Genomic DNA, 72,089 nt, shown 5'->3' with positions numbered 1-72,089 from the left:
TAGTCTCACACCGAAAGGCTTGACCTAAAGACGTTTAATTTATTTATTTTTCAAAGTAATCCCCACCACATTGATATACTTTTGCCCGCGAAGGGGGGATGGGGGTGTTGGTATCCAGGTTTCGTACAAGTCCTTCTCTTGGCTGCTCAGAAAGTTCTCCACAGCTGCTATATAGCTTCTTCGTTCGAGTTGGTTCCAGCTAGACCTTTTGTTTCATGTTTGGGAACAGATGGAAGTTTAATGGAACCCGATCAGGAGAAGACGGTGGGTGCTTAAGGGGTTCAAGACCACAGTCGTGGATCTTAGCCACTGATTTTTTGCACTGGCGCTTTGTCCAGATTGTAGATCATACCTTTTCCCAGCTTCCCACGTCCCTTATTCTTAATTTTATCCCATAATTGCTTCAAAATTGGAGCATGATATTGCTCTGTTTATTGTCTGGCCTTTTAGGAGTGCAACAGTGGTTTCACTGTTTTAATTGTTGTTTGGTCTCAGGTTGGAAGCGGTGGAACCAGGTTTCATCCGGAGTCACAAATCGTTGCAAGAACCTATCTGGGTCAGCTTCAAACAGAGCTAGATTATCCTGGTGCCTTTTGGTATCACATGTCAGAAGCTTTGGAACTCAACGAACTGATACTGATTCATTGCCATAGTTTCTGTGGTGATAAAATATACTCTCTCCTTGGAAATGCCCACTGAACTTGCAATGTGACGCTCAGTCCTTCGCCGGTCGGTCATAACTATATCATGGATTATCTAGATCATTTCTGATGTTGCTGACGTAATGGGCCTCACGGGACGGGGGTCCTCTTTGAGACTCTCCCTCTCACGCTGTAACTCTGCTGCCCACTTCTTTATGGTGGCATATGAAGGGGCTTATTTCCCTTATGGATGGCTTTTGGTGTCAGACATTCTGGTGTCAAAGTACTTGATCACTGCAGGTTCCTCAACTTTGTCCATTTTCTGAAGGTCATAGAACACTGCTTATTTTACTTAAATGCCACAGCGAAGCAATTTGTTCAGTGGAGTCAAGTGTTTGTGATTTTACCTCTTGGACATCATGTAATGTCCACAAAAAGATGTCACTATTCCCCATTGCTGGGATTAGGGATGGAGACAATATATGATTCAGCTACAGCTGCAAAACTAGACTTTTTTTAAATGAAAACTTAAAGCCTCAATGTTTTGAATCAAAAATATATGTTCCAACAATGTAATTTTTGTGGCAGACAATTTCATATTTTTCCAAGAATAGTATTGAAACGTGTTCGGGGAAAATATTTTTATCAAAAGAAGGTGTGAAGGTGAACTTATGATTGAAATTCGTGGAGGCTATGCTTCATTTGAGATTACTTCACTCCTCCTAAGGGCAAAGGCTACTCAAGTGTAGATCCGGGGTAGATTGGGTCTTCAGCAACCCATGCTTGCCATAAAAGGTGACTAAGCTTGTTGTAAGAGGCGACTAACGGGATCGGGTGGTCAGGCTCGCTGACTTGGTTGATGCATGTCATCGATCCCAATTGAGTGGATCGATGCTCCTGATATCAATCACTGGATTGTCTGGTCCAGACTCGATTATTTACAGACCGCCGTCATATAGCTGGTATACTGCTGAGTGCGACGTTTAACAACAAGCAAAGCAAAGCAATGCAAGCTCATTATATGGGGCGGTGTTACCTAATTTCGAAAATTAGGGATTTTTTATATGAATGCATATGGATATAATAAAATGGAAAAGGAAATAGGCAATTATTCTTGCATTCTACTCATTTCTTATTTTATACCTACCTCATGTTTGTTTTATTTGTTTGTTTGTTGTTAACGGGAGGAGACAAGCATGGGTTGTTGAAGGACTGTTCTAACTCGATCTTCATGTGGAGAGACAAGCATGCGTTGCTGAAGACCTAATCTAACCCGGACCTTCCCGACAAGCATGGATTGCTGAAGACCTAATCTAACACGGATCTTCTCGACAAGCATGGATTGCCGAAGATCTATTCTTACCAGAACCTTCCCGACAAGCATGGGTTGCTGAAGACCTAATCCAACCCGGATCTTCCCGACAAGCATGGATTGCTGAAGACCTAACCCGGACCTTTACTGATCCTACCTCATCTTGGCAGGGCATATTGAATTGATTAAATTCAGTAAAGAAAATTTGGGGTGAGGAGAAATGGGGTTTAACGTCGCGTCCAAGATTATTGCACTTATATAGCGACGTGCATGCACGACGTGTGTGTGTGTGTGTGTGTGTGTGTGTGTGGGGGGGGGGGGGGGGGGGGGGGGGGTGCGTGTGTGTGCGTGTGTGTGCGTGCGTGCGTGCGTGCGTGCGTGGTTACTTGTACTAGTCCGGCCTCATGCCGTTTTTATAGTGCTAGCCCACTGAGATAGCATATCGCACCCCACTCAGACACAGCATACTGACTCCAAGCAGACCAGTCCTTGTTTTATCCCCCTAATGCCGAGCGCCAGACACGGTAACAACAAGTACCACCTTTTAACGTCTTTTGGAATGCCGCGGCCAGGAATCGAGCCCACGACCTTGACCTTTCGCTCTCCGGGCAGACGCAGGTGGTCACTGTGGAACAAGATGGACATTAAAGTTATGTTTCACTGTAATTAAATGACGATTGCATTAATTTTATTGTACAAATATTTCACAGTAAAATTCAAATTCCACGTTGATATTCATATTCATTCGCTGAACGTCAACATTGCTTGACACTATCATTATGACATTTACAAAAACTGTCAAAACTTGCCTTTATCATAACAATATCTTCTTTTTTTAAACGTAAAAATGTCGAACTTGATTTTAACTTTAAAAAGTGCAAACCTAAACCACACAGAAAAAAGCAACAGACACAAACAACAATGACTTGTTGGTGACAAGAATCTGTCTGGCTGTCTTCGAAAGGAAAGTGATTGTGATGCGTGCCATAATGCCTGCAGGTCTTGACAAGTCAGGGGATTTGAAAATGTATTCTACTTTGGAAATGCTGCCAAAAATGGCTGGCAGCACATCAAGATGCTCTTTGCGCCCTCTGTTTTTAATTCCTTTTGCAACTAAAGCTGACAAATGTTTTTCATAGTCATGTACTCAAAACCATTTCCACAGTCACAAGAAATCTCTACTAAAAGTCCATTGTTTGATTCCGACTATATCACAAGCATGTGTTTATGAATTACATCAAATAGTGATGATACCAGGTGTTCGCGAAAAGGTGAGCGTATCCTGTCCCACTGGTGACACTCGTCACAAACCCATGCACAGGCAAGTCAATTATTCACCTTAAAAGACACGGGAACATATGGTACAAGTCACAATTGGGAACTGCTTTAGACATTGTTTTCTGACTGATGCGTCATATGAATACAAACAGTCGGTCCCTGGCCTATACTGGTCGTAAGAGGAGACATAATGGATCGGACCGCCTCCGTGGCTTAGTGGTAGAGCGTCCGCCCGGAGAGCGGAAGGTCGTGGGTCCGATCCCCGGCCGCGTCATACCAAAAGACGTTTAAAGATGGTACTTGTCATTTATGACTTTTTTTTATCTACATATGCTCTCTATTCGATCCTTCTCCACGATGCGTTTAAATGTCGGTATTTCGGGTTCAACTGGCCCTCAATAGTCGACCAGACGTATGTTTAACATTGTCAAATATTTGGTATACAACGTCAAAGCCCCGAGACTGTACGTTGGCCTTTTGGTTTCACATTGTAAGTTTTGACCACCTTGAATAGGCATTATGCACCGAGGAACCTCTACAGTAAACTACGGTTATAACGAACACGTTTATAACGAACTGATCGATGTAACGAACCTATGTTTAGTCCCGACCATTTGTTGTATAAATGCTGTTTAAATGCATATAACGAACTGCGGTTATTGCGAACTAAACTTAGTGGTTTATTCGGGTTCGTTATAACCGTAGTTTACTGTATTTTTATTTTTTCCTTCTGGCGATGAGATAGATCATTGATTTGCGTCCTATGAGATGATATCTCTTGATACAGGTGATATGAAATCAGCCCAGCTGTCAAAGTTCGTAGCCCTGCCGTTGGGTTTAAACCACTTTACAATGTCATGTTTCACATCAGTACATTAATCTGGGCACACCGCCTCCGTGGTCTAGTGGTAGAGCGTCCGCCCGGAGAGCGTCATACCAAAAGACTTTAAAAGATGGTACTTGTTGTTATCCTGTCTGGCGCTCGGCATTAAGGGGCTAAAACAAGGACTGGTCGGCTCGGAGTCAGTATACTGTGTCTGAGTGGGGTATCCATGTTAAACTGCAGCATGGTATCTCAGTGAGCTAGCACTATAAATCGGCATCAGTCCGGACTAGTACAAGCAGCCACACACACACACACACACACACACACACACACACACGTACATGCAGTCGCTATATAAGTGCAGTAATCTTGGACGCGACGTTAAACACCATTTCACCTCACCTCACCTAATCTTGGCACACGTAAGTTGAGAACGTCAAAACTCACACGACTCTCCTAGTAATTGGACGGATGTATATACTATATTGTGGTTTTCGACATATTAAAAGCGATAAAAACCTTTCCATATTCAAAAGAAATCCCTTCAAAAAACAGCGTCGACTATACGATTCCGACTATGTCATGAGTCATTTAAATTTAAAACCAAATATGTATCATCAGACCTACAGTGTCAGGCGAAATGGAGTCGGATACTAATGTGTACATTACGAACAAGGGAAAAACTTTTCAAACAGGTTTAGACCTCGATAATTAGAATGGCAGATGAACATGATCTCGCTGGTATTTCACGGTGCCAGCACTATAAATCGGCACCAGTCCGGACTAGTACAAGCGCGGACATGCAAACGCACACGCACACACACACACGCACGCACGCACGCACGCACGCGCGTCGCTATATAAGTGCAATAATCTTGGAGGCGACGTTAAACCCCATTTCTCCTCACGTACCTCACCTTACCTCTACCCACTAGACTACGGAAGGGGTATCTCGTGTAGGATTTAAGAAGATCGTTTTCGTACTCCTGCCACCCAATAGCAGTAATTGTATTTGTAACCGATCTGTTACTCCAGTGTTGTTTAATTAATTTTAAACAGCTCAATAATCATTATTTCATTACGCCTTTCCTATGTCACTTCCTTCCAGGGTAGAATAGGTCTTCAGCAACCCATGCTTGCCGTAAAAGGCGACTATGCTTGTCGTAAAAGGCGACTTACGGGATCGGGTGGTCAGGCTCGCTAACTTGGTTGATACATGCCATCGATCCCAATTGCGTGGTGATGATGTCAATCACTGGATTGTCTGGTCCAGACTCGATTATTTTACAGACCGCCGTCACATAGTTGGAATATTGCTGAGTGCGGCGTTAAACAACAAACAAACTATGTCACTTCCAATATGTTCCTAAAATTTTCTCTTCTTTTTTTGAACACAGATATTTAAATTTGTTTCGACAATTTCCATAGTTAACCAAATGTTCTTTAGTTGGTAATAGGTTAAGAGCTGATATTTTCCTCTTTGTGGAACTACATTCATTAAGAATCCATTTCGGTTGTAAAAGATTTTGTCATTTTGTTTCATACTAGATCCACAGTATCTAAATACGTCAATGAAATTCTGAACAGCAGTATCAATATCAACTTTGACTATGTCTGTCAAATTACCAAGCTGTCTATTGATAAAATCTGATTTGACATTTTCATTATATATATGCATATGTCTGTCTTGCTATTTGCATTTCTCTGTCCATATACATATAACTCTCAACATACTCTGTATGTTCATTTTCTCGGATTTCGTGCTTCAGTGGTAGGGCTGAAACGATATCCCGGGACACCGATGCATCGAGATACACTCTATACGATACGGTGTGCGATTTGTGAGGTGCTGTATCTCGATTTTTTCACGATACGTTTTTTCAAAGACGTATAGATCTATACGTACGTCTTTTTTGTGAATGAACTTTTATCACAGATACGTTTTAAATGTGTTTAAAGAAGCATCGAGTCCCCAGGCACCGTAGGCCGGTTAACCAGCCAAGCCTTAGTCATGTCAAAATAGTATATATTTTTATGGACCTACCTGTCATACCATCTATTTATTAAATCTGTCACATCTCACAATGTCTGAAATACGTATTCTATTTCAATTTTTCATTTTTTATTGATAGATTAAAAAGTTATTCACTATTTCCCGCAATGTTATTGAAAACATAATTCTCGGACATACACCTCGACAATGTGCACATCGAAAGTGTCAAAGAGCAAAACAAAGACGTTTCAAGCAAATCTTTAAATATATCATACAAAGTGATAAATAAAATCAACATAAATATATCTAAAAGTGGTCAAACTTACAGCTAAGTTATTATTTCCAACGTTTCGTGCGATCGCGTGTAATGTTAGTCAAATGACATCTCGGCTTTCGGCGCCTCAAATTCTCGGCTCGGACACGATGTTCAATGCCAAAATATATGCAGGAAAAATCTTTGTCATAGCTTGCAACCTAGCATGATACATCCACGAAGCTCCATATTTTTTATACAGATCGCGATTTCCTGCTTAAAACGTTCAGAATAACACGATTTAACCAAAATATTTCGTAAAAATCCTAAATTCATCGTACACGAGGATTTGTAATTTGATTGCCTGCCTCAGGTCACATGCTCAAATTTGACCAATCATGAACCTTACAGCAGATTTCGGCAAGAAAGCGTCATTAGAAACAATTTTTTATCCAATGAAATCTTATGTTAAGCTACGAAAAGACTCAAGGCAATGTTACGAGCGTGTAGATAAAAAAACAAGCTTTCTAGCGATGTGTCATATGTCAGACACCGACGAACGTGTTATTCATACGAAGCATTCGAAAACGGAGGTATTTCTTCATGTTACTGAGCGGACAGCCGCTGTTATGTGGAAATGAGTGAAAAGAGATGCTATTCATAATTCTTTTTAAAATAATTTTCCAATTAGATCTACGTAATCAATGAAAATAAAAAATAATAAGTAGATCTTTTGAAATCTTACATTTGCCCCAAATCGTCAAATTTTCGCTTCCTTGGTCCTTAATCTGGACATTATGAATGTGCCAGCTTACATTTTTTATTTACAACGAACTTAATTCAGTTGTCAATGCATTATTTAAATAATGTGATAAACATAACTTATAAACACTAGGATTAGACCTTTCAAACGGTGTATAACAAGGCTGTTGCTATAATTATTTTTAATTGTTTTTTTGCCTTTATACATGAAAATGGCAAATCATTAGTTACTGGAAACTGGGACATTTAGTATTTAGTATTTATTCCTAGAATCTACCATCTAGTTACAACAGACAAATATGTAGAACTGTTAGTTTTGTGTTTGCTGGCCATTACATGAAAATGGCAGATGATTCATTAAGTTAAAATACTCATTACAGTATATATTTTATGACTCACGAACATTCATTAACTTTCATTTAATTTTTCATGTTAATAAACTAAGTTATATTCATTTATCTCTTGCCTTCTCTTGTCACATTATGTATCGTAGCGTATCGAGATACGTATCGAATCGTGATGTAAGTATCGAGATACGTATCGTATCGTGACCTAGGTGTATCGTTGCAGCCCTATTCAGTGGCAGTGTAATACCAAGTGGAAGATGGACCGTCTCCCTCTCCATACGTGATTCAGTCTTGACGGTCTTGACAAATTTAAACAAGGTCAGCGAAGCACACATATATTCCGGGGTACTAAAACCATTTGATCCGATATAAGTAAAATCGTCCGATCCATCAGAAAATTAAATACCTTGAAAACCTGTAACCACTGTTTACCGTAAGTGTTCACAATATCACCTTATTTACTCGACCGACAATAGGATATGATCACGTGAGTCATCCTCAATGCACCTCATGAATCAGTTCCAGCTTTCATATCGCTACTTAGCAAGAGACCCGTGAAGATTCCGGGGTAGAATAGGTCTTCAGCAACCCATGCTTGCCGTAAAAGGCGACAATGCTTGTAAAAGGCGACTAACGGAATCGGGTGGTCAAGGTCGCTGACTTGGTTGATACATATCATCGATCCCAATTGCGTGGATCGATGCTCATGATGTCCATCACTGGATTGTCTGGTCCAGACTCGATTATTTTACAGACCGCCGTCATATAGCTGGAATATTGCTGAGTGCGGCGTTAAACAACAAAGAAACAAACAAACAACAAATAACTTGAAAACTTGTAACAACTGTTTATCGTAAGTGTTCACAATATCATCTTATTTACTCGACCGACAGTGGGATATGATCACATGATTCATCCTCAGTGAACCTCATGAATCAGTTCCAGCTTTCATATCCCTACTGAGCAAGATGATACAATCTGGATAGTCACTTACTGTTTCAAATTGCATTGACTCCTGGTCTTCCATACCGCTTGGTTTTCCTTTGTCTCTTGGTTATACATGCAGAATACACCCCTGTTTTCCAAGCAATCAAGTACACGTTTGAGATTAGGCAGCAGAATCCTTCCACTCTGTGTATTCGCGTTCAAATAATGGGATATTTCTTTTTTTGACGTATACAGCAACTCCACCGCTCTGGCGCCCACGCTTATGTATCTCTTTAGGAATAGATTGAAAGCACATATATTTCGGTAAGTTTTTAGCAAAATCAATACCATGCTTAACCCCGGTTTCTACAAGGTAAGTTATGTCATGAATTGGAATGAAACCAATAAATTGTGGTATACTAAACAGTGTCCATACGTAGATTGGTTGGTTTGTTGTTTAACGCCGCACTCAGCTATATGACGGCGGTTATAACGTAGAACCAACGTTACACTGTTCCTGGTTACCATCGTGTATCAGGGTCAAGGCCGCATCCCTGTCTGGTTCTGGGTGCAGATGCCGGGCCATCAGGTGAAGCTGATCCTCAGGCTCTTCCAAGTCTAGACAGAGCTTGGATCTCACTGCCATACGCATGGGGGATTTTGTCTGTGGTAAGTTTGTCCTCAGACAGATATGCCACCTTGCCCTGATATAACCTATATGGAAACGTTCGATTGCGCAGTGCACCAACTGTACTAGACGATAATGTTTTACTTTAATGATCGTCTTTTGAAATCACGCGGGCCGGATCGAACCACCGACCTTCTGCTCTCCAGGCAGACGCTCTATCCACTAGACCACGAAGTCGGTTGTTCCCTACAGAGTAAGACACAAACTACATACTACAGACACTAACTACATACTACAGCAGTCGTTATTCTTACTGCATGGTCTGAGCCATAAATCTCCACCGACCTGATGTATTGATATAAGGTTCTAGGTTATACCTGATCCAAAGTTATCAATACTCCCACAAGATCAACATCTTAAGTTGTTTGCGGAGTGTACAGTTAGAAATACAAACAATCGACTTAATCACTCTTAATGCTGTTATACAGTGAATAATATCCCGAAGTGAAAGAAACAGGTCTCCGATGTACACAATGTTTGTCTTTGGTCTATTTTAATCTGGGAAGGTCAACATTAGAACCCAACCGAGAGGAAACGTCTCCAGAGCACTGAAAGCCGAGTAAGATGAAATGGTTTTGAAGACAGGACAGCGACATAATGGCTTGGAAAGCTTTCGTAGTTTTAAGCAATGTAGTTTTGTGCCGCAGTCAGCAATATTTCAGCTATGTATGAGCTGAAGGAAAACAAGTCGGTTATTGATCCTCTCCAAGTCGCTTAACCTGGCATACCAGACCCATACATTCACTCCTTACGAGAAGTAACCGGGCATTGTTCTAGTGAGTGAGGGAGGGAGTTAGTGAGTATGGTTTTACGCCGCTTTTAGCAATATTCCAGCAATATCACGGGAACACCAGAAATGGGCTTCACACATTGTACCCATGTCGGGAATCGAACCCGGGTCTTCGGCGTGACGAGCGAACGCTTAAACCACTGGGCTACCCGACCGCCCCTGCACCTGTTCTAACCTGGCATACCAGACCCATGCATTCACTTCGTAAGACAAGCACGGGCTACCGGGCACCTGTTCTGGGTCCCCGCAGAAGTAGAAGCTCAATTCAAGATTTTAAGATGAGGTGAGGTGAGGTGAAATTGGGTTTAACGTCGCGTCCAAGATTATTGCACTTATATAGCGACGTGCATGTACGTGTATGTGTGTTGCTGCTTGTACTAGTCCGGGCTGATGCCGATTTATAGTGCTAGCTCACTGAGATACCATGCCGCAGTTTAACATGAATACCCCACTCAGAGCTGACCAGTCCTTGTTTTAGCCCCTTAATGCCGAGCGCCAGACAGGGTAACAACAAATACAATCTTTTAACGTCTTTTGGTATGACGCGGCCGGGGATCGAACCCCGGACCTTCCGCTCTCCAGGCGGACGCTCTACCATTAGACCACGGAGGCGGTCGATTTGAAGATGAATAAGTCATAGAACTTGTTTGTCAGTGCTCAAAAAGTATCTTATACTAGATTGAGCATCATCATCACGAATTTTCATGCTAAACAGTTCTGTCTTTGTACAGATGATGCGATGAATTAACTCAAGTAATTTTACATCTTTTGTACATTTTCTGTATCTGATTTAAACATCTTTCCATGATATATCAAAGTGCAGAATGGTGTCCCATTTTTCACATTCTGTTGCAAGATTTGCTGTAGTTATAATATTGTCATAAAAAAATCTGGAGCCTTGAAGCGGTACAAGTATATACATCAAAATTGTTTTTAAATATTCTTCATATAGCATAATGTGATTATTTCTGTAAACATCTTTCAAGGTTTTTTGTATGATTGATTGAATCTGGTAATAGAAAATGATTGTGTCTTTAATTTGGTATGTTCTTTTAAGTTTATTGAAGACCATTATACCATCTTCATTACAGAGATCTTTAATCGTGTATATTCCCTTTGAAAAAAAACTGTTTCTTGTAATAAAATCTGTATTTTCAAAACGGATGGTTACACCAGAAAGGTTCTGAAAGTACATTTGTGTCATCCATAATTTCGTTTGTTTCCTTGTTGTTTAATGCCGCACTCAGAAATATTCAACCTTCACGAGGGCGGTCTTTAAATAATCGAATCTGGACCATAAACTCCAGTGATTGACATCATGAGCATCATTCCATATAGAATACGAAACGAGCTCCGGTGTAATATTAATTTTATGATACAAGTGAATAGTTCTGGTATAAGGAGAGCGAAAGCGAAATTGTAGAATCTATTTTTTTTACATTTGAATACGTATCCTGCATCACTCCCTAATGCATTAACTGCTCACTTTTGGTCAGAAACGAAGCTGTGTGAGGTCCAGCTGAAGAAAAGGTTGTTCCAACCGGTTTTGAAGCAGGCCCCATTGCACAGCTCCCACGTGACCACGGAAATAATGACGTCACGTTTACTCCAAATCACTGCTTGAAACATCTTCTGAAGCAGGTCTAGCGACAAGCAGTAATATGGGTATACATGACATCATCACTTCCGGGGTCACATGGAACTGTGCCATGGGGCGTGCTTCACAACTAACTTTTTCTTGTCTGTCCAAAAGCAAGCACTAAATGCATTAAGGGCTAATTCAGGAGAGGATTAAAAATATGAGTTATATTTGCAATGTCTTTTGAGACCAAGAAGAAGTCAAGTCTAGCCTGGTGTTTAGGCCTTTTTTCCACCATGTGTAGTTTTTTGCATCTTGATTTTTCTCTCTCCAGATATCAATTAGATCAAAGCTTGTTTTTTTCAAGTACCAACTTTCTTGCTTTAGGATTGTTGATATGTTTATAATTTTCCAAATCGACAGCAGAGTACCAAGTTCCAGCTTGCCGAGGATTTTTTTCCACTTTTATCAAGGAGTGTTGATATATTTGATATCAAAAGACACGAGGGTGAGATTTTATTTATCATCCAACATCATTCTTTCAACTTTTTCAGTTTGTAGAAAGTAATAAGCAGTGTCTTAAGTGTAAAAAGTACTGCTAACAGCTTCAGTAGCAGAGCCATTAGTGACGTCATTTGATTGTGAGGTCACAATGGTCTGCAAAGCATTGTGATGCAATTTCATTGCAGCGATATCTACAGTATAGATATCGCTTGATCTTACCCAAGCGATATCTCATGTGGGAGCCAGTTTTGGATGATAAATCAAAATAGCAACTCCTCTTGCATTTGACTTATGAGGCCCTATCATAGAAGTCTACATTCATCGGGTGGACTTACAGTAAGAATTTAACAATAGTCCGTGTCAGAAACATTTGAGGCTACTAGCCCGAATTTGGCTCTCAGCATTATTTTCAGCTGATTTCTGAGATATTGTGTAGTCTAATATTTCGGAGGTGAGGTGAGGTGAAATGGGGTTTAATGTCGCGTCCAAGATGATTGCACTTATATAGCAACGTGCATGCATGTGTGTGTGTGTGTGTGTGTGTGTGTGCGTGTGCGTGTGAGTGTGTGTGTGCGTGGCTGCTTGTACTTGTCCGGACTGATGCCGATATATAGTGCTAGCCCATTGAGATACCATGCCGCAGTTTAACATGAATACCCCACTCAGACACAGTATACCGACTCCGAGCCGACCGACCAGTCCTTGTTTTAGCTCCTTAATGCTGAGCGCCAGACAGGGTAACAACAAGTACCATCTATTAAAGTCTTTTGGTATGACATAGCCGGGGCTCAAACCCCGGACCTTTCGCTCTCCGGGGGGACACTCTACCACTAGACCAAGGAGGCGGTCTAATATTTCTGAGCTTACTAGACCGAACTAGTGGCTTTAATCACAGACTGATCAAATAAATAGAACTGTTACTCTTAACACTATATCCATGAAACATATTTACATATTCAAAAGAAGCTTCAAAGCTACCTCTGTTGTTGTTATGTTAGAGCAAGACTTTTGCTTGGCCTACAAAACCTGTGTATAGAATAAGTTAGGTTTATTTACACTCAGTAATATCTCTGATCTGAAAGAGATATTTTAAATTCAGACTGAACCCTCCACTGATGCTGCGTGAGTGTGTGAGTGAGCTTTTAGCAATATCACATGTATTCATGTGGGGAATCGAACCCAGGTCTTTGGTGCCCCCCACCGCCATGAGTTAGAACTGACCCCCAATAATGAAGAACGCAAAATGCACCTGGAGGTTCAAGACTTGGTTGACTGGATGTCATCATACACTACAACTTGGGTCGATGATCATATTATTAATCGGTGGTTTAACTGGGCCAAACCGGATGGTTTAAAGGCTGCCACCACATGGCAGTATACACATTTGACAGACAAAACACATTCATCTCTACACCAACATCAGTTTATTGGCTTCATGAAACTTACATGTGGTGTATATTAAAACAAACATGGTACAGATATATGTATGATTTTCTTAAATATGAATGTGGTGAAAACAATGTTTCATTTCATTAACAACATTCATTAGCTGTACTGTTCCAAATCACTGGTTACAAAAGTTTGTAGTTGTGATTATGAGTGAGTTTGGTTTAGCATAGTTTCCAGTTGTCCAGTTACCGGTATATAACAGTGTGTGAGCTTGATGTAGGTGGAAAGCCCAAAGTGATGCTGGTATAGAGTGTTTACCATGTTCAATTTGTTTGGTTTGCTTGGTTGTTTAACGCAGCACTCACCAATATTCCAGCTATATGGCGGAGGTCTGTAAATAATCAAGTCTGGACCAGACAATCCAGTGATTGATCGTAAGCACCAATCCACGCAATTGGGGTACGATGACATGCATCGACCAAATCAGCGAGCATGACCACCCGATCCCATTAGGACAAGCATAGTCGCCTTTTACGGCAAGCATGGGTTACTGAAGACCTACTCTACCCCGGATCTTCATGGGTCGTTTACCTCTTTAGAGAAACCACAAGTAAGGATATGGAGTCTAGTAACCTAGAAACATAATCAGAGCTAATCTGGGATTTGAACCCACGATATTAGGTTCCTGGTACGTCTAAGGGACAGAACTCTGCACAGGGAAGTGGACAGCCTTAGATAACTGGGCCACATATTTCATCGGCACAGGGAAGTGCAAAACAAATCTTACATCATGTAACACTATATATCATCTTCCAAGTGAGGCGCAATCATGGTAATTGAAGGACAAAGTGAAAATCATCATCTTTTCATGTGCTTCCCCTGCCGTTGCTTCTTCTTCTGGCCTTTCCTGTTCTTCTTCTTGGTGTTCATCAGCTTCATCTGTTTGGGGGGGATGGAATCTGAAACATCCACATGCTCTGTTACACATCAACCCACAAGTGTAGATAAATCAAGTGTGATACCTTTCCCATATCTGTGTCTGTGGATAATCCATGTTCTCTATAGCTCGTTGGTTATTCTTGAATATTGCACATCTGTGCTGAGTTCCAGATCAGGTACTTTTCTGTGTAGAGTACACAAAATACAAAATATATTATCACCACCCGGTAACAATGCAGTTTACCGGGCGCAGCCCGAGCTCTACCATCCACACAAATACCGCACCATAGCACGACTGCTATACCGTTACCGTGTCTCACGCTCCAGTGACTCTCGCTTCACGATCCAACACCCCTTTTCGGGCTAAGGTAAACTTACACGTCTTTCAATCCAACACCCCTTTTCGGTCTTAGGGAAATTTACAAGTCTTTCAAATTAGTTTCAATCCAATACCCCTTTTCGGGCTTAGGGAAACTTACAAGTCTTTTCGATCCAACACCCCTTTTCCGTCTTAGGGAAACTTACACGTCTTTACGATCCAACACTCCTTTTCGGTCTTAGGGAAACTTAAACTTCTTAACGATTCAACACCCCTTTTCGGTCCTTAGGGTTAGCTTGTTTAGGGCAAGGGTTAGCCATAAATTCATACCTTTTGAAGTGTTAATCTGGTTATCTGATTGGTCGGTCATGTTGACATAAACAATGGCGGGTGTGGTGTCAAGAAAAGATGAATGGGAGGGCGGACCGTGACGTCATACGCATGTGCAATTCATTGTTTACCTAATTGCGCATGCGTGTTAATGGGGTGCTAACATTGATAACATGTGAGAGCACTCTTGGTCCAGTGGTAGAGCGTCGGCTAATTAACGCATTAATTAGCCAAGCTGGTGAGCCGGCGAAGCGCGTTCAAGCCCCCACAGAGCTAATTGGTTCTGAAAAAGTGCACCCGCAAAAGTGTACTACTCCCCATTGGCCTATTATTTCTGAGTTGCTTGCATACAAATATGCAGGTAAACTAAAATACAACAGAATAAAACAATGTCTGTAATTACCCAATATGGCCTCACCACATTCCTTTACACGTCAACCCGTGAAGATCAGGTGTACAATAGCAATAGGTGTCTTCAGCAACCCATTCTTGCCACAAAAGTGAGTAAGTGAGTGAGTATGGTTTAACGCCGCTTTTAGCAATATTCCAGCAATATCACGGCAGGGGACACCAGAAATGGTCTTCACACATTGTACCCACCTGTTGTCGAGAATTGTACCCGGGTTTTTGGCATGACGAGCAAATGCTTTAACCACTAGGCTACCATTTTAGGGTCCCCCGCCGTTTTATTGCTGGAAGAGTGCTAAAAACAGCTTAAAACCACCTCACTCACTCTAATCATTGGTTTTAATAGTACCAAATGGACTGGACCCCATTGGATGAAAAACATGTTGAATACCCAAAGAAAACTGTGAATGATCACCTGGGAGTAATTATTTAAAATTATTTACTTCAAATTGTAAAAAAAGCATTTGGAGCCCTGTCTGTCCAACTTGATCTTGATAAGTGTTTTCCACAGGCATGATGAGCCAATAAGGTATTCTTTGAGTACACATATCAATGGCAATTATCGAGTGATTACAGCCACACACAGCAATATGATGGTACGTCTGTAAATAACACAGTCAGGGTCAGACATGGGGGAGGGATAAAGGGAGTGGGGGACCGGGAAACTTTGTTAAGGACAATATATATTTTGGCCACTGCTTCAAGACTTATGATTTTGTTTCTCTGAAAGAAGGGGCCTCACAACACTTCAATAGTCCAGGTGGCAATAAGTCGACATCACAAACCATAAATGAAGAAACATCAGCATTTCAAAACAGATTTTATCCTTTTTTATCAGCATTTCAAAACAAATTTTATCCTTTTTTATCAACATTTCAAAACAGATTTTATCTTTTTTTTATCAGCATTTCAAAACAGATTTTATCGACATCACAGAACATAAATGAAGAAGCATCAGCATTTCAAAACAGATTTTATCCTTTTTTATCAGCATTTCAAAACAGATTTTATCCTTTTTTTATTAGCATTTCAAAACAGATTTTATCCTTTTTTATCAGCATTTTCAAACAGATTTTATCCTTTTTTATCAGCATTTCGAAACCTTTTTCAACATTCTTAAATATTTTTTAACAAAGAAGAAAATGCAAATCCTAAAAACAATTTTTTGATTGTTTTGTCAGGTAGCACCATTGATATACCAGTCGACCCGTCCCACTCCAGACCCTGCATGGCCCAGTGAAGGGCGGAATGTTGGTTGTTGACCCCTGGCTGAACGATACCAAAAGACTTTAAAAAATGGTACTTGTTGTTACCCTGCATAACGGGCATAAAACAAGGCTTGGAGTCAGTATACTGTGTCTCAGTGGGGTATCGATGTATATTTGCAGCATGGTATCACACTGAGCTAGCACTATAAAACCATGACTCATCCAGACTCGTACAAGCAGGGAGGAATACACGTATGCACACTTGCGCGATGTATGTGATTTCACGTGACCTTCCCTTCCCACTCTGATGCTGGGCATAAACAATTAAGCCTTTTAAAAGAATTTCTGCTCTATACGTCTGCTGAAAGAACGGACCCTGGAGACGTGCTAAGTCAGCACAGGAAATGATTGTCTACCCAACACTTATGTTCCACAGATAAGTTCCCCTCAAGCATGGGGCAAGAGTCTGGGTCAGTTTGGCTGTGTGGGTACATTGAGATAGACGGAATGGCCAGTGATTGATATTATAGAAACCTGCTCTAGATGGAAACATACCTGAAATGAAAGGATAGAGTGGGTGTTTCTGCAATTTGCAATTTCTGCCAAGCCATCAAAAGGCAAAATTAAGAGTATCAAATTGAGACGTCATAATTTGTCTTATAATGAGTCGATGTCTCTAGTTTCATGGTTCTACTGCAATCACAAGTTTCCATTAAATAGCTGAAAGACATGATGTTGATCTATATTATAACAAAACCCTCATTCAAATGTCATTTGATAGCAGAGTCTAAAAGATGTATGCCTGCAGCTACCTTTCTAGTTTAATGACATCACTTCCAGTTTGGAAAGTTTTATGTCCAATGTACAGGCTGATGTAGTCTAGTACTTTCAGTCACGTGGTCATATTTCTTCCAACTACCTAACAAAGTTATAAGCACTTCTGGTTTAACGAAGGGGTGGTGGGGTAACCTTGTGGATGAAAGGATTTATTCGTCATGCCGAAGCACTTGGTTCGATTCCCCAAATGGGTACAATGTGTGAAGTCCATTTCTGGTGTCCCTCACCGTGATATTGCTGGAATATTGCTTGAAACCATACACATTCTTAAGTATGATGACCTGTTTTATGACATCAGCTCCAGTTTGGAGAAACCTATACCAGTACCTATACCTATAAAGTAATGCAACTTGGAAACAAAAAGTATAATACCTCAAGCTAGGAGTGAGTGAGTATGGTTTTACTACAAATTTAGCAATATTCCAGCAATATCATGGCAGGGGACACCTCAAGCTAGGAAAGTAATATGCACTTCTGGTTGAATGATACCATTTCTAGTTTGGGAAAATACATACCACACAGTCCGACAGAAAGTCCAATGTCTCACGTTACACTGATAAGAAAAGTGACTTTAATGACCTTGACCCTCAATTTCAGCCAAACATATGCTAATTTCATTACAATGAAGATCTTTTACCTGGATACAGTACCACTCTGCATCAACCAAGTCAGCGAGTCTGACCACCCCATCCCGTTAGTCGCCTCTTACAACAAGCATAGTCGACTTTTACAGCAAGCATGGGTTGCAGAAGAACTATTCTATCCCAGATCTTCACGGGTCACGGATACAGAACCACTCTGCATCAAGCTCTGAGGACACCTCCATAGAAGGTTGTGTCATGTGAACCTTCAGCAAACTTTGATCGACCAATCAAAATGAGGATAGCCTGGTCCTTAAGCCAATGAGATGTCAGCTCTCTCAAACTATTCGGCTTCAGTTTTTCTACCACGGCGATAGCCAAAAACACTGCCAAAGAACACAAACCCTCAATAGTACATGATATCTACAACATATATGGCATTGGTTTTCTGGTTTTTGTTGCAATAGGAACTCATCTATTAAGTATTTGTTTTTGAGATCAGATATGCTTGTCTAAATCCTCATTCACTCATACCAAGAATTTAGAAGCCTTGATGCTGACTGGGTGAGCAGAAAGTTCACGGGACGTGTTCTAAGACTTCCACGCAGAGAGGAATCACATATGATACAAGATCTGATTTACACAAATTTATCACATACTTGATTATTTGTAGCAGAAAACATTGGTGCTAGCTCTTACAAACATACAAAGCATCACCAAGGTGCTGTCCTCCCCAGGTACGCAAAGTAGGATTAGTGAGGCACAACGATCTCAATAATCTCAAGGGTCGATCTAACCGCTTGTCCGTTAAAATTACAAAGGGATTGCTGAAACGTAAAGTAGATGGCCCGTCTGGCTAGTTAAAATTTGGTGTTTAATGTTTTTGATTGGATCATCTCAGTAGAATGACAATCAGCTGCCATTTTGTAATGTTGTGTACAACAACTTCTTTATTTGATCCTAAATTGACCTGAAAAGAGGCAAATGGAAGCCAAGATTCAATCTCAGAATGCAGGAAAAAACGTTTTTGGGGTGAGGAGTGCCCTGCTTGGAGGCTACATGAGTGAGTGAGTGAATATGGTTTTACGCTGCTTTTAGCAATATTCCAGCAATATCACGGCAGGGGACACCAGAAATGGGCTTCACACATTGTACCCATGTCGGGAATCGAAACCCGGGTCTTCGGCGTGAGGATCGAACGTTTTAACCTCTAGGCTACCCGACCGCCCCGGAGGCTACACGACCTCAGGTTCATCCACTTCGCGGCCTCCTCCATTTAGTTGTAGGCAAGTTAGGTTGGAGAAGGGGCAGTACCTTTTAAAAAGAGCAAGCCCTGGTGGCTACACACAAAGTTGTAATGTTGCTGTGTCAGCCTACCTGATGGGTCAAATGTGCAGGGAATGCGTCCAAGCTTCCGGTGTGCAGGCAGCAGCACTGTGGGGTCGATGGGGATCCACGGAACACTCGACTCTGTCTTCTGGGGGACGATCTGTCCGAAACCCATGTAGCTGAACTTGAGGTCATATGATCCCCTACAGAAATTCAGGACACCAAGTTAAAAACGCCTGATATAAGAGGTTTTGTTTGTAAATACATGTAAACAAGTCTGGACCAGACAATCCAGTGATTGATATTATGAGCAACGATCTACATTGTCAGGATACACTGACATGCAATCAAGCAACTCAAGCAAGTCAAGCAAGTCACTGAGTCTGACCACCTGATCCAATTAGTCAGCAGGACAAGCACAGGTTGGTTCGAACACAGAATCACAACAGGACAATCTTGCATACAGTATCACTTATAATAGAACCGCCCTGGTGGGGTAGTGGATAGAGCACCTGCCTTGAGAGTTAAAGGACAGTGGTTCGATCCCTGGCCGCATCATACCAAAGGATGTTAAAAGATGGTACTTCTTGTTACCCTGCTTGGGACTTTGAAACAAGTACTGGTCGGCTCGGAGTCAGCATACTGAGTTTGAGTAAGGTATCTAAGTGGGCTAGCATTACTTTACCAGTATTAGTCCAGAGGAGTACAAGCAACCGCACACACACACAAATGCATGCACGTGACTATATAAGTCCAACAATCTTGAACGTGACATTAAACCCCCATTTCACCTCACCTGATAATAATTATTATTATGATGATTGTAACATTATCAATTAACTGGCATATTAGTAACTACCTAATTTCTTCAGAAATCAGAAATTTCTTCATTGGCAATCCTAAGGGAAATACTTGCAGATATTGTCCTACTTATAAACTTGATCAGAAATTGGTTATATAAAGTAGGAACATGAAAAAAACATTATCTGTTAACTCAAACTTTTTGCACATGTTAAAATGTACATTAAAATATTGTTATATATGTTTTACAACCCCATCAAATAACAACTCACCGTTTGTTATCGGTTTGCTTCTGAAGCTGACAGGAGTTGTCTCCCTTCGAATGACTCAGAAGATATTGTCCCACGGGCAACCTAAGAATGCATGGTTTGGGTGACAATCAACTTTGGTTTTTGTGCATAATATTTTGACCAAAAAAAGGGTAATGTCGGAAACATGGAGAACATAAGGTTCTGTATTTAATCTAATAATTGAAACATTATAGTTCAGAGGATGATTCAGAGGTTATGTCAAATAGCAGTGAATAAAAATAATGATAATAATAACAAAAAACAATGTCATCTCAATCCCCAGTCATAGGGCACATCATAATTTTGTTTGTTCATATAGTACAGAATACTATGTGGTTAAAGTTGAAAAACATGGAGTAATGGGCCCAACTATGTGAAAGCTCTGGAAACCATCTGAATGGCACCAATTGTTTATTTCAGCCTTAAGTAAGTATATTTTTGATAAGCTTCATCATGTAACTTCAGTAGTTTCTGAGAAAATGTGCCCCCATTGCAACCACTATGCACCAAGTAAACAGGGAAAAACACAAACTATTTCTTTTAGAAATACTAAAACATCAAAAAAGCACCAGTTCAGTATGCATTTGATACACATGCAAAGTTTCATAATACAATATTAAACATTTTTCAAGTTATGCTCTTAAATGACATGTGGCAGTCGGATGGACGGAAAGAGGGAAGGACAGTCGGATGGAGGGAGAGCACACAGTGCTATATCCCCCTTTGTGGTGGGGATAATAAATGGATATTAGTAATACGTTTACTTGTTTGTTGTTTAACACCGCACTTGGCAATATCTCAGTTTCGTGTTACAATAGTAGACAACTGGTGAAAGCCAACTAGTCCGCAGCTAGTTCATATACAAGTTTTGGTTTGTTTGTTGTATAACGCCGCACTCAGCAATATTCCAGCTATATGACGGCGGTCTGTAAATAATTAAGTCTGAACCAGACAATCCAGTGATTGACATCATGAGCATCAATCCTCGTAAATTGGAATATGATGACATACATCAACCAAGTCAGCGAGCCTGACAACCCGATCCCGTTTGTCACCTTTTACGATAAGCATAGTCCCCTTTTACGGCAAGACCTAAAGAACTAACAGATTAGTAGTGGTGTCTATTCCTGCGACAGAGGCCTGTAAATAATCGAGTTTGGACCAGACAATAAAGTGATTGATATTGTGAACAACGATCCACACATTCAGATACAATGACTATCAACAAAGTCACTGAGTCTGACTACTGATCCATTTCGTTGTCTCTTTAGCCCAGCATAGCATAGCTTGCTGGGGGCTAGTCTAACAAGGGTTGAAACAGTAAAATATCATATAAAAAGTGTACTCACTCTGTCAGCTTGAGGAATAGACTGTGTAAGGAGGCAAGTGCATTGCTTGGTCTGAAAGTACAACAGAGCTGTGAGGATCAAGTGAATGAGTCGGGCAAAGAAGTCTGTCTGCATCAGTGGTCAGCTACAAACAAGTGGGACACAGTCTGCCCTGAGATAGGGTAACGAGTGAGTGAGTGAGTTTTGTTTTACACATCTTTTAGCAATATTCCAGCATTATCAGGGCGGGGGACACCAGAAATTGGCTTCACACATTGTACCCATGTCGGGACTCAAACCAGGGATATCGACGTGACGAACGACCGCTTGAACCACTGGATTACCTGACCTCCCTGATAGGTTAACAAAGCACCTCTTTAAAGATGTAGCCAACAAACACAGAACATTCAAAAGAAAACAAAAACACACAGAACTGATTCTTGATAAACTTTAGCAAACATGGGGTATTTCTATTTCTTGAAGGTATACTTCTTTTGATTAAACTGGGTTGTGGATCCACCAATCACCCAAAATAAAAGCAAATATACCTATAGTTTACACATTCATATAACTTGATGAAGAACAAAATAATTTGATTTTTTTAAACATTTTTTGGCCACCTTTGACCAGGATTTTCACAAATACATCCAAAACCTAAAATACAAAAAATTAAAATATATCAAACAGATGTTGAATGAAGTATTGACATCAATGAAACAATCAATCAAAGGGAAACATTTTTTAAATATTTTATCCACTCTACCATTGCTGTAAAAACAAAATGCTTCGCAATATAACTTTTGTCATAAACGGCCATGGCTATACATAAGCTTTCAATAAAACCAACAATCCTGCATACTTACACAAAGGGCAGGGAGGGATTGACTATTGAGCTGAGCTCCAGTTCATCTATCTTCACCAGTTCCGATGTAAATGCATTGATGCGACCTGAGAAAAATCAAGATTATTACACTGCTAGTGTCATTCTACTGATAACTAACACTTCTAGCAGGATGTATGTTTATTTATTTATTTATTTGATGCTTAATGCTGCACTGAGCAATATTCAAACGACATGAGGGTTGTCTGTAAATAATGGAGTCTGGACTAGACAATCCAGTGATTGATATCATAAGCATCAATCCATGTAATTTGGATACAATGACATGCATCAACCAAGTTAGCTTACCTGTTTGGGATAACACTTTCTCAGTAAAGTACAAATTCTAGTACTTTTGGGGTTGAGTTCCACCTGGGATTCGAACCCACAATCTCAGAGTGAGGCACTTAATTGCAAGCACACAAAGTCAACAATCTAACAATTTAATCCACTCGGCCAGCAAGGCTTCCACAAAAATGAAAGTCCGACATCTGGTAGTCTAAGAATGAGTGAGTTGGGTTTAATGCCGCTTTGAACAGTATAACAGTTATATCGCCGCATGTCTGCTTAATGTGGGAGAAAAGCCTGGAGTGATGCAGGTCTTAGACGTTTACCACTTTGGTGAAACCCACGAGCACGGGTATGGTTCTGACAAACCTAGGAACATAATCGGGGAGAATCAGGATTCAAACCCACCATCATAGCTTTTTGGGGTGCCCAAGGGATGCAACTCTGCCTTAGACGGCTGGGCCACCTGTGCCCTTGTACTCCACTAAGAAATATTTGTTATATTTGATCACTTTCCAAAAGGCATTGTGTATTCACAGGTGTTCATGGATGACAAAGGTCTTTAAGGAATGCTTTAACCACGAGACCACCTTTAACAAGATGACACACATGAAACCTGGACATATGTAACTAGGAATGGTTGTTTTGGATCCTGACCTCGAACCAGCTTGGTGTTGGGTTTGGTGTGGCACGAGATCCAGTCCCGGGACACCTCGCTCATCGTCACCTGCTCCACTCCGAACTTCACCTGGTACTCCAACTTGGGGACGATCAGCACCGGCTGTGCCTGCCACACATCAGACATGAAGTATATATACTACAACAAAACTAGTCATAGTGCAAAGATGGCTTTTAGAACTAGTCACAGCGCTAATTTAGTTTTGTGCATACATCAGACTTAAATAGAATACTAAACAAGCTTGCATGTAATACAATTTTTGGAAATGAGTGAATAGTTCTGTTATCTGATTAGCGAAATTTTCATTACATGAGAGTTTAGTATTTTACTTATTACTTGCTGTTTAAAACTTTGTAAAATTTCACTGTCTTGTGGAAATATGCTGATGTATACATGATCCACAGCATAATCCAGTTTAACAGGATAATACCTCAAACCTATTACCAATTAAAAGTTGACAGATATTTATTTAATACCATACAATGCCCTAGCTTCAGAATTGAGGGGACCGATCCCAACTCTCATACTTTACATGAGGCTTACGACTGTCGTTGCGCTGCCATCACTTTGTGGAACGGGGCCATTCACTACAAAGTTTACAAATATGTCACAATACCCTTTGAAGCAATATGTGAAATTTTGTTGAAAGATATATCAAACACTGTTATGCCAGCTTATTGTTATTCAACAGTGCTATCTTCTATAACGGGCGAGTAATAAAATACTTCATCCCACACCTACAATGACAATCACTGGATTGTCTGGCCCAGACTCAATTATTTCCAGACCGCCGTCATATAGCTGCAATATTGCTCAGTGTGGTGTTAAAAAACAAAAAAACCCAAAAAACAGTGTAAGTGCGCAGAAAACTACCCAGCATACCTTCTGAGAGAGGCCCTTGAGGATTCCATGGCATGAATTTCGGACAAGGAGGCTGAGCCCCGAGAAGTTCCACAGATTGTAACATGTGTTGTGCTCCTCGGGCTGCCGGAACTGGGACAGGTTCTCTGGCAAGTACAGCACTGGGAATTATTCTTCTATACATAATTTGGTAGAACATCATAAGGACAAACCAATATAATTACTTGTTTGAGACTTCTGTCTCCAAAATATCAGGCAAGAGGAATAAAACATTATTTTAAAACAAAAATTTATTACTAAAATCATTTCCCCCATATTGTTTGTTTGTTGTTTAACGCCGCACTCAGCAATGTCCCAGCTATATGAGGGCAGTCTGTAAATAATCAGGTCTGGGCCAGACAATCCAGTGATTGACATCATGAGCATCGATCCACGCAATTGGAATCAATGACATACATCAACCAAGTCAGCGAGCCTGACCACCTGATCCCGTTAGTCGCCTCTTACCACAAGCATAGTCACCTTTTACGGCAAGCATGGGTTGCTGAAGACCTATTCTACCCCGGATCTTCATCGGATCATATTGTATACAGAAAATAGTGAAAGCAATCACAGGCTGATCATACAGACCAAGTAACAAGTAACTCAACTGATAATCAATTGTTACAGTGTGATCCTGTGGCCATTCAAGACACAAGGTTTTGCAAAGCATGTGGGGTACACTTGAAATTCTGATGGGGGGTCATCAACAATCATGAATCCACCCTGTGATTCACTGAATTGTTTCTTCTTGTCAGCATGGTCAGAATGTTTAAAGAAAAAAAATGCAAACAAGCATGAAATACTCATATCCCCTGCCAATATGACATGTCCGGCTGTGTGCAAGGCAAGAAATATTGTACGGTTTTCAAGATCTGCTATGGAAAGGAACACTACCACCATTTTCAGTAAAAAGTCAAAGTTGTTGCCATGGAAACTCGAAAAATAATTTTTTCAAAAATCCCAAACTATCAAAAGAAACCAGTTCACCACTAGACCTATCTATGTGCCAAGTTTGGTTAAGATACTTTCTCATAGTTTTTCAGTTCTTCTCCAGAAACGAAACGTGATGGACAGACGGACAGCACCCGTTCCTTCAGGGTGATGGATAACAATGTTCGTAGTGCAAGACTTTTACAGTGTTATGGATATGTAGTTACTTCTAAGAGTGAGTGAGGTTGGCTTAACACCACTTTGAACACTATTCCAGTTATATCATGGCGTGTCCGCTTGATGTGGGAGGAAAGCCCAAAGAAATGCAGGTCTCAGACGTTTACCACTTCACTTCACTTTACTGCTTTGGTGAAATCCATGAGCATGGGTATGGTACTGACAAACCTAGAAACATAACTGGGGCAAACCGGGAATTGAACCCACGATCATGGGTTTCTGGCGTGCCAATGGGATGCAACTATGCACAGCGAATTAAGACAACTGGGCCACCTGTATCCCCTTCAGACAGATTACTTGTCAGAGTTTTTGATAAGAGGTCACACAATCCAGTCTATGTTTACCTTTGGCCTCATTTACGTGAGTGAGTGAGTGAGTGAGTGAGTGAGTGAGTGAGTGAGTGAGTCTCTACAAGACGTTTTGCAGTGGCCAGAGATGCAAGTTTTACAAAAAAAATTCAATTGATCAGAACAGTCAGTCAAAAATTAAAAAATACTACTTTTAATTTATTTCTGATTATTTCCAATCTATATATCTATATTTCAAGAATTGGCAGTGAAAGGTTGTGGTTCACCATTTCCCATCAGAAGTTGCAACATGAGAGTGAGAATTGCACATCCTCGGTACTCAGCTATACCATAAAAATATTAAAGAGAAATGAAGCTGATGTTTGTGGTTTTAAAATGAGTTCATATATTGAATTCCATATGGTTTTGGTCACAAAAGTAATATGTCAGACTTTGACATGGCCGCACCAGCTTACCCTCTATGTCTTGTCCTGATGCACTAGTTCGGCCTCGGGGCGCCGTTGGCAACATTTTTTCCTGCATCTTAAGGATGGAGTCCAGCGTAGACACTCCCGCTGTTGTCACACCTCTCCTTCTCCCTGACCTTTTGGCAGAAGGGGGCGTGTCTTGGGCTGATCAGAAAACATACAGATTAGTTAGAATACAGAGAGGAACATACAAACGTAAAATACATCTTTAATGTCATGTCTGGTGTGAAACTTCTTACTTCAAAAACATTTTAAATTACGATATCTAAACCAAATTAATCACAAATAGAAAAGGACTTGGGTGCTCATTTTGATACCCTTGCACAGTTAATGATATTGTTCAAACACATGTCAGATTTCTGATTTTGAAAATCCTTGACATTTGTTCTATTCCCGAACCACAAATACAGATGTACCCAAAACTCAATGATTCAACATCTGAGTTACAATGTGATATCTAGTCTTCACCAGATGGCCCAAATACAGCTATCATCAACAGCTTATAATATCAAAAGCATCTATTAACTAATGCATTCAGACAACTAAACCATTACCTTGTCATCCTTTTAAAAAAATTGGCCAAGAATAATGCTAACAACATTTACTGAGAAGATGTACTTGATGTGAACATATCTGCTGCTGTGAAGGCAATTAATGGGGAAGTTGACATTGAAAACCCTACTTTTTGTATCCACAGATTTTCCTCAAAGATATTTAAACTTGTGGTCCCACAATTAAAATCTAAATCCTCATAAAAAACATGCGTAAACATCCACCTTCTTTTGTCCCAGGCAACAGACTGAAGTCATCGGTTGATGTCTTGAACATAATAGTGTCCACTTTGGAGGGGCTAACTTCTGTCAACAAAGCAGAAGTTGGGTCCTTGGTCCCATCTTTAACACTGTCTTCAGGTGTCGTAACTGACATACTCCTCGTGACCTTCTCTTTAACTGATTCCTCCTTGTCAGGCTCATCAGAGGCCTTGGATTCTGAATTTGACCTTGTGACCCGTAGTGAATGTCTGTCAGGGCTAATATCGGACTCCGACTCAACGGATGTTCTAACCTGCTCGGTCTTTCGTTTTCTGAGTATCCTTTTTGGAATTGGAAACTCTTTTGACTCCAGAGACTGAGATCGGGTCCTCCTCTTGGTTGCCTCAGTTTCGTGTTCATCTTCCAGGTCAATAATGAGTCCATTCTCGTCATCCGTGCTGTCTGACATGAGATCCTTCCCCACCTCCGTCTGTCTGGTCAATCTGGGGCTGCTTCTGACCGGTGCAACAGCAACTTCGGGACAGGACTTGGATTGAGAACTTTCCGATTCTTTCTTCTTCGCCTGTGACCTTGTTGACCTTGTTGTGCGGGGAGGTGGACTGGATGATTCTGGGAGGTCTATGACCAACGACTCGTCATGCGATGTATCTCCACCGGAGGAACTGAACACAGGAATTTTGGGGACAGCTGTTACTTTCTTTGGCACTTTTAACACATCACAGGTTTCAAGTTTGGAAGTATCAGATTGTTTCCTCCCTGAAGCTCCATCAGATGCTCTGGTTGATGAGGAATTGGATTTACCTCCCTTTAGGTCTACCTTATCACTTCCTATCTGCTCACAAGCATCAACACTTTTGGAATCACTTCTGTGAATCAAAGGTTTGGATGTATCTGTTTTTGATATTCCACTCTTTTCACGGTTGACCATCTTGATTTCAGATTTACCAGTGGAGATTGCAAACGATTCGAGATCTACCAAACTTTCCTGAGTCTTCATTTCCGATTTCTTGGCAGGTTTGCTGAAATCAAATGATCCGAACGTTTCTAAGTCTTCCATGTTGACTTCTTCATCAAAAGGGGTTGTCGATTTAGGTCTTCTGTGCGTGTCTTCCTTTGCAGAGTTTGCAGGGGAGTTGTGTCCGACAAGACGTTGCCCCTTGGGGAGGGCTGGTTGGCTGATGAATGTCTTCAGGGCAAACTTGTGATACATTGTGTTCTTTTCTCTGTTGGTCATCACTTTAGCTGCAAATGGCTTATCAATGTAGACAACTCTTTGCTTGGTGCTGATTTCTCCATCTGAAACATCACTTGAGCATTTAGAATGGTTTGATTTGCTTGTTTTTTAAAGCTGTACTCAGCACTATTCAAGCTGTATGAGGGGCCTGTTAATAGACCAGACAAACCAGTGAGTGATATTGTGAACAATGATCTACGTCAATGGGGTACGATGACACACTATCAACGAAGTCAAAAGCTGTGTTCCACTTGTAAGACAGGTGAGGCGAGGTGAAATTGGGTTTAACGTCGCGTCCAAGATTATTGCACTTATATAGTGACGTGCATGCACGTGTGTCTGTGTGTATGTGTGTGGCTGCTTGTACTAGTCTGGACTGATGCCGATTTATAGTGCTAGCCCACTGAGATACCATGCCACAGTTTAACATGAATACCCCACTCAGACACAGTATACTGACTCCGAGCCGACCAGTCCTTGTTTTAGCCCCTTAATGCCGAGCGCCAGACAGGGTAACAACAAGTACCATCTTTTAACGTCTTTTGGTATGACGCAGCCGGGGATCGAACCCCGGACCTTCCACTCTCCGGGTGGACGCTCTTCCACTAGACCACGGAGGCAATCCTGGGTGTGCATCGTTAATGCTACAATGAGTTTTGATCTTTCTTTTTTTCCACAACGGAAAGACACGGACTTGAGCACGAGAATGTATCACCTCCAATACCATGTCAACAAATCCGTACTGAAGCATGAAAGTTAGTGCTTTTATTACACTATCTGCTTTTAAAAAGTATTCATTGTATATCTGGACTTATGTTTTTCAAAATTTCATTCCATATTGTTTACAAAAATGGACAATGAAAACAAAACGTGCAGCAGAATTTATGATGATGAGAACCAAGCCTAGTGTCAGTGAAATTGTGTGTGAAGTGATTGGCAGATCGCACCAACTCACCATTATTTACAGCAACCACGATAAGATTAGCACGAGTGACTCCTTGACATGAGTGAGTGAGTGAGTATGGCTTAACACAGCTTTTAGCAATATTCCAGCAATATCACGGCGGGGGACACCAGAAATAGGCTTCACACATTGTACCATGTCAGGAATCGAACCCAGGTTTGCGGCGTGACGAGCGAATGCTTTAACCACTAGGCTACCCGACCGCCCCTCCTTGACATGAACCTTATTTCATTGACAATGGATCCATACATAGTAAGCTCCAAACTCTTCATCTTCATCCCCTAGAAGGCGAGGCCTATTTTATATATGGGAAATACGGCAAAAATAGTCACTCATGCACAACCAACAACCAAGTGTTTCTCACATACAGAGATAGACCATTGCTATGTGAAATGTTATCAGGCTCAATACAGCATGAGTGTTCTATGTCCAAGTAACACAATGAAGATGTAAGTAGACTTACAGTCATGTTCGTACTGTTTGATAACAACGGGGATTTCCCAGTCTCGGTCAAACTTGGGGGCGTGGTTGTCGACCAGACACTTGAGAGCGGAGGAACAGGTGACGATCTGACAGCCATGCCTTTCTGCCAGAATCTCAGCATTGGTGTCTCTGCTACATGCCTGCAGTAATACAAACATCAGCTGGGGAGGATAGGTGCAGCACAAAGCTTTGCAGATCATTGTGATGTCATCAGTTACAACGATGTCACAATCAAATGACATCACTAATCTCTCTGCTACTCTGACATTTATAAATTTGGTGGAACCTGTGATGTGATGACATACCAAGAATTACATTCAGGGTGAAACTGGGATTTGAAACCACAACAGTAGGATCCTGGCACACTTAAGGGATGTAACTCTGCACAGCAAATCGCATGACAACTGTGAGCCTGAGACAGTGAATGAATGCCATGCCTGCCTTGTATTCCAAGTGGAATTTTGTTTTGTTTCCTATTTAATGCTGATACAGCAATATTCCAGCCACATGATGGTTGTCTGTAAATAAGTTTGCACCAGAGAAACCAAGGATTAACATTATGAGCATTTATACATTTGAGTTTTTAACCTAATGCATGCATTTCTGTAGGCAAGTTAATTGAAAGTAATTGGGTTTTGAATTTGGGGGGGATATTTTATGCAAATATGCTGCTTATCTGTAGCTCTGAATCCACACTGTCCAGGTACAATAACAAGCAATCTAGAATGTCACCAAGTCTGACCACCCGATCTATCTCGTTGCCTCTTACAAACAGGGTTCCGTTGCACAAGCCACTTTAGCATGATGATTATCGTAAGCCTATGTTAAAGTATGGGAGTTATGATCATCTTAGCGCTAAGGTCACTTCGAGGAATGAGGCCCAGGATAGGTATTCCCTCAGTGATTCCTTCAGTATTCCCTCAGGGCTGGAATTTGGTACAGTACCTCATGATTCCATGCCTTGCTGTTCCTCGTCTTTCTGCCAGTGCTAGGGAACCGCTTGTTGATCTTGTCATACAGCGTTGGCAGCTCAGTTTGTGCACGACTCATGTCAGGCAGGAATATCTTAGGGAAACTACCCTGAAAACATACAATTGGGATCTCAAGGACATCTACACTTACTGTTGCACAAACAGAAAGATGGCGACAATGTGGACAGAGCATCCATCCTTCTGTGATTGCTTGTTGTTTTAGGCCAGCCAACAGCATCCCTGCTACATCCCGGTAAGCTGTAAATATACTGCTTTGGCCAGAACATCTGAGAGGGCATGCCCCGAGCAGCACAGTAGGACCCAGCATCCCTGCTACATCCCGGTAAGCTGTAAATATACTGCTATGGCCAGAACATCTGAGAGGGCATGCCCCTATCAGCAGAGTAGGGTACTGAGATTTACTTGGCTCATATTTAATGACCACGCTCAGTACCACGCTGGGCGCCAATGTAGCGGCCATAACATTTTTGAGTCCCATGATGGGATTCGAACTACGGAGCTTCTGATCCATGGTAGAACACCCGGCCCACATGACCACAGAGGTCAAGACCATCAGCAAGCTGACATAGTAAGGATGTCATCTGTGGGATGACTCCACGCCCTGCTACACTTCCATGACTTGTCTTGATATATTTTACCTTATTCAATGAAACAATGCTACAAACATATATAAAACATTAAGGAAAGGTTGAAGCTCCAAATACTGAATGATGAGTAATGCAGAGCTCCAGATAACCTTTTGAACAATTGAGTTTTTACTCGAAGGTTTCTATTTTCATTGGGTGACCAATATTTTTTCACTCGTCTGTTCATCACTCTATTGGGTTTTTCCCAAACTGAGTGAACATTATAAGATCCACAAAATATGAAATAATGTTTTAGATGTATATAACGGTCCTAAATATATAGGATTGACTCGGAAAGTAAATTAGCTCGTAATTGTGTTTCGGAAATAAGCTTCTTTGTACACATGCTGTAAAAGCTTCATTGGGTATTTATGGGTGCTGTTTTCATACAATTGAGCTTCTTATTTAATGGATGCATTTCTGTGAGCAAGTTAATTGAAAGTAATTGGGTTTTGAATATTTTGGGGGGATATTTTACGTAAATACGCTGCTTATCTGCTGACAAGGTAAGGATGTCATCTGTGGGATGACTCCACGCACTGCTACAGTTCCATGACGTTTCTGTATATATTTTACCTTATTCAATGAAACAATGCTACAAACATACATACAACATTAAGCAAAGGTTGTAGCTCCAAATACTGAATGATGAGTAATGAATCCCTTCTTACCAGTTCCAGCAGCAGCTTCTGATGCACCAGGGTTGGGGCATAGTCTGCATCGCTGGGGACACAGAGGGGTACTGTCTTGTGGGGGACGTAGTACCTTGCATACTGGTCAACACGGCGCCACTGGTAATTCAGTTTCTCCTTAAATAGAGTTTGATAAATTTGTTATGACTTGGGTTGGCAGCTGTAAAGGCTGAATGTTGGCTCCTACACCACTTCAACATGTTTTGTTTGTTTGTTTGTTTGTTTGTTTGTTTGTTTGTTTGACTCCCCACACAGCAGTATTTCACCTACATAATCGAGTCTGGACCACACAATCTAGTGATTGACATCATGAGCATCGCTCCACGCAATTGGGATAAGTTGACATGCATCAACCAAGTCAGCAAGCATGACCATCCGATCCCGTTAGTCGCCTCTTACGACAAGCTTGCGCCTTATACGGCAAGCATGGGTTGGTGAAGACCTATTCTACCCCGGATACATGGCATGTATTGTGCTGTCATGAGAATGTCTATGAAAATGTTGAGTGAAAATGTTGTGATAATGTCTTGCAAGAATTTGAGTGAGAATGTCAAATTAGAATGTCAAGTGAGAATGGAAAGTGAAAATGTCAAGTCAGAATGTTGCATGAGAATATTGTGTGGAAATGTGTTAATGTCATGTAATAATTTGTGTAAGAATGTCAAGTGAGAATGTTGTGTAAGAATATGTCTGAATGCTGTGAAAGTTTGTGTGAGAATGTCATGTGAGGATGGAAAGTGAAAATGTCATGTGAGAATATTGCATAAGAATATGGTGTGAAAATATGTGAGAATGACCACATTTATGCAACCATGTATGGAACAAGGTAGACACAATTTTTATGGATAACAACTTCTTTAATACTGTAGAAAGCGATGTTTCAGTATAGATTGTTATACCGTTGTCAAACAAGACTGACTCTTTACAGTATTAAAGAAGTTGTTATCTATAAAATTGTGTCTACCTTGTCATCCGTCAACGTCTAAGCAATGCCTATCAAACAATTCATGTATGGAACACTATCACAGATATGTATACTCATCACTAAAAGAAACGCGAACCATGGAAACATATCGAGAAGTATGTACGTTAAGAAGAAATGTTTCTATGTCTACCAATTAATGACAAAACTAACAATTTGTCAAGCGTTACCACATATTCTTTATTCTTATCACGACACACTGCACATAATTTCCAAACTTTACACGCTAATCCTGAGACAAATGGTGAATCTCGAGTCATGGATCACATAAAATATGTTCATGATCATCAGTTCACGGTTGGTGCATCGAACCAATCTAATATCTCTTGAAAAGGAGTAAGTCTTCATATATTTACCATCATGTTGGGTATTTGCGTTCCTTTTGATGGTGAGTATATAACCAACAAACCTCTCTCCACTGAGCTGCCAACCCGAGGTGATTAACGTCTGAGACCTGCATCACTTCGAGCTTTCTTACCGAATTAAGCTGACACGCCGTGATATAACTGTAATACTGTTGAAGATGTTAAATCCAACTCACTCACTCTCCACTGAGCTGCCACCCCGTGTGACAGACATGACACTTACATCGACATACCGCCCGGCAGCAGGGACTAGGTGAATGTAGTCCGAGTGTCTGGAGTTGGCAACAAGCTTGGTGTACTTGAGGAAGTCAGCCTGTTCACTGCTCACTCTATGCTGGAGGGCCTATAAACAACGAGGGGGCGTGTCAAACAGATGACCGTCACCACGGTAAATAATGTAATCAAACAACTGACCAGAAGAAATACATTCAAATGAGAGAGTTTTCTTCAATCACACTGTTACAGTCTGAGCCAAAGACTTCTGAGTCTACTGGTACGAAATTGTTATTCGATATAATCAAAAGATTTGTGTTAAAATATGGACCATTATTAGCTGAGAATAGACAATGCATTTGGAAAGTTTGTTCATTTGTTGTTTAACGCCGCACTCAAGCAATATTCCAGCTATATGATGGCGGTCTGTAAATAATCCATTCTGGATCAGACAATCCAGTGATTGACAACATGAGCATCGATCCACATAATTGGGATCTATGACATGCATCAACCAAGTCAGCGAGCCTGACCACCGATCCCGTTAGTCGCCTCTTACGACAAGCAAAGTTGCCTTTTACAGCAAGCATGGGTTGCTGAAGACCTGTTCTACCCCGGATGTTCACAGGCTCATTTAGACAGTGGTCCAATGTAACATATAGATTTGGGATTACAGTTTCTGACTGAAGTACAGTTTGGTGACCCCCATCAGGTATTGGAACCCACACTCTCAGTGACGTGGGTAATTGCCAGCACACAAACTCGTGATCTAACCCACTCAGCCATGGAGGCTTCCACGAAATGGAAGTCCAACAACTGGTAGTCTAGATCACATACTTTGGGTACCCCTCTGATAAGTGTAAATTGGAACGACTCCAGTGGCTGACAATGATGATGCATTTTAGAAAGTGGTCAACATTTAACATATGTTATTTTTGAGATGACACTTTCTGAGTAAAGTACAGATTCTAGTGACTTTGTGTGCTGGCCATTGAGAGTGTGGCCCTGAATCCCAGATGAGACTTCACCCCAAAAGTACAAGAATTTGTTCAAGGTGTAATCCCAAATACAACATGTTACATTTATATTAGCTCAGTGTACTGCACCAAACTGAATTTTACCAACTCAGGCATTCGTCCTTTGGCTGAAGTCACAGACTGTTATAAATATTGAAACTGTCAAAAACATTTAAGGTCAGAATCGATATTTTTTACTTCGTGTGTGACTGTGATCGATACTTGTTTTGAGATGTAAAAAATCTCGATCCACCGATGCATCGGTACATCGTCCCACTACTATGTGAAGCAGCCTGTAAATAATGGTCAATCTTAGTCACTTAAACATGAGCAACAGATTCCTCTCATTGCAGTGTTCTACATTTAGGGGGTACTGGAGTCCTTCAGATTTACTCCTCTATGATAGGAATTTAAGGACCCCCTGAATCTTTAACTTTTACATTAGGGCTATGAAAAGGACCCTCTGACTTCCAGGCTGAATTTTGAACACTGCTTTGTGTATACTGAGACACCATCAGCCCGGTTACGCATGTGGTTTGATTGTTTGTTATTTAACACTGCACTCAGCAATATTCCAGCTATATAGGGTGGTCTGTAAATAATTGAGTCTGGACCAAACAATCCAGTGATTGATATTGTGAGTAACGATCCATGATGTCAATGTACGATGACACGCAAGTCACTGAGCCTGACCACTTGATCCATTAAATGACCTCTTACGACCAGCACAGGTTGCTGGGGACCTATTCTAACCCTGAATCCAAACAGCGACAGGCATTGTGACCACGCATCCCTCTAGTCCATACAATAAGAGCTCGGTTCCAGGGAGCTATTGTGTTGAGATAGGGTCCTACATAAGTGACACTGTACCTCAAACTCTGTGAGTTCCTTGATCTCTGCCTGAGTTGGTTGCTGTGGCCGGTACGACACCAGGTATTTCTGGAACAGCTCCAGGTACCGTCTCTGCTCCTTACAAGTCAGCGAGGATTTGCGACCTTTGGGCTTCTGTGTGGTATGTCTGATGAAGTCAATTGGCCACGATTAATACTTAGATAAAGTGAGTGAGTTGGATTTAATGCCGTTTTGAACAAAATACCAGTTATATCATGACGTGTCAGTTTCATGAGGGACAGAAGCATGAAATGATGCAGGTCTTAGACCACTTACAACCCACAAGTACAGATAATAAAGATGGCTACTCTGTACTACAGTAGCACATAACTTTGGCTGGGTGAAATTAAAAGTTATTTTGAAACCCTGGTCATGGCAAAAACACATCATTACTGCTGGACATGCTCAGAGTTTTTTTAATGCGTTCCCGGGATTTACCTAGACCTACGCTGAGACCGATATTCATCCTTGAAGTTGTAAATGTAAAACAAATTGCAAATAGGAATTACAAATTTCCAAACTCATGTTAACATAGTTGTGACTAATATCATTGGAGCCAGCGGTGGCTTGATTTACACAATTAGAAGGATAAAGAAAGAGAAATGGTCTTTTATACTAAGCTTTACATGATTGCACTCAATGCAATGTTAATTTTATTTTTAAATTCCTCTGAATTTAAGAAATTAAGAACTTTAGTAAAAGTTCCAACATAAAGTTTTTTCTCCGGAATATGCTTGCGAAGCGCACATAGTTTGGAATACCAGATAAGTCCCAGTGTTTGGACCTTGAAGAATGTTTAGGTGAGGTGAAATGGGGTTTAACATCGCGTCCAAGATTATTGCACGTATATAGCGACGTGCATGCACGTGTGTGTGTGTGTGTGTGTGTGTGTGTCTGCTTGTACTAGTCCTGACTGATGCCGATTTATAGTGCTAGCCAACTGAGATACCATGCCACAGTTTAACATGAATACCCCACTCAGACACAGTATACTGACTCCCAGCCGTTTTAGCCCCTTAATGCCGAGCGCCAGACAGGGTAACAAAAAGTACCATCTTTTAACGTCTTTTGGTATGATGCAGCTGGGCATCGAACCCCTGACCTTCCGCAGAAGGGCAGATGCTTTACTACTAGACCACAGAGGCGGTCGAACAATGTTTAAATTCTCAGACTTTACCCTGGCTGAATGACTGCAGCAGATGAGGATGCAGGACTATCCATCTTCAAGGCAGGTGCTTGTTTTTTCTTAGCCTCCCCAGGGTCCTTCCTCTTCGGCCCCTGTGTGGGTACAGCAGTGGTAATCTTAGACGCATGTGCCTGGTATTGTGAGACAACTGGAGTAGATTGGACGTCATCTCGGATTTCACCAAACTTGATTGCGAGTCTTTCTTGTAGGGATACAGTCCCTAATACTCGTGTGAAGCTTTCTTCAGAGAAAAATACTGTTGTGCCATTAATGGGTTCTTTCCTGAAACAGAGATGTTCCTATTACACATAATAAACTAAGAGGTAGACTAACATTTAGTCTCTGAAATCTTATATTACACAATATCCTTCTTGACTCTAAAAAAAAAAAAAATTCCCTATGCTGATTTAGCTAGCTTGAGCTGGCTAGACTTGCTTTTGTATGCATTTCTAGATTATTATTTTTTCATAAAATAAATATATTCCACGGTCATGGTGCAGGACTAACTAAGAGGATGTCAAGGTGATTATTGATCTCATTTCAATCAAAACTGAAATAGTTTCATATTATTGTGTCACTATGTCTTTAAGTAACACAATAATATTTAACTATGTTTATTTAACTTTTTCAACAACGATAGACCCGTGAAGATCCAGGGTAGAATAGGTCTTCAGCAACCCATGCTTGCCGTTAAAGGTGACTTTGCTTGTCGCAAGAGGCGACTAACGGGATAGGGTGGTCAGGCTCACTGACTTGGTTGATGCATGTCATTGACCCGATGGCGTGGATCGATGCTCATGATGCCAATCATGAGTGCGGCAGTAAACAACAAACAAACAAACAAAAATTGCCACAGTGTGAGGATTGGGTGAGTTGGTTTAATGTCACTTTGAAAATTATTTCAGTTATATACTCATCGACAAAAGACCATACATGTTGGTTAATATATGAAGACTTACTCCTATTCAAGAGTCATTAGTTTGGTTTGATGCACAAATGAACCTACAGTTCTGTTGTGTGAACCGACACTCATGAATGCATCACACGTGACGTCATAGATCCATGACTCGAGATGCACCATTTGTCTCGTGCAGGATTAACGTGTGTAAAGTTTGGAGATCACTTGCAGCGTATCGTGATAAGGATAAGTGAGTGAGTGAGTTGGGTTTAACGCCGCTTTTAACAGTATTACAGTTACATCATGGCGTGTCAGCTTAATGTGGGAGGAAAACCCGAAGTGATGCAGGTCTGACGTTTACGACTTCGGTGAAACCCCCAAGCACGGGTATGGTGCTGACAACCTTGGAACATAATCGGGGCGAACCAGGATTCGAACCCACAATCATAGGTTTCTGGCATGCCTAAGGGATGCAACTCTGCACAGCGAATCATGGCGCCTTAGACGACTGGGCCACCCGTGCCCCCTGATAAGGATGGAGACACTGTGGTAAGACTTGACTGATTGTTAGTTTTGTCATTAAGTTGTACACATTGGAAACATGTCTACTTAACGAACACTTCTCTCTACGTCTCTATGGTTCGCGTTTCTTTTGGCTGTGAGTATATTACAGCTTGTCACTTAGACATCTAGCACTTAGGTTAAAGACCCGAGCATGGGTATGGTGCAGACAAACCTAGAATCATTGTCAGGGTATATCAGAGATTAAAACCCAGGGAATGATAAACACAACATTGGGAGGCTGGAATTATGGAGTTATCATTTTGACTGGACTAACAAGTCTATCCATAGACTAATCAAAATCGCGTATTGAAATCAACATTCAGTTCCTAAACTGTCGTGCATATATCGGTAGATTGCAGGATTTGCAAAGCATTACCGCCAACTGAGCATCAACAGATATTTTCCAAATCTTTTCATGCTTATAAACAAGGTGCTCACGTGATTTGATGCACCTCGCCTTGTTCGGCAAGGGTGCAAACTTGACTCTTACAGCCAGTTCACTCCCTTGCCTAGGGAAGATGGTATTCAGAAAGGCTGAGTGACTCCAGCGTGAACTGGTCAACTTAAGCTTTTTTATGTAATGTTTGAAAGGGAAACAAAGTGTTTTACTCATGTTATTTTCTCTATTCTTTATTCTTCTAAACAACAGTACTTAATGAGCAACATCATTCATGCATTTTTTTCAAAATCTCTCTGGAAGCATTAGAAATATGTGATTGGACTAAAGACATATTCAATGTACAATTTACCACTTCTTTGAGAGCAATTTAGAAGTTTGAGTACAGGGCAAGGTAAATGGATGAACAACTTCTTTATTACAATTAAGAGCAAATAGTGGTGTAGGTTCTAACACTGTTATCAAACATAGCTCCTAATTGGCATAAAGAAGTTGTTCATCCATATACCTTGTCCTTACTTACAATTTACCATACAAAACATCTGCAATTTGCTGATTGGACAACAACTCCACTAATGGAGGTATGGGACAAAGAAAATTAGTAATCTTAATCCCAAATATGTGACCATGAAGATATGTTAATTGTTCTGTTGTGTTTACAAGCCCATAGTCAAGCTGTATATATGTTTTTCTTAATTAGATGAGTTTGTTAGCACTGCAGCAGCAATAGACAGTGACATAGCCTAATTACAGTGCAGGTAACCATGGTTACATTACTTAATCCCCAGGCTTATGTTGAAATGCTTGTAAATTGTAAATCTTCCTGTTGGGTGTCAGACAGAGGGTTTAGTTTTGTAATACCTGTCTGCTGGTAACAGACTCTCTGATGACAAACTGAACTATCTTATTAACTGAGAATTTGGAAGGACTGTATTCAGGAACCATGAAAGACTTTGATCACGAGGTATGTACCTAAAACATTTGTGAGATTTAATGGAGTGGGGTTTGCTGCTATAGTACTTCAATCCATGAACCCTCTAAATCTTTAGTTTTGAACTTAGGGGTTATGACAAGGACTCCTTAACTATCCCGCACAATTTCCAACACTGTAAAATGTTAACAAATTTGGGAGGTTATGAAGCTATACCACTGTATATAAATATTGGGCAAACATGTTCCATTGTATCAGAGCTGTAAGATTCTGCTAAACAGAGCCATAACACTAAAATAACAAAGACCTTTCACTTGATCCTTCTAATGATTTATAAATGTTACGTGACTGGGTTATGCTTTGGCTCCATCGGCAATGTCACATTTTTTATTAAATGCATTCATAAACATATTAAGATTTTACACCTGATAAAAGAATGTTAATCTTTGATAGGCATTTAGAACTTGGAAGAACATGTATACATGACACATGTAGTGGTATCCATTACAAAGTTGGGCACGGGTGGCCCAGTTGTCTAAGGTGCCACGATTTGCTGTGCAGAGTTGCATCCCTTGGGCACGCCAGAAACCTATGATTATGGGTTCATCCCAATTATGTTTCTAGGTTTGTCAGCACCATACCCGTGCTCATGGGTTTCACGTCTGAGACCTGCATCACTTCAGGCTTTCCTCCCACATTACGCTGACACGGAATACAGTTAAAAGCAGCGTTAAACGCAAATCACTCACTCATTACATAGTGCCATGCATAGCCTATTGTACACCATGTAGTCTATCAAGCCTATCATGTCATGCCCATTACTGGCAGAAAGTAAAAGCAATTGGTGAAGGTGAGTCATTTATTGACAGAGAGCGATGTGCAGAGTTTGTCCTGACGCAGAAAACCTACATATTTGACGCAAAAAAAGGAGAATATACATGTATGCAAGATTATTTCTCCGTGCCATCAGTCATATACCCGTGATCCTGGAATTCATTAAATTGTTATACGCTGATAGCCTGCCTCCTTGGACTGACTCTCTCCGTTAAACCATGGACCTATATACAAGTCCGTGGTTAAACTCACTTACTGACTTAGGCCTGACTCACATCGTCACCGTACAACCTCAAACATTCTAGCCTAGCTTTGAATAAAGTCTGAAAATTCAGTGCATTTTGTTCCGAAGACAACAATTTACCAGAAACGGTCCATGTCAGGAGAGCATCTGGAGACTGTACATGCTGAAATATACTGAAGTGGCCTCGTAATGCAAATCAGCTGAAATTAGTGACAGCAGACGCTTTCACAACGTGCATCAAGCGTGTTTACATTTTGAAAATAGAAATAGGGATCGGAAACATGTTTTACCGAACAATTGTAGATTCGAGTAGATTTAATGAAAATTCAGATTTTAGTATTATTGCTCTGATTTGATTAACTGTTTGTGGTATATATTACATGAATATACAAGTAAATTATTTCTAAATGGCGCACTTCTGGGTGTCAAAGTTCACTAATTATTTCCGTGTTGAGTTCGCATTTTATACCGTCGGCCGGAAGTCTACTGTGTCCCACAATGCACTATATTTGCAGTAGCGCCATTTGCATCACAGCGTGGTTTGTAGCGTGGTCGTGCAAATTACACTGAAAATGAGTGACAAAGAGGTTTGCAAAATGTCTTTTCTGATTTTATATCATGAATTGGGAGGTAGATAGCAGTAGCGTGTTACCGCTTTCCAGATAGGTTGTGCGATGTTTAGATTGATATGCTTGCTGGTTGTATCGCGTCGTTATTCCGTCGCTTCATATCCCTGAAAAAAATGGAGGAACGATCAGCCTATTTGTTTCGTTAATATAGGCTTAGAAGACTTACTATTGCTTGAAAATTGCAGATAGTGTACTTTGTCTCTTTTCAAGGATACCTTTCCCCTCTCATACAATTATTGGGACTTCCGTTGAACCCACTACAACATCGTGCAAATGGCGTTCGTGTAGGCTTTGCTTGAAACGATTGTAAGACGCTTATCGTGTTTATTGATAAACTTTGTCGTTTAGTATGACGCGACCGGGGATCGAATGGCCGATCAGGACAGATAACAGGGGGCTGCCTCGGTCTTATCCTTTGAGCATGATCATGCCATGATAGTATTGTTATAGATCGACTCAAGCATGTATTTTCCCCCTAATAAAACAGGTTAATTTGTTTTTGTCTTATCTAAACACATTTGTCAATAGTAGACCATGCAAGCTGAATTTTCTCATGTCCTTTAGTGTGTGAGGTGTGAACATCTTGAGATTGCTGAACATACAAATTTGTAGTCAAGAATAATACTTCTGAGTGCATAAGAGTACACATGATTTACTTAATATGTATGTGCATTTAAAGTGAGGACATCAACCGTTCTGAGGCTTTTTAAACAATAGCTGATAATCCACAAGCTTACTTGACACTTGTCCGTGACAGAAATTACTGCTCCAGTTGGGCTCATCATTTGACCAGACTTTTCTCTAATTTGTATACTAACACATTATTCTGAAATCAGAACAGACAGACAAGCCTTTTGTTGCGCTTTACATATTGTTTTGCATAATTATCAGCGTTGGAAATTGGCACTAGTCCTGTAGTCCTTGCCAAACTGTCCACAGCAAGCATAGTCACCTTTTACAGCAAGTATGGATTGCTGAAAACCAATTCTACCTCGTATCTTCACAGGTCACCTTAACTAAACATGCTAAACTGCCCAATAGTTAAGGTGACCCGTGAAGATCGGGGATAGAATAGGTCTTCAGCAACCCATGCTTGCCGTAAAAGGCGTGTGCTTGTCGTAAGAGGCGACTAGCGTTATCGGGTGGTCAGAGCCACTGACTTGGTTGATGCATGTCATTGTATCCCAATTGTGTGGATCGATGCTCATCATATCAATCACGGGATTGTCTGGTCCAGACTCGATAATTTACAGACCTCCACTACAAAGCTGGACTATTGCTAAGTGCGGCGTTAAACAACAAACAAACAATAGTTAAGGTATCACAAGCAGTGTTTAAAATATTTTTAGAACCCAGTAAGACTGACGGGCAAGTGTTCTAAGGATAAGTGGACTAAAAATGTTAGTTTATATCTCTGCTTATATAGCCATACTATTACAACTGACAGTGAGGTGCATGATAATATAGCTTTACATGTCAAAGTGGTCATATTGCTAATTCTCTGCAGGTCTTCTATTACAGCATATGGGGGATAAATATGCAAATAGAACTAGTTTTCATGTTTAAAGTTATAAGTTATGGTTATTTAAATATGTAGGCTCATTTAAAATGAACAAGGAACTCTGTGTAGGAAAGTGGTTGGTTCATTCAAACAAGGCATATTTATCTTGTAATCTAGACTTTGATGAAGGGGTGGGGGTTGGAAGATGTGGTAAATTGCATACAGCGTGCAAGGTTTGAGCAGAAGGTACCCTTACTTGTAGTAGATTTCTGGAGGAAATTGAAGACCAATCAATTTTGCTTAGACTACATTAATACACAAAGATGGGATTTCTATAATACACTGCACGTGACGATGATCTAGTAGTTTTCAGTGGAAAATGTTCCATCCTGTCTAGGAAGCCACATCATCGTACCATTCATGACTATCAGTCAGGGCTTCCAGATCATTTATCTTGATGTAACCTGGATGAATAAGATCCATTGCACTGAATGCCCGAAAAGCACCCATGGTACCATCAGTAAAGATGATCATGTCATGGTACTGCAAACCGGGGGCTTATTGATGGATGAGTAGTCGACCATGCAAGAATAGCAGACATCTTGTGTTATTTAATTTATATTTTTTTCATATTTCTTGTATAAAGCCAGAAAAGCAGTTTTCTAGCTTTTCCGACAGTCCTTTAGTGACACTGTCTGTACTGAACCTGTTGACTTACATTTCTCAAGATTCCCCTTTCAACACGGCCTTTTGACATTGTGTAGACATTGACAAATTGTTCCTTTTATATTTCAGGAAGGGTCTCTACCTGACTCTGATGCGTCTCCAGTAAGAGGGTCACCAAAATCAAGGTCAAGGTCTCCCTCACCTGTCACCAGGTCTAGGTCTCGCTCTCTGTCAGCATCCCGTTCAAGGTCAAGAAGCCCCAGGAGACGCCATAAGAGATCAAGGTTTGTAACACAGTCATATGCATTGCACAATTCAGATTTGTTCATTTTCTTGAACATTGACTGATTGTCATCCGAATGTCCTGAAGATATTGTAAAAATTGGGCATTGGTCATTTTGTTTGTTTCTTATAGTCAATTTCATTAGAATGATCTTACCTATTTCCTTGACTAAACCATTCTCTGCAGAGTGACGTCACTGTCTTAATGTATGTTGTCTGATTTTAGGTCCCGCAGTCGAGGACACCGTTATTCCCGCTCAAGATCACGAAGCCCATACCAAAGACGACGTCATAGAGATAGGTGTGTTTCTTGTGTGACCTGAATGTCATTTAGCAATTTTAGCCAATTTGCCTGATAAACCTACCTTAACTTATAATCTTAATTTTAATTCCAAGCATTTCAAAGTATCCTATATACATTATATATTAACTTTCATCCACACATACACACACCTAATTTCAACTTGACATAGGCACACTAAGTTACAATGATAATATAATTATACACTCTGTGACTGTAACAATTTGACTAATCTTCTCTTCATGCCAATTGTGATACACAACGATAACATTTGGCCTTGTTGCCAAACAAACACCACAAAGTGCATACGGTACAAAATTATGCTTACAAAACAATTACCCTACCTCCCTTCCCTCGCTCTTATCGCACCTGTACATTGTAGCTAGAACGTAATAAACTCTTAATGTTATTGCAGAGCTACAGATAGCAGCGTATTTACGTAAAATCCCCCACCCCCCCAAAAAAGAAGAAATATTTAAAACCCAATAACCTTCAATTAACTTGCATGCATAAATGCATGCATTAAATAAAAACTAATATGTATAAACAGCCCGCGTAAATACCAATGAAGCTTTTTCGGCATGCATACAAAGAACTAATTTCTGAAACACAATTACGAGCAAATATACTTTCCGAGTCCAGCATATATATTTAGAACAGTTATATACATCTAAAACATTATTTCATTTTTTTAAATCTTATAATGTTGGGAAAATCCCAATAGAGTGATGAATAGATAAGTGAAAAAAATATTGGTTACCCAATGAAAAATGTAATAACCAAATTGAAATAGAAACCCTAGAGTTTAAAACTGAATTGTGCCAAAAGTTATCTGGAGCTCTGTTATTATCGCCGATTAGTGTCTTATATCAATAAATCCCGTCAAGTGTGGCAAGGTTTGGAAGGCGCTTGACCGATTATATTTCGCATGTATACTCGGTTGCCTGCTTGTACAGTGGGAACCCATTCCAGCTCTCATGTTTCGTGGATGGACACACATGCATACAGCTCATCTGTTCTACAGTAGAGAGCACATGGTTTTTGCTGCTGCTGCTGTTGGGAGTTATCTCCCTTTCCTTGGTCAAACGCAAGCTCCTCACAGTGATAGTACGTTCCCGGAGCTCTCTATACTATCGCTGCCACCAGTCAAAACTCCACACTGTGAATAGGTGGCCACAACCATGCTTGGAGTTGAACTCGCAATCGAATGACCGTTATGTTTACAAACAAGTGACGACTGTCGTGACGCCGAATACACTTATCGCTGCTAAATTACTTTCTTCGTTTGTCAATTTAAATTTCTGTTTCATTAAAACTATCTAGTTATTGATATAGTAGGAATGTAAGGGAGAAGTTGGTTGATTTTCCGTTAGTCTGCAATCTCGAACCAATCTGATTATCAAAACAACAAAGTAAATTCATCTGGAAAAGATGGTCAGTCGTAAAGCTTTTCAAATTGAAATATGATGGCATTCCCAAAGACATAAACAAAAGTATAAACATTACTACATATGGGGTTGGAGGGCAAATTTCAAGATTCTTGTAATGGCCGCGCCCACACTGGTGGCAGTGATGTTACCGAGAGTGTAACGAAGGTGTCACGCGCTGGGAAGGAGCTTGGGTCAAACGTTGTCTCTGCCTTCCCCACCTGGGCCCACTTGCACAAAGCGATCTTAGCGCAGCTACTATTGTAAGTCTATGTTAAAGTATTGGGGTTACGATCAGCTTGGCGCGAAGATCACTTTGTGCAAATGGGCCCTGGCATTTTGTTTCCTAACATTTCTTTTCTGTTATTCTGTTCCATAGTACATGACAGGTCAGCTGATAACATTGTATCTTAATCTAACACATCCAAATTTTGTAATATCACGTTGACAACATACTAAGTGAATTAATTTAGCTAAATACATCTTCAACCTGTGCAGCGTTAAACAAAAACAAACAAGTTATGATCATCTGCTTGTTGCCTTCATTGGAGATATGATGACTTTTATTAAAGGTTTTATGTCCGAATGGCACTTCTATTTGATGCAATATTGAAACTTTGAGATTCTGTGTTTCAGCCACGGAGGAGAACGTTCAAGTGGACGAAGGTATGTTTTAGAAATGTTATGTTTTGTAACTGAACTGGTCGTAAAGATGTTGCAGTGACCATGGTGACAGTGTTTATCTGCATTACAACTGTATTTCTAATCACTAACTTCTACCAGAATAATGGTACGTTTGCAGTATACCGCTTGGGACGAGGAAGACTTAAATAATTTGCAAGAGCTCAAAATAGCAGTGACAATGATGCATCTGCATACACTTTTTCAATTTTATTTTACTTCTCGTAATTTGATTGGTCATTTCATTTGTATATAATATATAACATCAATGGCCATAAGCGAGGTTATATTCAAAGTTAACTGACATTGCTGGATCTGTTGACCCCTTGTATACACATCCTTGTCAATTCCAGGCGTCATCGCAGTCATAGCCGATCACCCATGTCATCACGGAGAAGACACCAAGGGAATAGGGTGAGTTTTTTTTTAAATTTCAACAATAGATCACTGTTCTTCCTGGTCCAGACTGGATAATTTCCACCATTATTTCAGTCGGGTGGTAACATCAAAATGAGTTGTATGATGTCAATATTGACAATGCGGTGTAAAACGAAACCTTGTAAAGCTTGCCTGGTTTTCTTTAGGGATATCCACATGTTAGTTTGCTGTGGTACATGGTTTAAATGTCTTGTCATATGTTTGAGGGAAGTATTACGGTGTAAAAAATACTTGAACATAAATAGCAACACTATGTTTAACATGTTTAACGGTTGTCGCTTTTTCTGAATACATATTGATAACCCACTCAAATTATTTATTATCATAAAGTTTGTGTTTTATGTAATCATAGTACAAGTGAGAAAATACACTGTTTTCAATGTGGAGCGAGGGCATCTGTAGATTTAGGTGCTCTGAATAAAACATTTGAAACCTTGTGCTGCACATTCGACTGCAAATTGGTCTTTGCATGGTTAAATCTAAAGGTAACCCAGCACAAATAACAGTGATGTAGAGCTGCCGATTACTGTCTCCCCTCAATCACTCCATTGCAGGATGACCCTGAGCCAACAAGATGTCTGGGTGTATTTGGTCTGAGTCTGCACACCCAGGAACGAGACCTGCGGGAGGTGTTTGACAGATATGGGAGTGTTGAAGAGGTTCAAGTTGTCTATGACAGACAGGTGAGATCATTCATTCACCACCATGTCAAATGATAATGTGGTGGTTTTGAAATTGGATAGGGACTCTTCAACAATGACAATGCTTCAAGCTCACTGTTTTAGATATTGATGTGCCCATTCCTTCGCTCGGGTGATAGATTTGAGGTTCTTACAAAATGTGACTTAAACTTGTCAGGTGTCAAATACTAACAAAGCCCTGTGGGATGTTTACAATTGAGACGTTGATAATCTTAATTTGAATGATTTGATATGATTCGCTTAAGCATAACAATGTTTAACATGCATGTTCATTTTCATAGTTTGTGGTATATAAGTTTCTTTGCAAATCTTGCTGAAATGCCTGAAAGTTGTCTTTGGTCTTAATCCGATGTTCCTTTGATTCAGAGTGGCAGATCTCGAGGCTTCTCCTTTGTGTACTTCAAAAGTGTGAACGATGCTATTGAGGTAGTCATAGTCAGCTTATTTAAGGATATTTTCTACAAGCTTGTTACAATGCAAAACAGAAAGTTGATGTAGTATTGTGTGACTTGTAAACATGCCATCATACTCGGTGGTACCTTTAAACATGTTAAAACAGTTCTTGAATGACAAAGTAGTTACAGATTTTCTGCACAGTACAGGACGCTGGCTTATGCTATCAATATATATATGTTCTTTTCTCAAAAATAATATGCTTTACAAGACTAAAGCCACATCAATGTCATGTGTGATTATATAACAAGGATTGGAAGATGTATGGATTTATTTCCAGAATGACTCTAGGTTTTCACTAACAATCTGCTGTTAGTACTGTCAGATAAAAATGTGATAAATGATTCTAAAATGATTTTTTCGATCACCAACTCCGAGGGACATACCCTTACCGTTGACTCGTACTGCTCTAGGCCAAAGACCGATGCACAGGAATGGAAATAGATGGACGCCGTATCCGAGTGGATTATTCTATCACCGAACGTGCCCATACCCCAACTCCCGGCATCTACTTAGGCAAACCCACAACCAGAGGGGAGAGAGAGAGGGAACGAGGAGGAGGTGGTGGTGGTGGTGGAGGAGGAGGTGGTGGGGGAGGAGGAGGAGGAGACCGGTACGACAGAAGTGAACGCAGTGAAAGAAGCGATCGCGGTGACAGATATGACAGGTGAGTGATCTGTACGGTATTTGTTCTTTGCAAGTAGTGGAGATGTTTAAAGATGTGACACTGGTTATGTTTAAGTTGGTAGCGGATCAGCAGAAGTGTAGGAACATCGTGAAACTGTTTCTCTGCTGTGAATATATATTTCTTTATACTTCCTAGAGGCATCGGATAGATATGCTCTAAGGTAACCTTTCAAAATTCTGGTTAGGATTTGTAGGATTATGGTTATAGTGTTGGCTATATAGATGGTCGAGGTTGGACTTCCCACATGGAAATAATGAGTAATGATACTTGTTGTCCCCTTCAGGGATGAGGGGCGGTCGGGTAGCCTAGTGGTTAAAGCGTTTGCTCGTCACGCCGAAGACCCAGTTTCCTTGTCCTGGGTACAATGTGTGAAGCCCATTTCTGGTGTCCCCCCACCGTGATATTGCTGGAATATTGCTAAAAGCTGCATAAAACCATACTCACTCACTTCAGGGATATAAGCACCAGCTAAAATATTTTCATTCACATAACAGCATAATGCCTAATACAACCTCTGCCTTAATAAATATATTGAATCTTTTCAAAGCTATTGACAGTGATGCTTTGATGCAATGAATCGGGTTTGAATGTTTGTTTTGCTCCTTGTCATCACCAGCATATCAAAAAGCTTTATTAACATTTACTTGATCTGGATTTGTGATTTGAAAGTTTTAAAACTTTATCTCATCGCTAATTTCAACAATAACGTTGGCAAGGTATTTTAATCAGAAACACTGGGCAGATTGCTTCAGACGACGGACCAACATTTTCCTTTTGTTATTAAAAACTAACACATTTTTTCCAAAATAGAAATGGACAGAACAGTCATGGAGGCAGTTCTTATGGATACAGCAAGTTAGTACACAATGAAAGAATCATGAATGGAGATTACCTCCCCTGTAATGTTTAATTTTGGAATTTTAGCTATACCTTTGTGGCTGCATATGAAACAATGGAATTGATTAATACAAAGTAATACTTAATTGACTTCATAGCAGAATAAAGATACATTTATAGCTTAAAACATACAGCTGTGCCTTAGAAGCAAGTAATTTTTAGCTCATGCATGTATGGTTTGGTAGCAGCTATGTAACAATTCCTACGCACTCATAAACAATTCTGATCTTGTATATCATATGTGGCACCCTATTGCTTTTTGGGGTTCACTCACTTTTTTTTCAAGACAGTTTCTAATTTCTGTTTAATTATTGGTAAATGTCTGTATATTTTTTTCAGGCACTACTCTGATGACAGATACAAGTAAGTCTTGATTTGGCATCCAGTTGGCACAGGCAGTGAAGGGGTCTTGGGTGCCCCAGTTCGCTGTGCAGAGTTGTATCCCTTGGGCATGCAAGAAACCGATCATTGTGTGTTAGGATCCTGGTTCTTGGTTTGTCAGCACCATACCTGTGCTTGTGGGTTTCAGCAAAGTGGTAAACGTCTCAGATCTGTATCACTTCAGGTTTTCCTCCAACATCGGAATCCCACATTGCAATCGCCACTTCTTCCTGAAACATTTGTGAGATTAGATGAGCTTAGTAACATATATCTACCAACATGTGATACAAGCTGGTGATTAGGTGTTTAGCCAACTCTATGAATACACATGACTTCACACAGTTCCATTTTTTTTATCTGGAGACTTAAGTTACTTCTGTCACAATTTTACCTTTTCAAATTTCTTATATATTTTCTTAAGAAAAAAGATGTTGTCAAGCTAGTTGGTATTCTTGTCAGTGAGAATTTACAGTAACTGTTATGTTTTAGTAACTTATTAACATTTTTCCCTTTCCAGTCGCTATAGATCACCTTCTCCATATCGGAGAAGATCGCCTTCCCCTTACTACGGTCGCCGACGATCGCGATCCAGGTCCAGATCAAGGTCCTACACCCCTCCGCGTAAGTATAACTTCTGATGTGTTTGTGAACATTTATAGAACAGAAGACAGCTATGTAATGTGGTTATCCTTTTGAAGAGACTTTATGTGATGAATATCACAAATAAGATTCATATGCACAGCCAATGTGATTGACTTTTTTTATGAAAACTTTCTAAAACCTGTATATGGTTTTTATTTGCTCTATATATCTGCCAGACATGGAATTTTGACATTTATGATACAACCACTAGTATGAATAAATCACGCTTTCAAGATTCTCTCACCAGCTACCTTCTCACCATACTTGCCATTGCGTCAGTACTAAGATTAAGTTTCCAAGCCACTGTAAGAATTCCAGATATTGTCTGTGTCCGATTTGTGGCATCAGTTTCCTTCCATCTGTCCTTATGTTTATATAGGCGTAGTATCTTCAGCACATAGTTATTATGTTGATATGTTTTGATTATTGCACTGTCAACATGTTTCTTTCCCTCTCTTCCCCGTTCTAGGTCGCTATTAAGGAAAGCTGATCATCCGTACCATGTGACCCAAACATTTCATTTATCATGTTCCGTGTTACACTTTTAGACATTGTGTTGTTAGGGATTGTAGGAATGGGATTGTATATCTTGTACAAAACATGCAGTTTAGTGTTTTGCTATGTATTAGTGTGCGACATTAGCGATAGACCAATAACCAGGTTCTTCAGTGATTTGTGCAGTTAGAAGAAAGATTGGAAAGATCCAGGACATTTAAATCAGATTTTTTGCTCTGATGTCATACCTCTCTGCGTGAAGATCTCATGACACCTCCATTGATGGGTGCATCTGGTCAACTGTAAGCGAACATTGGCAACCCAAACCATGAGTTCCATACCAATTTCTTAAAAAAATCTGTCTTCACTTCTTTCCTACCTGGATCTGGAAATTTCGAATAGTCCAAGACAAAGCCCTCACAGAACACGGATATTCCTCTTTGGGTGGATATGCCATGGTGATGTAACAGTGTATAATATCCACCTATAAGGTTTTGGTCTTTCGGTGCTTATGGAAAATCAGATATGCCGGTCTGAATGGTTTGTTCGCTCATAAAATGTTTTCGAAGCTTCTACGCTGATCATGGCTCAGTCGAATTCATTTGAACTTACCTATTGAGTTTTCCTAAGATGTTTCACGCAAAAGGTGAACGATTAGATTTTAAGGATATTGGTCAATTTTCTTATTGGTTTTCATATTATCTGGGACTGTTATTTTTATGACTTGTCACAAAAGAGGACAACGCTTTCATTGTTATATATACTACTCAAAAGAAGTTAAAGAAAACAGTGTTTTCAAATGACTATGGTTGATCTGACATGAAAAATTACTATATACATTTATGAAAAATTGTGGTCTTTAACTTCTTTTGAGTAGTGTATATATATATATATATAAACTATAACTTGTAGCTTACATCAAGTTCTAGCAAAGGTGGTCAGTTAATCCTGCTGAGTCAATCATTGAATGAGTGGGGTTTTCAAGATTTGCTCCTGGGCTGTAGCCTGTTGTAGGGAATCCTAATCTCGCACACTGTTATGTATCACTGTCAATTTAAATAGGATATTTTTCAATCCACATCAGGAAAAATTGGATTGTTTCATTTTATGTAATCTTGCACGTTGTTCGGACATAAATAATCTTCATGATTTGAGCTGTAATGTTTTAATGTTAAATGTGGTGAGTACAAAAATGACTTTGGAATTGCCAGATGTGATAACGAAATCAGGTTTATTTTTGTTTTATTGCACTCATTGTAATTAATGTTTTCATGTCCCAAACAATGTGTAAGGTCCACATTCTTAATATTCCATCTTGACTATTTCCATGTCCAAACTAACGTTATCACTTGTGAAGTGTTAATTAATGATGGTTTTAAAAGTGGAGATTGTCTTTGTGACATTCCACAATGTGAGATTACAATGTTTTCTTGTGTTTTGAAGACAATCACATGTAACCTGTTAGATTGTTAGGTCAATCCCAGCTGTTTTATTGTCATTAAAGTTTTGATAACCATGATCAGGATTTTAACTGTAACCAGGCAATAGGCAAATATGCTACTAAGGAGAAATAAAAGAATGCCCAAATTGTTTCATATGACAAAAGAAAAACTGGTATGACAGACTAACTTGTCATATGAAATAATTGGTCATCTTTCATTTCGTTTTGAGCAGCATATTTGTCTTCATACAGTGTCTTCCGAAATGATTTGCTTCAAGTTTTAGGATTCATATTTAGAAAGATGTCTGTAATTTGTCATCTATCAATACACACATATTTGACTAAGTGTCAACAGGGATTTATATAGGCTTTTTCAGAGGTAGATATTTGGCCCCAATTCTGGAACATGTCGGTAAAATTCCAAATTTTGTATTATCCTTCCAAATGCCTGTTCATTTTGTTATAACTAATGTATTAGCCTTGTGAGGACTTACGCTTCACTGATAGGGTCAATAAGCATGATAAATTTGGAAAAAGGCTTCAGTGCTTAGTTTTGGATTATATCTATGAATGCAATGCTGCAAATTCCAATATTTCTCCAACCTGCCTACCAAGTACTTAATTTAGGAGTCCTAGATATACCTCTGATCTGGTTGTAATGCTTTGATGCCTCAATGACCACTGTTGAACTTGTTGGAACCCTGATCTTGCAGAAGTTATCCAAACTAATATTTTATCATTCAGCTTTTATGCAAGATAGTTCATGAATAATGGAGGAATTTCATTGAAAATGTTTGTACTTTGAAACAGGATCTTGATGCTGTAAACTTGTTGTTTCTCTGTTTATATTATTCCAATGTAGCTCACTTTTCTTATGTGTTAAGGTAATCACAATATGACATGCTATTTGTTTTGAGTCATAGTGTATTCTATATTTGTAAATAAACTGAAATGCTTCAATTGTCAAAGACCATGTTTTAATTCTGTTTCTTTGTATTACTGAAGGTTTTGAAGAAAGAAACATGAAGTATTTGAAGAATGAAACATGAAGAATAGAAAACTGAAGATAGAATAGCGAAAATTGAAGATATTGAAAATTGAAGATAGGGGGAAGAAAAATGAAGGGTTGAGCCTTGAGGTGATGAGGTGTGCTATTAGGGCAGAGGGGCATGAGAAATAGGAGTTTAGAAGATGGAAGAAAGGTGAAGATAGAATGAGGGCCGGCTAGGCTCATGATTTGGGGGATGGAGAAGAAATACATCCTACCTTGGGTACGAGCTTTCACTCTTACTGTCTGTAATCCTCACTGTCTTCTCTCTCCTAGCCATCTTGAAAGCCTGATACTGCTGCTGACACAATTGAGTTAATTTAGAACTAAGGGAACACTGGTAAGTAATGATACCTAAATAAACCAGTGTTGATTCTTATAGACTTGAAATGTAGCTTGTATAAAACAAGATTCACTTGTCATGGGTCTTTTTAGATCTAAAAGGGCTATTTTGAAAGTGCAAATAAGTAGTATTACATTCTCAGAAACATCACTTAATTTGTACTGATGTTCAGTATTGACTTAACAAACATCGATCTTGTGCAGATTCTATATTCAGTAAAACGATGCTGGAAGCAGCAGTATCAGATTTCTACCTCTGTCGCAGACTGCTTGTGTAACCTCCTGTGTCTTGTCACTCCTCTTCAACGTACTTTACTGTGGGTTTGAACTAAGTATGGGAAGTGAAAACCTAACGCCTGTCTGGCTCAACTTGGTATCTCAATTCTTTTGCAGCATGGGGAAGTACTTGTTGCCCATAGAATCATATTACATCCTTCATAATCTTGAAATTCTTATCTGGAATGAAGCCTCTTTTACCCTTCTAGTAATGACATGAGCTCAAGAAGAAATAATCCTGAATGAAATCTAGGAAGTCCATACCGCAAAATGTCCTTACTGCAAAGATGAGCAATTTCTCTTTACTTAAACCTAAATAATGGTATTATAAGCAATGAGATAACAAAGGTAATTTCTCCTTAACCCCAGTATGTCTTTGGGCAATGCTCCAGACATGTGACGATCTAGACCTTAGCAAAGCATCAGCCAGATCTAGGTCTCTTGATTCTTAAACGTTTTCCATGTAACCTTGGTTGTGTTGAACATAAACTCGTTTCGAAATTTGCAGGTACTTTTACACCCTCTTCCTGAAAAAGATTTTGCGGAAAAACAATGTGTTTGGAGTTGCGTCCCTTAACCTTTGCTTGCTGTGTACCACTGTAGTACCCCTGACACTTTTCATTAACCGCTTGGTTTAGGAAGATGTATTGAAACACAGGAATCGCGCAGGTCAGGGTAAGGTAGGGCAGAGTATTTCCTTGAAGGAAAGGTTATGAATTTGTATTTTGATAGGGTAAATTTGAAGTTTGAGTGTAAACTTTAAGAGTAAATGTACACGGGTTACTTTTAAAAAAATGCGAAAAACTCTTAAATATTTTAAGAGAAACGGTTACAGACGATGCAGTGATTGTCTGAATATTTTTTTAACTTTTCTGAACTTTTCTAATGCATGTTATTGTTTAATCCCAATTGTAAGTTGACATCAGGAAACTTTGAGAAATCTGCCTTCTCATGTAAGGTAGTTCTTAGAAACAATGGGAAGAAATTGAGGAATAGTGAATGAACTTGTTTCTTTCTTCATCAGTGCAAAGGGTTGAGTTTTTTTATTAAAGACTTTCAGGACATCATCACACATCATTGTGGCTACCCTGATCGTTCAGGGATTCATCTGGTTGTGGTGGTGGTGGCAGACTTGTTGGTTCATGCTGAAAACCAGAGTTTCTACATTTTTGGTGTACCCTGTTATGATATTGCCCCCCGGACATAAAACACCACTGTCACTTTATCTAGATCTCTCAAGAGCCGATTGTAAGTCGCCAACACAAATATCTAGTGATTTTCATTTCTCAATTCGAGGATGAATAGTGCAGTTTTTCAGTCAATTTGTCTCTCGGATATCTCAACTCTTTCTCAAATTGATATTTAGAGGAACAGCTTTGTAGTTTATCCTTTCGTCAGGACTTACGACAGCAAGAAATGTCTTAATGTTTGGCATACAAGTGCATTTAAACTTCACATTAAAAACTTTATCACTCTCTGGAACAATTTGGCACTTAACATCCTCTGTTATATTGAGAGGCGGTGGGACAGCTCTGTAGTCAAAGCATTTGCTTGTTATTTGGAGTAAAGTTTAAATACTTGTTCTAAGAGTGGGAAAATGTTAAGGTTTTTGTTCACTGGGCCAATTTTGCAATGGGTGAATGGTATATCTTTGTTACGCTCCAAGCAATTGTTTGTGCTGGAAGAAGGAAGCATATTTGTGGAGTCATTGTTTATTGCTGGCAAATGTTGTGTGCAGGGTTTAAGGCATCTCAAACTAACTTTTATCAAATTTCATCTCATAAATGTTCAGGATTTGAGTTAAAAATATCCAAAATGCTACTTGGTAAGTGTGAGGTTGCAGTTTCTAACAAATTTGTATCAAAATTTATCTTGTAACTGTTTAAGTATCTACATTTATTACCTAAAAGGATTTAGTTTTCAAATTAATTTCAGCACATCCAAAATTTATTACTGATCAGCATGAACTATTTTGCTTTCTTTTCAACATTGCAATATTAGCATCAGTACAGCATTTGTGATTACACAGTACAGCATACATTGCTGCCCCTGTGTTTCCTTGTGCATACAGTAGCTGCACTTGAAATCTGGGTTGAATGTACCTCTAGTAGATGCACATGCATGCACTTTGTTTCAGCTGATGATGGTAAGTAATCAATGGCTGCACAACCTCTGGGGCTGTAACTAGATCGTATGCTCAGGTTCAAATAGCATTTGGCTTACCTTTCATTCCTGTCTTTATGGAAAACATATGACAGTTATTTATCCAGTTACACAAGAATTTTCAGTATTCATTCAGTGAGTATTGATAATAATCCTTCTGATTTTTGTCTGAATTTGGATCTATTGGTCTTCATCAAATTTTATTCTGACATCAAGAATGTGTCGGGAATTGGATGAATAGAATGTTCATTTTCAGCTGCTGTTGGTTTAAAAGTAAGTATGGTAAATATACGGAAGAGGGACCAAAAAGAAGACCACTAACAACCTGGAGAAGGCACCTGGACGGATGCAGACACTGTGGACACCTCCGTGATGGCAGCTACAAGTAATGAAGATAAAACTCGGCAAGGGTTGAAACTATATATTCAAACTGCGGCATTTTCCTAAAAGTCAGTCATTTCCAAACAAAAGTTCACAAAAATGCTATCAAGGCTTTCTTTTAGCGCCATTTTTAAATTAATCTTTCTTTATCTTGTGCCCAGTTTGATATACAGAAGTTGTTGTCAGTGACTGGCATCAAGTTGTATGTCATACATGCTCAGACAATAAATGTGATGAAATTGATAGAATTTGTAGATTTTTTCCTTTCACCAAGAGGTATGTGTAAATGTGGCAGTTTCATGCCTGAAGGGCCGATGGGGTGTCATTAATGCATTCTCATCCCGCCAAAGACCCATGTTCATTTCCCAACATGGGTATAATGTGTGAAGCTCATTTCTTGTGTCCCCTACCATGGGGCACAGGTGGCCCAGTTTATGACAACGCAATTAGTTGTGAAGAGTTGCATCTCTTGTGCACTCCAGAACCCCATGATTGAGTGTTCAGACCCTGGTTGGCCCCGATTGTTTCTACGTTTGTCAGCACCATAGCCGTAATCGTAGTTAAACATCTGAGATCTGCATCAATTTGGACTTTTCTCCCACATTAAGCTGACATGCCCTGATATAACTGGAATAATGTTAAAGCAGCGTTGAACCCAACTCACTCTTAAAAATATAAGAGTCACGTGTATTTAAGAATTGAGAGTACATTTTTGTGTTTATCGAAGTATTAACACAAAAATATATTGAAGTCCATTCTTATGAAGTCAACAATTTTAGACTGCGTGTGCAAGCATTGACAAAACTGGAGCACAACACAAGATCAGGAACATCTTTCAGTGCAACAAGCCCCCACACTCTTCAGCCAAAAAGGAAACGGGCGAAGGCTAAAGTGTTAAACAAACGCAAAAACGATTCCTTCGTTAGCCAATCAAATGCCTTCGAATCACTTTCAATTCATTATATTTTACCTGAATATATTTTTATTTTAATGTTTTTTGGTGACTTGTATACCATTGAAATGGGAAGTACATGTTATTTAGAAATTGATTAAGATGGCCCATGTAAAACGTTACCACTCGAGCCAAGACAAGGTGTCGATCGTATCCCATGTGTGGATCGATGGTCATGATGTCAATCACTGGGTTGTCTAGCCCAGACTCGATTATTTACAGACTGCCGTCATATCGCTGGAATATTGCTGAGTGCGGCGTTAAACAACAAATATACTCGTTAGATTCGTTTTTTTAGAAACGAGTGGCTTTTACTCGTTCACATTCGTCACCACTCGCCTCTTTCCGTAACCTGCTTGTCCCGGAATAACACGAGTTGGTCACGAATGACTCGTTCAGATACGGTAGAAAGTTCATGAGGAACTATGTGACGGCGGTCTGTAAATAATCGAGTCTGGACCAGACAATCCAGCGATTGACATGAGCATCGATCCACGCAGTTGGGATACGGTGACATGCATCAACCAAGTCAGCGAACTGACCACCCGATCCCGTTGGTCGCCTCTTACGACAAGCATGGGTTGCTGAAGACCATATTCTAACCCGAATCTTCACGGGACCTCCAGGCAGTGAGATAATATGCTTGTTTCACATCTCAAGCGACACTGTTTTACCAAAATAATGGCGCCCGCAGCTGTGTTCCAACATGAGTAATTACAAAAAAGATTTGCAGCCTTCTAATTCACTGGCGTATTTGTCTTTTCCCTAACGCCAACATACAGTGTCAACAGGCAGTTCAGCATTGCAAGAAAGCACAAAGGCTAATTGACATGTTGAAGTTTGTCATATGTTTAGACTTTACGAAAATGTTGCACTACTAGCAGGTTATTGTGACTCCCGTAACCGTTTAATCAAGACTGGAAATGCAATGATCACTACAACAAAGGACAAACACCAGCCTTCGTCTACAGTGGCACATGAAAAGACTTTCAGTGTCCCTACAAAAAACAAAACAACTGGGGGAATAGGTCACTGACAAAAAAAACCCAGTAAATACACCACACAAAATTTCCTCAACCCCCAACACCGGTTATTGTACACATTTTGTTGCTGCGATAACCATAGCCTTGGCGTAACTATGATGTAACTCGCTTCTGATAGACGTTCAGACGCTTTGGACTTCCAATCGCTATGTAATCTGATTAGTAGTGGTGACACACGTAGACTGAAGGCGAACGTGCATCCGCCTCTCCAAAACCAGTGTCCACTACAATCAGTCGGGTGATATCCACAAACACTCAACACACTCTTCAAGGCCTTCACAAATGTGCCATAGGTTAAGTGATTGACCCTATCTTCGTCTCTGTAAGTGAACAGGTTGTGATCACGTGACAAGTCGCTCTGCAGGTCACCCAACCTCTTGAGAGCGGACACCTGACATAGTGGCGATCCGGGTAATGCAAACATGGGTTAGGTTGACTTTCTGGTGAAGGTGAAGAAGTCTGTCACACATGCAGCCCCAAAAGCTACATTAAAGCGACAGGTCATGTCTAGCGGTTTTCCTTTCAGTCGGAAAACCCCTTTCTTGACAAGGCCCAGTGACCAGTCACACAGTGGGTTGTCAATCCCAGCCTCCAAATGGAAAAATCTCACAACGTTGAGATAGCCAGGTTTACTGTTAGCACTAACCGACCTGGCGAGGAAAGCACAGTACCGAAGTAACGTTGATCCATTTACTGGCACCGGAGTGAGAGCGAAGTACAAGCAGAAACGGAAGTAGGTCTTCACCATAGATGTGTAGGCCTTCCTAGTGGACATGGCGCATGCTGACCTCTTGTATGGTCAGGCTCGCTGACTAAGTTGAAGCGTGTCATCGATCCGAATTGCGTGGATCGATGCTCATGATGTCAATCACTGGATTGTCTGGTCCAGACTCGATTATTTTTCACACCGCCGTCATATAGCTGGAATATTGCGGAATGCGGCGTAAAACGACAACCCAACCAACCACTGTCTAGGCGCTGCAGTTCTGTGCCCACTGTTCCTGCGGGTATAGTATGAAACATGCTCAATAAAGTTTTTCTCACCCTGAAAATTTAACAGTGTTCGAAATACCTGCCTGCCCGACCGTCCGAGACGGGTTGATTTCAACTCGGGCTGCCAGATTTTCAAATCCCCCTGCCCGACGGTCGGGTTATGTTTCATATGTGACAATATTCTAAATATTTCCCGATGATAATCATTAATTCACATGTAAAGATGAATGATAAAATGTAACCAAAAAGAAATCCCGTTAGCTTATCCTGAGAAACATATGATTATGGTGGGCAGGCAGGTTTTGGTCAGGGCTGGCAAGTATTTCAGCTTGCCAGTCCTGTGGTCTGGCTGAAATTTTTTGGAGTTTCATACCCTGAATTTAACCACCTGTAGATTTCAATTTGGTGCAGACGTGAGATTCTATCCCTTATCACATTCCTCACACCCGGGATATGTCTAGATGAAATCCGTACATTGCTGATAGCCAGAAGAGACTACAAAGTATACACATGATCATTGTGTTGGGAAGAGTGCGCATGGCTTAAATTGTTGATATCTACTCCAACCGTCATTAAACGCACCGCCGCCAGTTTCGCACGCGTCAGTTGAAAATGCATCATATGATATTGGTTCCCCTTTAATTGTCCCGTTAAAGGCCCCACAGAACTCAGTCCACCATCGAATATCTTCCCTCGCTTGAGGTCCGAACGTCACGTGATGGTGTTTACGTTTTACAGTAGTACTGAGGTCAATCAAACGCCTGACGAACGTGCGCCCGCAACGTACTGCACGTGCGGCCCAGTTCAATTTATCGATTTGGCTGAGCAATTGACACTTTGTTGTCTTATTGTCACCAATGTTATGTAAACAATGCCGAACTCGATCAGTTTGTCTTGTGGATTTGGTTGTTCGCAAAACAATGATCGAACAGTCTTCTTTCATAAGTAAAATGTGTTTTTTAAAACAGTGAAATCGGTTTAACAAAACATATGGAGCTCTATTGCAAAATTTGCTGAAACTGAAAATAGTTCCCTGAACAAGTTTTATCACATATGATTAATTGAGGTTTGGTCCAATAACCCATTAACAACAAATCACTGTACCTACACTTGCTGCACCAATAAAACGTATCAGAAATATTACCACTCATCTTGTTTCAATCTGAACAATGACAAAGTATCACAAATGTTCTTTCTGAATAAGACCGCCTCCGTGGTCTTGTGGTAGAGCGTCCGCCCGGAGAGCGGAAGGTCCAGGGTTCGATCCCGGGCCGCGTCATACAAAAAGACGTTAAAAGATTGTACTTGTTGTTACCCTGTCTGGCGCTCGGCATTAAGGGGCTAAAACAAGGACTGGTCGGCTCGGAGTCAGTATACTATCTCTGAGTGGGGTATTCATGTTAAACTGCGGCATGGTATCTCAGTGAGCTAGCACTATAAATCGGCATCAGTCCGGACTAGTACAAGCAGCCACACACACATACACGTGCATGCACGTCGCTATATAAGTGCAATAATCTTGGACGCGACGTTAAACCCAATTTCACCTCACCTCACCTTTCTGAATAACGTATGTCCTCAACATCGATCTATGAGCATTGATCTACGCAATTGGTATCGATGACATGCATCAACCAAGTCAGCGAGCCTGACCACCCGATGCCGTTAGTCGCCTTTTACGACAAGCATAGTCACCTTTTACGGCAAGCATGGGATGCTGAAGACCTATTCTACCCCGGAATCTTCACGTGTCTTGTCTTGAGGAAGCCTTAGATTACCATATATGCTGTTGATCTCGATTCCTTAGAATACCATGATCTGGGCCGTACTTATAGTTTATCATAAACCCAAGACTTTCAATGAGTTCTTTTAGGCACTGTGCAGCTATTTCACACTGGGATTAAGTTGCAGCTATTATCAGGAAGGTGAGTGAGTGAGTTGGGTTTAACGCCGCTTTTAACATTATTCCAGTTATATCACGGCGTGTCAGCTTAATGTGGGAGGAAAGCCCGAAGTGATGCAGGTCTATGACGTTTACCACTTCGGTGAAGCCCACGAGCCCGGGTATGGTGCTGACAAACCTAGAAACATAATTTGGGCGAACCGGGATTCGAACCCACAATCATAGGTTTCTCCCAAGGGACGCAACACTGCACAGCGAATCGCGGCGCCTTAGACGACTGGGCCACCCGTGCCCCCATTATCAGGAAGGTACCTTCGAGGCAGCGATGGTGTTATCAGAGTCAAGTAGACAGGATCTCTCTTGGTGGAACAAGAACGTTACTAAAAATGCTGCCCCTATCTCTATGGGGTTACCAACCCCAGAATTTAACATGGATGCACCAAATCTGGGGTGGGGCGTTGTTCTGCATGATGCAAGTGAAAACATGTCACCTGGAACAGTCTCGTGTGAAGTGGGGTGTTCCATTTGGTCACTGGGTGTTGTAAGGTTTATGTCTGGAAGACAATGCTATTTTCTGTGTGAATGTGTGTGTGTGTGTGTGTGTGTGTGTGTGTGTGTAGGTGTGTGTGTGAGAGAGTAAGTGGGTGTGAGTAAGTGGGTGTCTATCCTGTACCATAATGAGGTAAACATGAGACAAGTTTTTATTCTTATCTGAGGTAAACGTTTATTTAAGTGAAAAGTATGCCACCATACATGGAGTTGATGCAAAATGTATTGATTCCAGTTGATATCCATATGCCTTTTGATATATAGACCTGATCTTTAGTCATAAATCTTTCAAGCAAATTATTCCTCAAACACTTCCTCAAAGGTTCCATGATAAAATATATAACAGTTTGATAGACTGGGTGTAATGTCAGTGGCTGTTTCAACCTAGCATTCCCTTCTGATTCATACAAATACCCTCAGAAGTCTTATTAATCTAGCAGGTGCAAACAAATCCTGGATTTAAAAAAGTATGATCCATGATGTTCTACTAACACCTTTTTACTTTTTGGTATAAATTCTGATAAAAGCAAAATGAATCCCAAATTACTTGCCATGAGAATGTGAAACATCTGAACAGAGGAGTTGTGCCTCTTTAAAATGACATTACCTTCTGGTACAGGCATAAGCTTGTAAGGCTCACAACTTGCTAAGACGTCCATATTTGGCTATTAATCGGGACCAAAACATGTCTGAAGAACAACAACTCGTTCACCCAATCAATGATTAAGCACGTCATAATCATTAATAGACCCGTGAAGATCCGGGGTAGAATAGGTCTTCAGCAACCCATGCTTGCCGTAAAAGGCGACTATGCTTGTTGTAAAAGGCGACTAACGGGATCTGGTGGTCAGATTCGTTGACTTGGTTGATGCATGTCATCGATCCCAATTGCGTGGATCGATGCTCGTGATGCCAATCAATGGATTGTCTGGTCCAGACTTGATTATTTACACACCGCTGTCATATAGTTGGAATATTGCTGGTGGTGTCATGTTTCATTTCTAGAAACACAGCTAATGAGTCTTGCTTTCAAAGACTGCTGAACCCCAAAGCTTGGATATGGTGTGTCATGAAGTAAAACATTTTCGTTGCATTCCTTGAAGTTTTTTAAGAACCTTGTGTGTTCTTGGAAGGGTGGGTACCATCATAGATAGTTCATGGTAAGCCTTGTTTGAAGTACCTTCTGAATCTTTCACATAAACAACTTTGTTTAACTCCACATCAGGAGGAAGATTTCTTTGACCATGTTCTCCTTAATTGATATCTGGATTTTCCTTCCTTCATTGTCCAGAGCTTGAACTGAAATAGGTTCAAGCTCACATCTGCCTAAAAAATGCTAAAGATTTTTTACAGTCTCTTACAATCATATGTTTCCTTTTATACTGTTGGGACCTGGACACCTCCCCATTAGGAAAACGCAATTTCAATGATCGTCTATTGGACACACATGAAAGCAAGTTTACGTGTTGCACATTTAACAATTTTGTGGATAGCAAATGAACCTTTTAGATGTACATTTTGTAAAAGTAAGATTTGTACTTGTGTAGATAAGACACGCTTTTTAACAATTTTGATTTTAATGTTTTTATGTTGGGTTCAGACACAAATACTTTTCAAATATGAAGCCATTGTAGATGAAATTTTGCCATACTCAACAATACTGCAGTAAATTTGATTTTTTCTGCACAGAACAGTTATTATTTCATTGCATATATCTTGTGAAAATGTGTTTTTTCACCGGTGTTAATCTCTTAAATTCTTGAAAAAGTGTCAGTTTTGATACACTGACATTAAATACATCTGATATGCCAGTCATTCCTGATCTCCTAGTCATGTTGTTAAGTGGCATGATTGGTTGGTTGGTTGGTTGGTTGGTTGGTTTGTTGTTTAACGCCGCACTCAGCAATAATCCAGCTATATGACGGCGGTCTGTAAATAAACGAGTCTGGACCAGACAATCCAGTGATTAATATCATGAGCATCGATCCACGCAATTGGGATACGATGACATGCATCAACAAAGTCAGCGAGCCTGACCACCCGATTCTGTTAGTCGCCTTTTACGACAAGCATGGGTTGCTGAAGACCTATTAACACAATTAACATTGGGCAGTGTGTGGTCGAGAGAAATAAGGGTATCTTAGAAAGTAGGTCCAACCATTACACAGAGCACTGTGCTTAAAGCGACTTATGTTTTGGTTTAAAAGGTAAAAACAGGTGGGGCTTGGGCTTAGACAAATAAATCGCCGGGAATAGATGAAATCTTAAAAGAATATTTGAAATATGCTTTTGATTTGTTTATCCAAGTGTATCATAAATTATTTAACATTATATTTGATACAGCATCTTACCAGAAGAATGGCTCCTCGGATCAATCAAACCTATTTACAAAGAAGGTGACCGTAAAGCCCCGAACTCTTACCGACCCATTACTCTTTTAAGCTGCCTCGGTAAATTGTTTACTTCTATTTTAAGTGAAAGAATTAATAATTATCTAGAAAGTAATAATTTATTATCAGACTCACAGGGAGAATTTCGACACAGATATTCTACTGTAGATAACATAGTCGTATTGCACTCCCTCATTGAATACCTCAGGGCACACAAAAAGAAACTATATTGTACATTTATAGATTTCTCTAAGGCCTTCGATAACTTTTGGCGCTTTGGACTTAAAAAAAACAAAAAATATTAAAAACAAATGTACAAGGTAAGTGTTTCCAGATGAAATTTAACATGTATCAAGGCATAAAGTCGTGTATTGTTGCTAATGGTGAAAATTCATCGTTTTTCTCAAGTGATATCGGAGTTAGAGAGGGGGGAAGTCTATCGCCAATTCTCTTTGCCTTGTACGTAAATGACCACGAAGAATATCTACAACAGAAAATATGTGAAGGCATTGCTGTTATATCGGAAGATGAAGTAGTAAGAATCTGTAAAAATATTATTGTTTTGCTATATGCAATGGAAGATGAATATTAATTTGGATAAAACTAAGGTGGTGGTTTTTTAACGCTGCACTCAGCGTCAATCACTCGATTGTCTGGTCCAGACTCGATTATTTACAGACCGCCGTCATATAGGTGTGATATTGCTGGGTGCGGCGTAAAACAACAACCAATCAACCAAACGAGAAGTAGAGTATTTCATGACGAAACAGAATGGATGCTTAATAAGAAACTATATGAAAACCAAACATAAGTTTTCTTTTGCCTTCAATTGATTTGTTTGCCTTAAGCCTGAATGCACAAGTAGATTGTTATATAGCTTGGCGTCCGGATGCAGATGCCGCTCTTATTGATGCTTTCACGTGGCACTGGTCTGTTCATTAATTGTATGCAATCCACCTTTTAAGGTCTCGACCGTGTGAACTAGAAGATCCGGCCAGACAAAGCGGAGGGCATAGTTATTCTACCAAAAGGGTAAACTCAATGCTGCTTCCCAGTAGCCCTAAAAATGTGTGTGTCAAGCCCGAGAATTCTTCGAAGAGGCGTGAAAACATGACACATTTTAATGGACAGCAACGTCTCTTAAGACGTTTCAGAGCTGCTGCTTGCTCCTTCACCAGGTGAATGCTTAGTAATGGCATAGTGAGTGAGTGAATAAGGTTTGACGCCGCTTTTAACAGTATTCCAGTTATATCACGGCGTGTCGGCTTAATGTGGGAGGAAATCCCGAAGTGATGTAGGTCTCAGACGTTTACCACTTCGGTGAAACCCAAGAGCACGGGTATGGTGCTGACAAACCTAGAAACATAATCGGAGAGAACCGGGATTCGAACCCCTAAACATAGGTTTCTGGCGTGCCCAAGGGACGCAACTCTGCACAGCGAATCGCGGCGCCTTAGACGACTGGGCCACTCGTGCCCCGTAGTAATGACATAGGGTACTAATATACATATATGTTTACACAACACACGGTGGGTTGAATGTATAAAAAAAAAAACGTAATGAAAAAGACAATGACATAGGATTAATGTACAAAGATAACAATACAATGACCAAGCCGACAGGACAGTATTAAGATATCATTATAACGACGAAGCCAGCGAGATTAACAGGAGGGGTTAATTACATACACTGAAGGTGTAGTGGTGACAAGGATCTGGCTATTGCTACACAAGCAATAAGGTTATCAAGATGTCCATTGTGGTAGATGGTGTGATTATAGCACAGTAGAGTCAACACTGGGTAGGTTTGTTTGTTAGTTTTTCTTTAACGCCGCACTAACGGGATCGGGTGGTCAGGCTCGCTGATTTGGTTGATGCATGTGACCGATCCTAATTGCGTAGATCGATGCTCATGATGTCAATCACTGGATTGTCTGGTCCAGACTCGATTATTTACAGACCGCCATATAGCTGGAATATTGCTGAGTGCGGCGTTTAACAACCAACCAACCAAACCTAATTCACGCTCCCATCAATTTACAATATATAATGGACATTTAAAATGATTTTAGTTTTAAATTGCCAAATGTTTGTGCGAAATTTGTATGTACAGGCCATTACCAGCCGATTTATAGGACCGGGCCATTCTACCACCCTACGAGGCACAGTAAGGGTTGAAGTGGGGTGTAGGACTAAGGAACACTATTGCCGGCTCCGGGGCCCTCAACCACTAATGGGGATGCTGGGGATACATTCTTCACCGGGTCACCACGGGTTGTTAGTAGTCAGATCTGTACCATGCAATAAGTCATTGATATTATGAGGAACGGTCCACAACGTCCTGGTACAATGACACGCTATCAACCAAGTCACTGAGCTTGACCACCCAATCCATTTAGTCGCCTCTTGCCACTTGTATAGGTAGAGGGGAACCAATTGTAACCCTCTGTCTCCAACGGGGTGCGAGGATCGATATCCATGATGTCAGTCACTGGATTGTCAAGATCCAGACTCTATTATATACAGATCGCCGTCACATAACTGGAATATTGCTGAGTGCGGCGTAAAACAATAAACAAATAAACAAAACTTATCTATTTTTTTGGTATATAGTAATTCTCAGTATGCGTTTTTCAACTGCTCACAAAAGACGTTTTACAGACAAAACAGGAAGTATGAAACTTAAAACAATAAGCGTCTCGGCATCGGAGATACTTAATCTTGACAAAAGCTCCCCTCTCCCCCGACAAAAGATAAAAAGAATACAAGTAAACCCATTCTCACAAGCGCCTCTACAGTAACGAATGCCTTTCAAGTTTAACCTTAGAGCGTGGCGGGTCGCAGCGATGGATGTCTGATATATGATTAAGGACCGCTTGTCAACGTGCCGCCAGGCGAATAATCGTCAATTGTATATCGCTAAAACATAATCAAACCATTATGATGCCAGCACTTAGTATCCCAGAACCAAAGACACTGCAACTATCGACACCTGGCCTCACACGGAAATATATAAAATGCCAAGGCCAGAAAGTAATCAGTCTCCATTATCTGCCGAAACAGATTTCCCTGAGCTAAAAAGGCAAAATAGTGATGGACAATCACATGAATGGATCACTGAAAATGAGGGGGCCACGGGTGGCCCAGTCGTATAAGGCGCCGCGATTCGCTGTGCAGAGTTGCGTCCCTTGGGCGAGCTAGAAACCTATGATTGTGGGTTCGAATCCCGGTTCGCCCCGATTATGTTTCCAGGTTTGTCAGCACCGTGCTCGTGGGTTTCACCGAAGTCGTAAACGTCTGAGACCTGCATCACTTCGGGGTTTCCTCCCACATTAAGCTGACATGCCCTGATATGACTGGAATATTGTTAAAAGCGGTGTTAAACCCAACTCACTCACTCACTGAAAAAGAGTGATCACACCCGGTGTTACCGACATTCCCTATCTACCAAGGATGTGCTTAAGTGCGCGATATGTTCTCCTGGTGATATGTCTGTTCACCATCGGTTGGATAAATAACAACAGTTAGCTTTTTCATTGTTATTTAAGTGAGTCATTAAAAAAACATTGGTGAAGAGACATATGGCCCGCAGAACATTTCGCGCATCAAAGCACACCCTTTGTAGATAGGAAATGTCGGTAACTGAGAATGACTTTATACAAAAAAGATAGATAAGTTTTGTTTGTTTGTTTGTTTGTTGTTTTACGCCGCATTCAGCAATATTCCAGCTATGTGACGGCGGTCTGTATATAATCGAATCTGGATCTGACAATCCAGTGATTGACATCATGGGTATTGATCCTCGCTATTGGAATACGATGATATGCATCAACCAAGTCAGAGAGCCTGACCACCCGATCCCGTTAGTTGCTCTTAGGACAAGCATAGTCGCTTCTTACAGCAAGACCTATTCTCTACCCGGATCTTCACGGGTCGTTTACCTCTTTCAAGAGTCCACGAGGAGGGATATGGAGCCTAGTAACCTTGAAACATAATCACAGCTAATCTGGGATTTGAACCCACGATAATAGGTTCCTGGTACGTCTATGGGACAGAACTCTGCACAGGAAAGTGCACAGCCTTACATAACTGGTGCACACATTTCCTCTGATGTCATGAGTATCCATCCACGCAATTGGAATGCGATGACATGGATCAACCAAGTCAGCGAGCCTGACCACCCGATGTCGTTAGTCGCCTTTTACGTCAAGCATGAGTTGCTGAAGACCTGTTCCATTCCGGATCTTCACGGGTGTGGAAAAATACTTAAGCTTTTAAAAAGACATTTTCAAATTCGTTTCCTCTATTAATTTTCTGCTGTTTACATTTCATCACACAGACACCTAAATAGCTGAAGTGACATGTTTTTTAAAACTGTTCCTCAGCAATAGTTCTTGGACATTCAGCTGCTTCTTTGCATCGCCGAAAATAGCTGGACGATTACTGATGCGGCGTTTAGCAATGATTACTCTCACTCACTGCTTCTATGCATCAAAGGTCACTGATTACTACTCGCACCCCGTTGGAGACAGAGGGTTACAATTGGTTCCCCTCTACCTATACAAGTGACAAGAGGCGAATAAATGGATTGGGTGGTCAAGCTCAGTGACGTGGTTGATAGCTTGTCATTGTACCAGAAAGGTGTGGACCGTTCCTCATAATATCAATAATAATCAATGGTACAGATCTGACTACTAACAACCCGTGGTGACCCAGTGAAGAATGTATCCCCAGCATCCCCATTAGTGGTTGAGGGCGCCGGAGCCGGCAATAGTGTTCCTTAGTCCAACACCCCACTTCGACCCTTACTGTGCCTCGGGTGGTAGAATGGCCCGGTCCCATCAATTGGTTGGTCATGCCCTGTGCAAACAATATTTCGCACAAACATTTGGCAATTTAAAACTAAATTCGATTTAAATGTCTATTATATACTGTAAATCTTGAAATTGATGAAAGCGTGAATTAAATGCGAGTGGTCTTTGGTCGCAATGATTGAACATTTATATCAACAATAAGACGGCCTTACTTCACATTCACTATCAGCAAGTCCAGATAGATGCCACCCACGCAACCGATGTCTTCCTTCTGACTCAAAGGCCGACACAACCCAGCGCATGGATAGGCTTCATCACATTTATCCTCAGATCTACAGCCTTTGTCTTGTCACCTGCCTTCAAGTCATTTCACCTTCTCCGCATTCCACTCAGTGAACAATTCGCCATTCACGGACATGTCCATTGGCTGTAATTCGCCAGTACACTCAGCTGGGACAAATCTTCGAAATTACGTTCTCTCAGTTGTTCAATGAAGGTCTGGTACCTGTGAGTGGCAAAAACATCGAAGATCGTGAGAGATTTCTGCCGGGCTGGTAGAGGAAGTTCTTTCTTCACTTCGTGAAGGGCTCTAAAATTGTGTCGACATACCCCAACGCCGTTTCTTCATTACTCCGGTGATTGGCTGAATGGGTCACTACCCAGTTGTCAGAGAAGTTGTACGTCGGGCAGCATTTCTCGTCAGTCCTTGGTAGATAACTGGGATGGGTGGACGGTGGTGGTGGTGAGTGAGTGAGTATGGTTTTACGCCGCTTTTAGCAATATTCCAGCAATATCACGGCGGGGAACACCAGAAATGGGCTTCACACATTGTACCCATGTCGGGAATCGAACCCGGGTTTTCGGCGTGACAAGCGAACGCTTTAACCACTAGGCTACCCGACCGTCCCGTTCATGTTTGGAAACGCTGCTTAATATATTTGATGAAATGTGGCCAACCGAAAATGTTCCTCCTTCGTGGCATGATGCTATTGTCATTCCTATACCAAAGCCTGGCCGTGATCATACTGATCCACCCAATTACCGTTCCATATTATTACCTGGCTGTGTTTTGTAACACCATGGAGCGCATGGTCAACAATCGATTAGTCTGGTACTTGGAGACCAATGGCTTAGCTTTGGTTTCTTTATTAGTTTATTGCTTTATTTAAACAGTTGTAGATACTATTGTTATGGCAAAATACTTTTGACAAATTCGTTCTTAAATATAATTTTGTATTCATGACTCAATTGTATATATATATATATATATATATATATAAACTTGTTGCCGTCGCTATATAGATGAAATAATGTCGATGCGACGTTAAGTGTTAACTCACCTGACCACCCACTCACTCACGCACGCACGCACGCACGCACGCACGCACGCACGCGCGCACGCACGCACGCACGCACGCACATCGCTATATAAGTGCAACAATCTTGTTCCTCACGATGGCCGCTAGGTCATATGATAGGAAGGACTGGAGAAGAGATATCAAACCAATGTTGCCATAGTTACGAAACGTCATTAGGTGATCGATTCATGCATTCCCAATACGTTTGTCACTTAATAAACAAAAACAAATTACTTTTGTCAGAAAATAAACATATGATACGTTTACATGGCTATTTTATACACAGATAGCGACGATTAATTATTCCCAAAGGTGTGTGTATGCGTGGTATTATCAGTGAACACTAAATCGGATGTCACGCGTTGTTGGCGCCTATACACCGAGTCTGGTGTATTGAATAGTCAAGAAGATTAATTCCCTTCAGACGCTAATGTCCCCTTGCTGTCATTGTTCTTTGGGTCATTGTGGTCCAAATGAATGTATCACGATAGACGGAGAGACCCTAGGCATGGCATTGTCCAACATACGGTCTGTTTGAGTGGCTGTGATTATTCTGACAGGGTTCTTGTGATTGCAAGGACTTGCTTGTTTTTGCATCTCCTCTCGATTCACCAAATTACATTAACCAAGCTTCTCGCACTAATTCCGATTTCATTTAATGTTTTTATTTCAAAAAGGGCTCTTTACACAGCTATATCGGTGGTCTCTTTCATATGTCCTCGTGAATACAACTGTACGAACTTACTCCAACTTCTGGAACGGTGTAACAACATAGGGTAAAGGGGTTACAGGTAATCATACTTTAATTTAGGCGAGCAGCCAGGCTACAGACTACATCCCAGCTATCTCAGCATCAAGAAAGCACAGGACCATCTCCGTACTTATAGATGTTTGTATTTTATTCACTAAAGCTGAAGTTATTGTGTCCTAATTGTCCTAAGACTGTAAATTAAATTCCGACACGTCCGTGTCGTGTTTATATATAAGAAAACGAATAATGTTCATTCTAAGAAGCAATTCTTATTAAATACAGAACTATCTTCATTCTATCCGAACACTAGCAGGGTGAAGGCAGCTCACCTATCATCCCCACAGAGCGTCCCACTTTCCTCAGACGTGGGTGAAGTTGTTTTGATAACCAACAGTTTGGAAGGTAGGGGTGCGCCTCTGTACCGTCTGACATAAAATGTGTACTTAATGACTTGCTGGGGACAAGAGGTCCTAATATGGTTTTTTTTTCACTTCTGAGATTCTCGATAAAGCTTTCGTTTGTTTGTTTGTTTGTTTGTTTGATATGTAACGCCGCACTCAGCAATATTCCAGCTGTATGACGGGGGTCTGTGAATAATCGAGTCTGGACCAGACAATCCAGTGATTGACATCATGAGCATCGATCTACGAAATTGGGATACGATCACATGCATCACCAAGTCAGCGAGTCTGACCATCCGATCCCGTTAGTCGCCTCTAACGACAAGCATAGTCGCCTTTTACGGCAAGAAATCATGGGTTGCTGAAGCCCTATTCTCACCTGGATCTTCACGGGTTCTCGATTAAGCATTTGGGTACACTTGAAACATTATACCGACCGATCCTCGATTTCGAACAACAGGACGGCC

At 40.5% G+C, this 72,089-nt stretch overlaps 2 protein-coding genes across 4 annotated transcripts; one reads left to right on the top strand and one right to left on the bottom strand.

Annotated features, from left to right (window-relative positions):
* Positions 1-13,751: 13,751 nt before the first annotated feature.
* LOC124151966 (little elongation complex subunit 2-like) lies at positions 13,752-40,891 on the bottom strand. Its single transcript, XM_048391581.1, has 16 exons — positions 40,757-40,891; positions 36,760-37,050; positions 35,562-35,709; positions 33,686-33,805; positions 32,095-32,232; positions 30,751-30,885; positions 29,786-29,945; positions 27,128-28,420; positions 26,340-26,495; positions 24,389-24,513; positions 23,485-23,614; positions 22,523-22,607; positions 21,681-21,731; positions 20,314-20,394; positions 19,289-19,443; positions 13,752-14,248 (listed from the first exon to the last, which is right to left on the bottom strand). The coding sequence occupies exons 1-16, from the start codon at positions 40,768-40,770 to the stop codon at positions 14,148-14,150; spliced, it is 3,183 nt and encodes a 1,060-aa protein (XP_048247538.1). The 5' UTR covers positions 40,771-40,891; the 3' UTR covers positions 13,752-14,147.
* A 199-nt stretch (positions 40,892-41,090) lies between these two features.
* LOC124151967 (transformer-2 protein homolog alpha-like) lies at positions 41,091-56,712 on the top strand. Of its 3 annotated transcripts, none has more exons than XM_046524677.2 (12): positions 41,091-41,223; positions 43,562-43,716; positions 43,941-44,015; positions 46,079-46,108; positions 46,477-46,537; positions 47,116-47,244; positions 47,629-47,688; positions 48,129-48,382; positions 49,214-49,258; positions 49,640-49,663; positions 50,199-50,302; positions 53,265-56,712. In XM_046524677.2, the coding sequence occupies exons 1-12, from the start codon at positions 41,209-41,211 to the stop codon at positions 53,306-53,308; spliced, it is 996 nt and encodes a 331-aa protein (XP_046380633.1). In that variant the 5' UTR covers positions 41,091-41,208; the 3' UTR covers positions 53,309-56,712. The 3 variants fall into 3 exon arrangements, with proteins under 3 accessions (XP_046380633.1, XP_046380634.1, XP_046380635.1); XM_046524678.2 differs by having other exon boundaries at positions 50,793-56,712; XM_046524679.2 differs by lacking the exon at positions 49,214-49,258.
* Positions 56,713-72,089: the final 15,377 nt, after the last annotated feature.

This window comes from Haliotis rufescens, unplaced genomic scaffold, assembly GCF_023055435.1.
Source record: "Haliotis rufescens isolate VD_foot unplaced genomic scaffold, xgHalRufe1.0.p SCAF_91, whole genome shotgun sequence".
Taxonomy (NCBI): Eukaryota; Metazoa; Mollusca; class Gastropoda; order Lepetellida; family Haliotidae; genus Haliotis; species Haliotis rufescens.
This window is presented reverse-complemented; position numbering and strand designations above follow the sequence as displayed.

Excerpts from the sequence above, each read along its gene's own strand:
- LOC124151967 (XM_046524677.2), top strand. Across the intron at positions 46,109-46,476 it reads GAACGTTCAAGTGGACGAAG|GCGTCATCGCAGTCATAGCC; the intron begins GTATGTTTTAGA and ends TGTCAATTCCAG. Across the intron at positions 49,259-49,639 it reads AGTTCTTATGGATACAGCAA|GCACTACTCTGATGACAGAT; the intron begins GTTAGTACACAA and ends TATTTTTTTCAG.
- LOC124151966 (XM_048391581.1), bottom strand. Across the intron at positions 24,514-26,339 it reads ATCAGGACAAGACATAGAGG|AGAACCTGTCCCAGTTCCGG; the intron begins GTAAGCTGGTGC and ends TGTACTTGCCAG. Across the intron at positions 19,444-20,313 it reads AAGCAAACCGATAACAAACG|GGGATCATATGACCTCAAGT; the intron begins GTGAGTTGTTAT and ends GAATTTCTGTAG.